Raw genomic sequence first — 72,089 nt, 5'->3', positions numbered from 1 at the left:
TGGTAATTTCTGGGACTGTGAAAGCCAGCCAATAGGAGCTTCTTGCTCAGTTCAGGTTGATTTCTCTCCATTGGGCAACCAAGGTATTTTTAGCAGGAAGGTCCTATTCAGTTCTGATGGGAAAACAAAGAGAAGTGGCAAAAGGTTGTCGTGGTGTTGGGACTTTCCTGACCAACAACTATAGGAAGGTGGTCCACTCTTGGCACTGGGATTTTTGTTCAATAACCCCAGCTTCTTGGAACAGTTTCTTCCAGCCTTGCAGGATATGTCCCTTGAAATATTTTTTTCTATTATACTATTAACTTTGGTTACATGATAGTGGGTTCCACGCAGCCTTTCAACGCCTGCTTCATCTTGGTTTACCTTGCTCCAGCCACCTTGTCTCCCATCCCCAACTGCTGTTCCCGTAAGCTTCCCACCCCCATACTGGCAATCCCCACTTTTCTATTACCCCTTTCTACTCTCTTGGCTTCCACAAGCACTCTGACTTGACACATAAAATTAAAAGTATGAAGCTAGGACCCTCAGACCCTCATATGAAAGGACAAGTGGCATTTGTTTTTCCGTGTCTGTATTAACTTACTCAGTGTAAGGTTTTTTTTTTTTAAATCAATCCATCCATCTTCATGAAAATTTCAGTTTCATTTTTTCTTTATTGCTAAGTAGAATTCCATTACGTATATGTATCATGTTTTCAGTAACTATTCATCAGTTGGTGGCTATGTAGGCCGATTCTCTCCTGTAGCTATTGTGAATACAATGGCAATGAACATGGATGAGCAAATTTCTCTCTAGTAGGATCCAGAGCCCTTTGTGTGTATGCGTTCTGGGTCTCTTTTGAAAAGTGACAGGGCATGCCTCTGAAGAGGTTGAGTCCATGGGATCCTGAAATTTAGAAATAATTGCAATGGTAGACGATACGTTAGCTCTTCCCTGATCCTTTATTAAATCAGAGCCCCTAGGAGAGGTATTTTGGGAAGAATCAGGATGACAGAGAGGTTTGGGAATGGGACTTTTTAATGCAGTTTAGATCAATTCCCATAACAGTGATGGCACAGATCGCTGAGAAACGTGGTACCATTTTTGATCCTTAGAATATCCAGGAGATATAACTTTTGTCATTGATGATGTATACCTTCAAGGGACTTTTCAATCATGGTTGGCAAAAGGATTGGTTTTAATCACAAAAAAAGATCCACAGGAAACTCTCAAAGTGTAACCGTGGTACAGGGGAATTTTGTAATAGAAAATCCCATAAAATATATTTCTGATGAAATATGAAGGAGCTTACTAAATTTTAGCAATTACTATTATCAAAAACTCATTGTATCCACAAGATAGTGAGACCATGGAAAATTTGTACTCAATTTGTGAAAGGTTAAATTATTATTTCAAAATGAAATAAAAATTGAAACAATTCTTAGTATTAATTTGTGAATAAACATAAGTATAAACTACATAAACCCAACCCAATGAGCTTTATTTTTTACCTTTTTTTTAAAATTTAAATTAGAAACAAGCTTGCTTCACATGTTAATCCTAACTCCCTCTCCCTCCCCTCCTCCCCCACCCCTCCATCCTCCCGGCCCCCCACCCAATCCCCAGGGAGGGTGAGGCCCTCCGTGGGGGATCTCCAGAGTCTGTCATTTCATCCAGGTAAGGGCCTAGGACCTCCCCTATGTATCCTGGCAGAGAGAGCTCCCCAAATCCTTTTTATGCCAGGGATAAATGCTGATCCTACCCAAGGCTCCATAGATGGACAAGGTCTCCTCACTGACATCCAAATGAAGGGGGTCTGGGTCAGTCCCATGCTGACCTCTCAGCCATCAGTCTGGGGTCCGTGAGCTCCCCCCTTGTTCAGGTCAGCTGCCTCTGTGGGTTTCACTAGCCCCATCTTGAAACCTTTGCTCATCACTCCTCCCTCTCTGCAACTAGTTTCCAGGAGTTTAGTTCAGTGTTTAGCTGTGGGTGTCTGCCTCTGCTTCCATCAGTCACTGGATGAAGGCTCTAGGATGGCATATAAGGTAGCCGTCAATCTGATTATCAGGGAAGGGCATTTAAGTTAGCCTCTCCACTATGACTTAGTTTGCCAGTTGGTGTCATCCTTGTAGATCTCTAGGAATCTCACTAGTGCCAGGTCTCTCCTCAAACCCATAATACCTCCCTCTATTATGGTGTCTCTTATCCTACTCTCCTCTATTCTTCCCCTGACTCAATCTTCCTGCTCCCCCAAGTACTCCTCCTCCCTCCTCTTCTCCCCCTTTCTTTTTCCCAGCTCTCCCCACCCCCACGCTCCCAATCCACTCAGGAGATATGTTCTCATTCCCCTTCTCTGGGGTACCATGCATATCTCTCTTAGGGTCCTCCCTGTTTCCCAGACTCTCTGACAGTGAGATTGTAGGCTGGCACTCCCCTGCTCCGTGTCTAAAATCCATATATGAGTGAATATATACCATGTTTGTCTTTTTGTGACTGGGTTACCTCACTCAGGATGGTTTCTTCTAGTGCCATCCATTTGCTTGCAAATTTAAAAATTCCATTGTTTTTTTTTTCTGTTGAGTAGTATTCCATTGTGTAAATGTACCACATTTTCTCTATCCACTCTTCAGCTGAGGGGCATCTAGGTTGCTTCCAGGTTCTGGTTATTACAAACAATGCTGCTATGAACATAGTGGCACAGACCCCGCATCTGACAGGCAGCTGATTTTCAAAATTTACAAAGAACTCAAGAAGCAAGTCTCCAAAACACCAAAAGATCCTGTTAAAAAGTGGAGTACAGAACTAAATAGACAATTCTCAATAGAGAACTCTAAAATGGCTGACAGACACTTAAGAAAGTGCTCAAGATCCTTAGCCATCATGAAAATACAAATCAAAATAACTCTGAGCTACCATCTGACTCCTGTCAGAATGGCTAAAATCAAAAACACAAATGACAGTTTGTGCTGGGGAGGATGTGGAGACAGGGGAACACTCCTCCACTGCTGGTGGGAGTGCAGACTTGTACAGCCACTTTGGAAACCAGTGTGGAGATTCCTCAGGAAAATGGGAATCAGTCTAACACAAGACTCAGCAATTCCACTCTTAGGCATATACCCAAAAGATGCATATCCAATTAGCTTCTTAATAAATAAGGTGTCATGGGCTGTGGATGTTAACTCTGTGGTAGAGTACTTGCTACCATGCATAAGTTCCTGAGTTTCAGATCCAGGATTTCAAAAGGAACCATTTGAAAACGATTTTTTAAAGGTCAAATGCAATGCTGACATTTTCTTTAAGATTTTAAAAACTTATATTAGTTCATTATTAATTAATTTTACATTCTGACTGCAGTTCCCCTCCCTCTTCTTCCCCCAGACCCCACCCCTCAACGCTGGTATTTTTACAACCTAGAAATATCTTGGAACAGTGTCAATGAGGAAGAATTGAGACTGAGATTCACTAATTAAGCCAATTACAAGAGCATCTTTTCTTCTTTCTTTCTTTTTTTTTTTTTTTTGGTTTGAGATTTCCTTTGTAACAGGGCCCCAGACCTTACCACATGACTCCGTGATGAAAATACCATTCATGCCATAAAATTCAGCACACAGACAATACCACCTGCCTTGGCAACCATGACCTACTCCATCAAAGTCCGTACTTAAGGGAAAGTCTCTGAAGGTACTGACCTTGCTTTTGGGCTTCTATAGTTCCAATTCTGGCTAACTGTTCTTGTTATCAGAAGCATGGCAACCTAGAAGAGATGCTTTTTGTGCTTAAAAGCTCACTTGAGAAAGGCTTAGTTCTACCCTAAGATTCTGAACACTCTGTGTAGTCACCAGCAGACTAATAAAGTCTTCTCTGGAGAACACTCCATAATACCATGGGTTATTTTTATCTTTAAAAACAACAAAAATAGGGCCTGGAGAGGTGGCTCAGCAGTTAAGAGCACTGACTGTTCTTCCAGAGGTCCTGAGTTCAATTCCTGGCAACCACATGGTGGCTCACAACCACCTTGAATGAGATCTGGTGCCCTCCGCTGGCATGCAGGCAGAAGACTACATGCATAGTAAATAACTAAAACATTAAAAAAAGCCGGGCGGTGGTGGCACATGCCTTTAATCCCAGCACTCGGGAGGCAGAGGCAGGTGGATCTCTGTGAGTTCGAGGCCAGGCTGGACCCACAGCCTCCAAAACAATACAGAGAAACCCTGTCTTGAAAAACAAACAAAAAATAAATAAAAAAAAACAACAAAACTATTAGAGAATGTAAATTTTCTTTAAAGCAAAACGGTAGAACCAATAGGAGTAAGCAGTGAAATGACATTTTCCTTTTAATTTTGAAGTTACATGACTGGTTGAGAATGATCCTTGTTTTGAGTATATTTGAGCAGTTTTTAAGCAAATTTTTTTCTTTAGTTTCTTTTTTTTTTTTTTTTTTTTTTTTTGGTGGGGGAAGTGCGGGAGAGTGGGGTTTTCAAGACAGGGTTTCTCTGTGTAGCTTTGGAGCTTGTCCTGGAACTAGTTGTGTAGACCAGGCTGTCATCAAACTCACAGAGATCTGCTTGCCTCTGCTTCCTGAGTGCTGGCATTAAAGGCGTGCGCCACCACTGTCTGGCTGTTTAGTTTTGTCACTAAACATTTTTAACACCGTGGGCCAAGGAGACAATCCTTTTTTAAAATTAAAACTTTAAATTAATATGCTTTACACATCATTTTGACATTTTCTAAGAAAGTGTGTTTTAGTGATGCCAATCTTAATTGCATGAGGTGTTGTAATTATCTAAAGCCTTACAGAGTTTTACATTTTATGCAATCACCTTCTAAAGAGTCTAAACTCATTTATCTTGACTGACTTTTTGAAAGCATGAATGCCCATTATCTATTGATTTGGCCTTTGGGAACATCTTATAGAAGTTTGCAAATTAAACACAAACCTGATGAGGCCACCTATTGATTTAGCTCATTTGTGACAAGTTTTATGGAAGATCATTACACCATTTACTGTATTGTTACACTGATGCAATCAGTTGCTTTTGTTCAACAAATAAGCTGCCAAAAATTATTCACACAGAGGATTTGAAGCGAGCATCTCAAGCAAAGACCCCAGCTACACCATTCTTGTTCTTACCAACTTCGTAGTCTTGCTGTTTGCCCAGGACAACTGTTTATTTTTTGAAACCTTAGATTCCTGTTTTATAGCTCAAGATTCCTGTTTTATAGCTCATTAATATTTTTGTTGTTGTTTGAAATTGAAATAATAACACCACAGATGCTAAATTAGCTATTGTTAAAATTAACTCTCATTATTTAAAGAAGTCTATTGAATGTATACTGTGGAATCATGGCTCTCACTGAGTTTCTAGGGACCCTGCTTCCCCTGAACTTGGGTTACATTAATTGATAATCTTGTGATGGAGCTTCCTGCACTTTGGCATCACAACCCAAGAACTGTTACCATCCTATGGTTGGAATCATTTACCATGTGGCCCATCCTTAAAAAGTAAGCAAAAGAAGCCATTATTGATATTGCTGTCTCCATGTTCTGAGTAGGATGTCTTCCAGGCAAGAAGACAGTGTTCTTTAACTGTCATATTAACTGCTAAATGAGGATTTCCACTGTGTGCTCTTTTCTCAGGCCACATAATTTTATCATTCAGGTTAAACAGTTTCAGGAAAAGAGCAGCAGAAATGTTGAGGACACTTGAGTTTTGTTTGCTTTTTTTTTTTTTTAAAGCACATCATTATCTTTGATGGCTTTATGACCCTCCCTTTGCTGATGTTATCAGCACAAATACAAATATTGGACATGAATTAGCACAAATTTTGTAATGACTACTTTAGTATAGCTTTTCTCAGTGTATTCCAAAGTAAACAAATCCCTCAAGAGTGGGGTTATCTCATATCCTGGTTTCCCTAGTACAGTCACAGCCTGAAACAGTTGCTCTGGCGTAGTTCATAACAGCTTTCCCTCTCTCCTAAAACTGTGCTAGTATGGGCAATAACTTACATGAACAACCTTCACAAGAAGCTCCTCAACGAAAAGACACTGTCAAATAATATTGGGAAACAGCACATCTTCCATCACATCCTAGAAATGCCTATGTTTCAGCATCAAAGAAGTGTTAGGTGTATTTAACTTAGTTTAATTCTATGTCTCCTAAACTTATTTCATGGTGTAATTCCTCTCCACATGTAATATATGTTAGCATCCCACATAACACACTTAAAGCAGTGCAGACTACTCAGAGGTTTTTTTTTAACGTTCTTTGGCTAATGGATTTTTAGTGTGGGAATAGGAGATACTTGTACGCACTTTCTGTAATTAGCCTCTCATGTTTTGTAGGTTGCAGCAATGAAATAAACAGCTACCTGCTTAATTCATGATCATAAACTCTGAGTTTATCTCTGAAATTCAGATTCACTTTAATTTCAGGAAAAATTCAAATTTTGCTTCTTATATGTGGTGGTTTGAATGAAAACGGGCCTCACAGACCTGCAGGGTATGGCACTATTAGGAAGTGTGGCCCTGTTAGAGTAGGTGTGGGCTAAGTCTGTCACTAAGGGTGGGCTTTGAGGTTTCAGAAGCCCAAGTCAGGCCCGGTGTCACTCTCTTTTCTGATGACTGGTGATCTGGTTGTAGAACTCCCTTTCCAGCAGCGTGAATGCCTGCATGCTGCCATGCTTCTTGACATGATGAAAATGGACTAAACCTCTGAACCTGTAAGCAAGCCTCAATTAGATCATTTCCTTTATATGAGCTGCCTCGATCATGGTGTTTCTTCACAGCAGTAGAAACCCTAACTAAGACAATCTGCCAAGCTGAGGGATACAACAAATAATGTAAAATAAGCAGATGAATAAGTAAAGATGACTTTTATTCTCAGCTTTTGAGTTAATAAATGGATTGGTTTGACTACTCTGTGTAATGTCTTTTTCCTTTTTTTTTTTTTGACTGATTGTTTTCATGTTTGGAATTCTCCATCTTGTCAGACTACCGAGTGGGAGAGTACAGACTAGTAGAACAGACTGATCAGGCACATGCCATGAGGGCACAGAAGCCTTTCCCAGCTGTACCCTCAGGCATAAGGACACAGGCATCAGAAGAGGCTTGCCTTCAGGGACCTCTCAGTGGTGTAAAAGAAAGGATCTGTTTGAATCCCAGTGAGGCTAAAGCAATTACCAGTGTCAACTTCTATCAATCAGCAGCTTTGGAAACTGGTCAGCCGTGGACCAAACCTGTGCAAGTCTTTGACTGTCTTCTTCTGGGTTCCACGCTGGAGAAATAAATCTTGGCTTCTGGAAAGTCAAGCAAGCCAGCTTAGATAAGTAAAAGGGTAAGGTTAATACCCTAAGGCCTGTGAAGGTAACATGCCTAGGAGGGAGCCCTTTTAGTCAGAGGACACCACAGGGCTAAGATTTGCCAGCACCTGTACCTGAAAGTGGCTGGGAATGAGCTCACACACAAGATACTAACGTGTAGAGCACACCCATAAGCTGAAGGTACGGTCCTGGTTCCGCCTAAGACCCAGCAACATGGTGAAGAGTCTGTGTCAGTTTTCATCACGTGACTACTAAATACCCGCGGTGAGTGGCCTTCAGGGAAGTAAAGCTTGCCTCAAAGTTACTATGGTCTCAGGCTGTAGTCACCTGGATCCATTATTTGGGGAACAAGGAAAAGAATACATCGTAGATGGGGGAAAGCGGGTTTACCTAATGATGGGTAGCAAGGGGGGGCAGCTTTGGACAGTTTATGCCCCACAAAGGAATACCTCAGTATCTACTTCTTCACCTAGGCCCTAACTCCCTACGGTAGCCCAGTCAGCTATCAATGGACTAATTCATTGATGAAGTCAGCACTCTCATGATCTAGTCATTTTGGAACTGACCTCGCTTTAAACACATGAGCCTTCAGCAATAATCCAAATCCAGACCATAACAGAGGCCTTTCAGGCGAAGGAGACCATCAAAGTTCTGTCCAAGGAGGCAGAGACAAAGAAATAAAACCCTGCCTCTTGAGGTCACACAAACATGAGACACAGAACAAAACAAACAAACAAACAAATAACATTTTACTTTCTGAAGTACAAAAAAACAAAGCATAGAGATTGCTCAAGCGTCGTCAGGATCACTGTATAGATGTTTCTCTAAGGAGATGTTAGGTGAGTGAAGCTTTGAAGGAGATTAAAATGCCAGCCAACTGGGGTGTGTGCATTTTCACAAAGAACACTATATAAACCAGCAATCCCAGATAATTGTGTGTAAGGCATGTTCTGCGCTGCTGGGGACAGGTTAGGTTAAGCAGACAGGGAAACAAACATTTAAAGACACAGTTGGCTTAAGTATAAAGACTCTTTTTTATTTAAGGAGACTAAAACCGGCATTTAACTACTCGGACTGTAAGAGACAGGTCAGCACATTGTGATACGGCACACAGGGCCATCGAAACCTTTGAGAGCTCAAAGAGAAACCTCTTAGGTGCTAACCTGCACCTGAGAATAAAGTGCTGACTCATCGCTATGCGCAATCGCTTTGGGACACACCCTGGCAATAAAAGGAGAAGGTGTCTCATAAACTATTTCAGCAAGAACTTCCTCCAGTAAGTACACAGCCACTGTGGAGTGTGTATGTGTGCGCGTGTGTGTTTGTGTGTGTGTGTGTATATACTAGCAACACAGATATTTTTCTGGGTGAAAGTTTGATTCTGCACTTTGAATATCCTTTAGTTTTTCATCAGTATAATAAGACATTTTCTGGTATTTTAAGACTTTATCTAGTTTATCTTTTAAAAATTAATTTCACTTTTATTATTTATGAAAATTACTATTCACGAAAATAAGCTGTCAGACGCACTAGTCCAAACTGGCCTAAGCTAGCAGGCAGTCAGGGTTCCAGTGCAGCTGGTGGTACCATCACAGACAGGTTTGAAACCCTTGCTGTAGAGCCTATCTTGAACCAAACATTTTTTTTACAGGCTGGGCAGCTGCCCTACTCAACTAGAAAATGTGTCCCAAGCCTCACTGTGACCTCACAGGAGTGTTGCTCAGGGGAAACCAGAATTGAGGTTTTATAGCTGCTCACAGAGTCCTGGGAAGGATTATTTTGGAATATTTCTATTTTGCAAAAGAAGGGAATGAGAGGGGTCAGAAAAAGGAAGCCACCACCACCACCAACAAAAGGCTGCCAGTATCCAAAACTGATCACTGGGGAATTATTTTGTGGCAAGAGAAACAAACAAACCAAAAAAAGAAAAACAAAACAAAACAAAAACCTCCAAAAAACCACAGAAGAGTTCCAGAAACTCCATTTACTGATGATTATCCCGAAAGGATTTGTTGGGTGTATTTTGCTAAAATGAATATGCTTACCTTACCTGCAATGAGCTTTGATTTGCCCTTGCCAGCTTTCTTTTTTTTCATATTTTTTAAATTTAACTTTTTACACATGTTACTCTTAGTTCCCTCTCCCTCCCCTCCTCCTCTACCACCCAATCCTCCCAACCCCTCACCGCCTCTCCATCCCCCCTCCGCTCCCCAGGGAGGGCAAGGGCTTCCATGAGGGATTTTCAGAGTTTGTCACATCATCCTGGGAAGGGCCTAGGTTCTTCCTCATGTGTCCAGGCTGAGAGAGCATCCCTCCACGTGGTATGGATTCCCAGAGTCCCTCTGTATGCCAGGAATAAACACTGCTCCACTCTCCCAGGTCCCACAGACTGCCAAGGCCTCCTCTCTGTCACCCGGGTTCGGTGAGAGGGTGTCTGGATTAGTCCCATGCTGGCCCCTCAGTCATCAGTCTGGGGTCCATGTGTTCCCCCTTGTTTAGGTCAGCTGCCTCTGTGGGTTTCACCAGCCTGATCTTGATTCCTTTGGTCATCACTCCTCTTTGCAACTGGGTTCCAGGAGTTCAATTCGGCTCACAGCTGTGGGTGTCTGCCTCTGCCTCCATCAGGCACTGGATGAGAGTTCTAGGATGGCATATAAGGTAGTCACCATTCTCATTATCATGGGAGGGCATTTAAGGTAGCTTTAATGCCAGTTGGTGTTATTCTTGTAGATCTGTGAAGAACCAGCTTTCTTGATAGTTGCCAACTCTGTGGAAAACAAGGAACCTTACAGGAAGTGGGACTCCCTGGCAGTGACAAGGCTGGTCTAAGTGGCCATCACTGTTATCTTAGAATAAAGTCAGATACTGAGCTGAGATCACCTCCATCAGCAACTAGAAGGCTGTTAGTTATACCAGACTTCCTGGGTTCAGGGAAGGAAACGTGATTCTCCCTAGTCCAAATCTATCATTTGCTTAGATAGTTGTGGCATAATCATCTCTTAAATATTAACTGTGTTGTTTTCTAGGGATACATCAAACAAAACAAAACACTGGGATTAGATGGTCACAGTGTCTATTCTATGGCATAGTGGGTATGTGTAAGTTATACTTCAGATGATTGACTCTCAAGTTTCTACTTATTTAGTATTTGATCACTAACCTGTCTTGAGCAGGATAGACTCCTCAGTCTCAGCGTCTCCATCTTTAAAATGGGGTCGAAGATGTCATAACAGCCTGAAGAGTGCAAGACACTGTATACTAAAATATCTTACTGAAGCAATATAAGAAGACTTCTCATTTCTTTCCCAAACATACCTCTGCTTCTCCTGTGCTTCTTATAGGTTCGTAAGCTCGGAGCTGGAGAAAGTGTGGGCACGGAGTGCTGGATGCTGGCCTGCAGAAGTGCTGCATAACAGATTACTGAAAAGATGTTGCCAGTTATGTGGTGTCGGACCTGCTCCCCCAGAAAGTGAAAACTTTCTGTTCATTGCTACCAAAAGAGTCAAATTCTTGTGCAGAAAAACAAACGAAACACCCAAAGCTGTTCTTGCAAGAATCACCTACCTTTTCTGAGCTTCTGTATAAAAGTAGTTGTAAAATAGTCCAAATCCCACCACGATCCAAAATGCTGGCCCACAATAGTCCTTAGTAGAGACATGACTCATCTTTAAAATTTTTTGAATTAATTTTTAATTTTTTCTCTTGTTTCCACACATAGATATAATGTATCTAGATACCATTCACCCATACTTCTTTTCTCCCTATTAACTTCCCTTGCCAACCCCAACATTTCTCACTTCCAATTTTATATCCTTTAAAAAAAATCTATTGAGTCAAGTTCATGCTGCCTACAGGCATATGGGTGTGAAATCATACGTTGGGGCAAGGAAAGTATACCAGAGATTAAAATTTAATTTTTAGAATATGATTTTAAGTGCTCCTGCTCAACCCTGGTCTCCCCCAGGCCTCTCCCCCCCAAAAAACTGCCTATGCCTTGATCAAGAAGAGTCAGGCAGTAAGGAAACATTAATTACTAACATTTTATTTGGTATTAGATAGTGTCTGTAGTCTATGTTGGCCTAGAAATCTCTATTAGTCAAGAATTACTTTGAACTCCTGATCTTTTGCCTCTCATTGCCGAGTGATGGGTTACAGACATGATTCAATATGCCTGGTGGATGTGGTATGGTCAAGTATTCTACCAACTGAGTTAGCTACATTCTCAACGCCTAAAATTTTTCTTGTGATTTCATATCTTCTAAATGCTCAGCAACTACTTTGGTTAAATAGATGCCAGATCGTGCTTACCAACCATGTCCAGGGTCTCTCACTCATTATGATTGCTTTCGTCAATGTCCACCTCCACACATGCAGTCCTTACTGTGTTCACGATGCTTCTCACACAATTAAAAATACTTCAGCCCCTTCTTGATACTGCCTCTTCCTCCTAGTTCAATAAAACAAATTATAAAACTATTAGTTTTTAAGTCATGTTTCAATTAGGTAATATTAACATGACTAAAAATATACCTTACTATGGAAATGTGATGGCTACTTTTTCTTGTGAGACACTCTAGCACACAATATCTCCTTTACTTTGGCATTTATTACAAGTATATCTGTTTTTACACATCGACATCTAGTCTAAGTATAAAGGTTATATATTTTAGTGCATTAGGTAGTAGTGAAATAAAAAGCATTTTCCTTTTATTTTAAAATATTAAAATATCTTGCTCTGAATTCCTTGGTTTATCTCCTTAAAATTAATTAACAGAACACAGCCCATTCTATATCATCATGAAGGAAGGGTTTTTGAGTTTTTTCCCCCTGGTTGCTCAATTACCATACCAACTGCCCAGGCACACGTAACCCAGATGGACCTTGGTTTCTTTCTTCCTGTACACTTAGCTCAGTCCTGCTGGCCTTCTGGGATCAGAATGCCAACAGACTTGGGATTGAGTAACTAACACAGTTCTTTCCATCATTTTGCAGTAGTTGGATCACTTTTCTTTTTGTTTCTAATTGGTTTACACAGTATTAAGTTTCCTTATGGCCCTTTCATACATGCTTTGGTTGACCTTCTCTCTTCCTCTTCTCTGCTATCTCCTGGCCTCCAGCCTCTTAACATTGAGTGGGAACAGGACTCACCCCTAACAATTCCAGGAAATCCCCTCTAGGACAAGTCAGACCCTACCTGATTCAGTTACAAACAGTGACTTCTTTCTACCCCTAGAGGAGGATATATATCATCTTCACACAGGCTCAACAACAACTTTGTGTTTGTAGGAACCAAAGAGTAGTTGTCAGAAAAACAATGAGTTGTATCTTTTCACATAAAAGTCAGGAAAAGGGACTGAACAGCAGGGAAAACCAAAATAGCAACTGGGCAAGAATGATGATTTAGTATTTGGATTGGCATGTGTGTCCTATCCCAACAGATGATCTCAAGTTAGGAGGTGTATTTCTTCCTGAATAAGTCCTCACGCTTAACATGCTACATGTCACTTACCAGTACATAATGACTCAAAGAACTGAATGCACAGTGAGTTAATATTCTTGTCTTCTCTAATAAGCTTATCATAAGAATTTTTAGGTTACTTAAAATGTGTAATTAGTTGGACTGGGCTCAAGGACACATCTGTTCTCCACCTGTAATATTTTCATGTATCTTCCCCCAGATGTACAAGGCAAACGTTAAATTGCAACTTTAAAATTCAGAGGTCTAAAATAGGGCTGAATTCTGCTTTCCACCCTGAGAAAATGTTCTATCTTTTTGTGTCACATATTGAGAAGTGCTCTGAATTTAGATGAAAAGTACACACTGTTCATTCAGGGCTCAGAAATATCATCGAAATTAAATATTTGGTGGGTACACAGATCTCCCATATTCTGATTTTGTTACATTTTCAGCATAAGTTTATATCACTGATTAATGTCAAGAACATTTTGTGTGAGAACCAGGAAGTCCCCTGATTAGTGTGGAGTCACCGGTACACATTTCAAAACCTGTAGCAAGAACAAACACACACACAAACAAAAAACCCCTAGCTTTACTCATATAATTCCTTCATTTAAAATACCATTTTATTCCAGTAGCAAAGCTCAGGTTTTAGATAAAGTCTTGTGTTACTGATTTCACCATATCAGGACCTACTGGATATTCCCTGACACACCATCATATATAAAGATGACAGTCACATTGATAGAAATTATGTATAGGGTATAGCACCAACTTAAAAACCCAACTATAACTTAGGAACTTATATGAACCACCAGAGTTTATTAACTCAGCACATATTTATCTAGACAGCTTCAACAATGAGCTGTAGTGGGTTATAGTAAAAACTACGATTTATTAGTAAATACTACCCTCCGGGGGATTGCTATTTCTATGAGAGGGACTAGCACAAACACACAAACAACTACAACTGAAATTTGAGACAAGAAGTGATGAATACTATTACAGGAACAGAGTCCAGAAAAGGAAGGGACTATATCCAGATAGAGTAACTGGACATTTTAGTCTTGAAAGACCATTGAACTGTGCCTTAGAGAATGGACTGTAGCATGTTTGGACAAAAGGGTGACTAGGAGGGGAGGTATTGTGATTTAAGGAACATTGTCAACCAACTAACAGACTATGACATGAAAATTAACTACCCTCAATGATGGTAAACAGCATCGTATTGCCTACATAGGTGCATTAGATGTGCAATTTTCATTGGCATAATGGAAGCTGTCATCACCAAACATACACTCTATTATTTTCTGTTTTTAAAATATTCACAAATCAACAAACAAAAATGGATAGAGAATAAATACTGAAGTCTCTTTGGTAGCTTTCTATATTTTCTTATTAATCTAAATTTCTTTTTGAGGACAGCTGTTGTAATTAGAGTTCTCTAGGTAATCAGAACCATATACATAATGCTATATATGTATGTATACACATAAATACATGTATGAGTGTCATAATTCATGAAGACAGGGCCCCTGAGCGGAGGAGGAAATAGTCTTGTTTTATTTAGTTAGGCAATTCATCATGCTTCCCAAGCACTTCTCGGTACACAATGTTAAGGAAAGGAACTTATGACTGTCAGCAGTATTTAAGTGAGTAGTTTGAAGCACAGGGAAATCAGGAGTCTTGAAAGTTATGGAGCTAGGAGGGGTTCAGGTGACAACAGAATCAAGACTAGCGTCTTCTGACAGGCCACCTAGCAATCTTTCTGCTGTAGCTTCCCTCTTAAACCCTAAATCCCTTCAGCTTTATTGTATTTAATCCCTTCTTGTAACTTTGTCTGCGTCTGCCTCCCGAGCGCTGTGATGTGGTGTGGGCCTTCACCACCACCTGATTTTGAATTCGTTTTTAAGGCGCATGGCTGAACTGTGTTGTTTTTCATGATGTTGACAACTCAGAAAGTCCTAAATTGTTCATATTTAGAACGGCTATGACTCGTGTGAGCATAAATGACTAGCTCAGGGCGGTTCTTCCAGCAGCATCAGGTAAACAGGCCGGCTTCCCGGCCTGTGCTCCAGTGCCTGCAGATCCCCTGGGAACTGCACAGAGCTCCCAATCCCGGCAGGAGCCAAGCACCCAGACCCCAGGTCTTCTCTCCCACCAACGAGACCAGGAAACCAGAGGACCCAGGGAGACCAGGGGAGTAGCTGTTCTGGATCAAGTACAACAGGACCCAGCATAGGGTCTAGGGGACCAGGTAAGAGGATAAGCGCCCCAGATTCCTGTTCTTCTCCATCCACGGGACCAGCATTCGGACAAGGAATAGAAGAACCACCAGATTATTGGACTTGCTAGCACCCACCAAAAGGGAACGCTGGTCCCCAGACCAGTAAGGGGCTCTTTCTGTGCCCACTAGAAGAAGAGATGGGAAAGAGACAATACAAAAACACAGTCAGCAACAGAAAAACAAATATGACACCGCCAGATTCTAGGGACTCCACACCAGCAAGACCCCAACATTCCAATGCGGACGAAGCAGAAGAGAACGACCTTAAAAGCACTTTCATGAAAATGATAGAGCCCCTAAAAGAGGATATTGGAAAATCCCTCAAAGAAATGGAAGAAAAAACAAACCAAAAAATGCAAGAATTGGAAGAAAAAACAAACCAAAAAAGGCAGAAAATGGAAGAACAAATGAAGCAAAAAATGCAAGAAATGGAAGAAAAAACAAAGCAAAAAATGCAAGAATTGGAAGAAGAATCATACCAAAAAAGGCAGGAAATGGAAGAAGAAACAAAGCAAAAAATGCAAGAAATGGTAGAAAAAACAAAGCAAAAAATGAAAAAAATGGAGGAAGAAACAAACCAAAAAAGGCAGGAAATGGAAGAAGAAACAAAGCACAAAATGCGAGAAATGGAACAAAAAACAAACCAAAAAATGCAAGAAATGGAAGAAAGAACAAACCAAAAAATTCATAAAAGGCAACAAACGGACGAACAGATAAACAGAAAATTGCAAGAAGCAATGCAAACACTGCAAGGGTTGAAAACTGAAATAGAGTCATTAAAAAAAACACAATCTGAAGAAAGGCAGAAAATAGAAAAGCTGGACAAACAGACAGGCACTACCAATACAAGCATTACCAACAGAATAGAAGAGATGGAAGAGAGAATCTCAAGTGTTGAAGATACGCTAGGAGAAATGGATTCATCAACCAAAGAAAACCTTAAATCCAACAAATCCTTAACACAAAACATCCAGGAAATATGGAACACCATGAAAAGACCAAACCTAAGAATAATAGGTATAGAAGAAGGAGAAGAAATCCAGCTCAAAGGGGCAGAAGACATATTCAACAAAATCATAGAAGAAAACTTTCCCAACCTTAAGAAAGACATGCCAATGAAGGTACAAGAAGCCTACAGAACACCAAATAGAGTGGACCACAAAAAAAATCCCCTTGCCACATAATAATCAAGACCCCAAACATACAGAATAAAGAAAGAATATTAAGAGCAGCTAAGGAAAAAGGTCAAGTAACATATAAAGGCAGACCTATCAGAATTACACCTGATTTCTCCATGGAAACGCTGAAAGCCAGAAGGTCCCGGATAGATATTCTACCTACACTAAGAGACCACGGATGCCAGCCCAGACTACTATACCCGGCAAAGCTCTCAATCACTATAGACGGAGAAAACAAGATATTCCATGACAAAACTAGATTCAAGCAATATGTGTCCACTAACCCAGCCCTACAGAAAATTTTGGAAGAAAACTCCAACCCAAAGAAGCTAACTACAACCAGAAAAACATAGGCATTAGAGAATCCCTCTCTACCAACAGCCAAAAGAACAAAGGGGTGAAATTCCACACATAATTCCACCAACAACAACCATCGCAAATCGAAGAAGGATGAGCAATCAATGGTCATTAATATCCCTCAATATTAATGGCCTTAACTCACCCATAAAAAGACACAGACTAGCAGATTGGATTCGAGGACAGAACCCTTCCTTCTGCTGCATACAGGAAACACACCTCACCCTTAAAGACAGACATTACCTGAGAATTAAAGGTTGGGAAAAAATTTTTCAATCGAATGGACCCAAGAAACAAGCCGGGGTAGCAATCCTAATATCTAACAAACTAGACTTTAAAATAAAATCAATCAAAAGAGATGAAGGAGGTCATTACATACTCATCACAGGTGAAACCCACCAAGAGGAAGTGTCTATCCTGAACATCTATGCCCCAAATACAAAGGCATCCACATTAGTTAAAAAAACATTATTAGAACTTAAATCTCATCTAAAGCCCCACACAGTTATAGTGGGAGATTTCAACACACCACTCTCACCACTAGACAGGAATACCAAACAGAAACTCAACAAAGAAGCAAAAGGGCTAATAGAAGTAATGACCCAACTGGGATTAACAGATATCTATAGAACATTTCATCCACATAAAAAAGAATATACCTTCTTCTCACCACCACATGGAACCTTCTCAAAAATCGACCACATACTTGGCAACATATCAAACCTCAGCAGCTACAAAAAAATTGGAATAACTCCATGCATCTTATCAGACCACCATGCTTTAAAATTAGAATTCAACAACAACACAAATTGCAGAAAACCTACAAACTCATGGAAATTGAATAATGCTCAACTGCACCATCCCTGGGTCAAAGAGGAAATAAAAAAAGAAATTAAAGACTTCCTCAAATTCAATGAGAATGAAGACACAACATACCCAAACCTATGGGACACTTTGAAAGCAGTGCTACGGGGAAGTTCATAGCGCTAAATGCTCACATGAAGAAACAGGAGAACAGTTATACCAGAGAATTAACATCACAGCTGAAAGCTCTAGAACACAAAGAAGCACACTCCCCAGGAGGAGTAGACGCCAGGAAATAATCAAATTGAGGGCTGAAATCAATAAAGTAGAAACCAGGAAAACAATACAAAGAATCAACGCAACGAAGAGTTGGTTCTTTGAGAAAATCAACAAGATAGACAAACCTTTGTCCAAACTTACCAAACAGCAGAGAGTGAACACGCAAATTAACAAAATTAGAAATGAAAAGGGGGACATAACAACAGACTCTGAGGAAATCCAGAGAATCATTAGGTCATACTTTGAAAACCTGTACTCCACAAAATTCGAAAATGTAAAGGAAATGGATGACTTCCTGGACAGCTATCAATTGCCAAAACTAAATCAAGAACAGATAAGCAATTTAAATAGACCTATAACCCCTATGGAAATAGAAGCTGTCATCAAAAGTCTCCCAACCAAAAAAAGCCCAGGTCCAGATGGCCTCACTGCAGAATTCTACCAGAAATTCAAAGAACAGCTTATACCAATTCTTCTCAAAGTGTTCCACACAATAGAAGCAGAAGGGTCTTTGCCAAACTCTTTCTATGAGGCTTCAATAACCTTGATCCCCAAGCCACACAAAGATACAACTAAGAAAGAGAACTTCAGACCAATATCCCTCATGAACATTGATGCAAAAATGCTCAATAAAATACTGGCAAATCAGATCCAAGAACACATCAAAACAATCATTCACCACGATCAAGTAGGTTTCATCCCAGGAATGCAGGGATGGTTCAACATACGAAAATCCATCAACGTAATCCACCATATAAACAAGCTGAAAAACAAAAATCACATGATCATCTCACTAGATGCTGAAAAAGCCTTTGACAAAATCCAACACCCCTTCATGATAAAGGTCTTGGAGAGTTCTGGGATAACAGGGACATACTTAAACATAATAAAAGCTATATACAGTAAACCAACAGCCAACATCAAACTAAATGGACAGAAACTCAACGCAATTCCTCTAAAATCAGGAACAAAACAAGGCTGTCCACTCTCTCCATACCTTTTCAACATGGTACTTGAAGTCCTAGCTATTGCCATACGACAACAAAGGGGGATCAAGGGGATACAAATAGGGAAGGAAGAGGTCAAACTTTCACTGTTTGCAGACGATATGATAGTTTACATCAATGACCCAAAGAACTCTACCAGGGAACTCTTACAGCTGATTAACACCTTCAGCAAAGTGGCAGGCTACAAGATCAACTCAAGAAAATCAGTAGCCCTACTATATACAGATGATAAAAGGGCTGAAAGAGAAATCAGAGAAACATCACCCTTTACAATTGCCACAAACAACATAAAATACCTTGGGGTAACGCTAACCAAACAAGTGAAAGACCTGTATTGCAAGAACTTTGAATCTTTAAAGAAAGAAATTAAAGAAGCCCTCAGAAAATGGAAAGATCTCCCATGCTCTTGGATAGGTAGGATCAATGTAGTAAAAATGGCAATCCTGCCAAAAGCAATCTACAGATTCAATGCAATCCCCATTAAAATCCCAGCACAGTTCTTCACAGACCTTGAAAGAACAATAATCAATTTTGTATGGAAAAACAAAAGACCCAGGATAGCCAAAACAACCCTGTTCAACAAGGCAACGTCCGGAGGCATCACCATCCCTGACCTCAAGCTCTATTATAGAGCTATATTCCTGAAAACAGCTTGGTATTGGCACAAAAATAGACAGGTAGACCAATGGAATCGAATTGAAAACCCGGGTATTAACCCACACACGTACGAACATCTGATCTTTGACAAAGAAGCTAAAAATATACAATGGAATAAAGAAAGCATCTTCAACAAATGGTGCTGGCATAATTGGAGACTGGCATGTAGAAGAATGCAGATCGATCCATGTTTATCGCCATGCACAAAACTTAAGTCCAAATGGATCAAAGACCTCAACATAAATCCAGCCACACTGAACCTCTTAGAAGAGAAAGTGGGTAGTACCCTTGAACGAATTGGTACAGGAGACAGCTTCCTGAACATAACACCAGTAGCACAGGCAGTAAGATCAACAATTAATAAATGGGACCTACTGAAACTGAGAAGCTTCTGTAAGGCAAAGGACACAGTCAGCAAGACAAAAAGGCAGCCCACAGAATGGGAAAAAATATTCACTAATCCCACATCTGACAGAGGGTTGATCTCCAAAATTTACAAAGAACTCAAGAAGCAAGTCTCCAAAACACCAAAGGACCCTATTAAAAAGTGGGCTGCAGAACTAAATAGAGAGTTTTCAATAGAGGAGTCTAAAATGGCTGAGAGGCACTTGAGAAAGTGCTCAACATCCTTAGCCATCCGGGAAATGCAAATCAAAACAACTCTCAGATACCATCTCACCCCTGTCAGAATGGCTAAAATCAAAAACACCAATGACAATTTATGCTGGAGAGGATGTGGTGAAAGGGGGACAGTCCTCCATTGCTGGTGGGAGTGCCAACTGGTTCAGCCGCTTTGGAAATCAGTGTGGAGATTCCTCAGAAAAATGGGAATAAACCTACCACAAGACCCAGCAACTCCACTCTTAGGCATATATCCAAAAGATGCCCATTCATACAACAAAGAGGTCTGTTCCACTATGTTCATAGCAGCTTTATTTGTAATTGCCAGAACGTGGAAGCAACCTAGATGTCCCTCACCTGAAGAGTGGATAGAGAAAATGTGGTACATCTACACAATGGAGTACTATTCAGCAGAAAAAAATAATGGAATCATGAGATTCGCAGGCAAATGGATGACACTAGAAGAAACCATCCTGAGTGAGGTAACCCAGTCACAAAAAGAGAAACATGGCATGTACTCTCTCATATATGGATTTTAGACATAGATCTGGGGAGTGCCAGCCTACAATCCTATGGCCAGAGAGTCTGGGAAACAGAAACTTTATTTAGTGGCTGATCGAAGAAGGGGCAGACTCCCTTGGTTAAGTACTGAGCTGAACTCAAGAAAGCCAGTAACAGAGAGGGACGACTGATGATCAAAGGGATTAAGACTGGGCTGGTTTAACCCCCAGAAACAGCTGACCAGACAAAGGTTAACTCTTGAATCCCAGGCATTAGCCTGGGAAGCCAGCATGGGACTGATCAAGACCCCCTGAATCTGGGTGTCAGTGAAGAGGCCTAGGGAATCTATTGAGCCTTGGGCAGCAGATCAGTACCCATCCCAATTATACACACGGACTTTGGACTCCAATAGAACAATGTGAGGTGCACTCTCACCCAGAACTCTTGGGAAAGGGTCTAGGCCCTGCCCTATATGAAATGACACACTATGGACACCCCCATGGAGGGCCTCACCCTCCCTGGAGAAATGAGAGGATAACGGGGGGGGGGGGAGGGGAGGGCACGGGAGGAAGGGAGGGAATGGGAGAGGGACCTGGAATTAACTTGTGAAGCAACCTTGATTCTTATCTAAATTTAAACTGGAAAATAAAATTAAAAAAAAATGACTAGCTCAACTTTAAGGGCTAATTTCTTTTTCTGAAAAAAGGATAATAGAATGTTGGTAATGTGTGGTATGGCTGAGTTACCTTGGCATTCAAGATGCAAGGAGTTCATGTGTCTTCATTTTCTAAAGGAAGCCATCTCAAATTCCAATGCATCAGTCTCAACGGTAAGTCCGACTATCTTCTTTGAAGTTTATGAATTCTGTAGGCTTATACTGTCTTAGGAAGATGGGACAGAGTACAGATGTTGGCCCACATATGTTTCCCTTCGCTTTCTCTGGTACTTGGTACACGTCTTTTATAAATATGGGTGGTGGCTTATTTTTTTTAACTGCTCATTAATGCTTGAACTCTGCTTCTACTTTAGATACTGGAGATGGCTTCCATGTGCAGGTCACCACAATTTCCACTCAAAATATCTTTTTCTGCAGAATAATTAGTCAAAATTATTTTATATGTGATTCTCAGGACAGAGCCATTAATGGCCAGTTGCCAATTCTCATCCTCATTCATACATTCTTTCCCATACTAGAATTTAATGGTCCTAAAATACTGTTTAAGTACCTGAAGAAACTCTGTTATGTGATCTGAGTTTCCTGGAGAGATGTAAACAAATGTCTACTCACCCTAGATAGGCAACTGATGGTAGACCAAAGAAACTATGTGCAAGTTAATGATCTTAGTGGGGTTACTTACAGAGTGGATAAGGAGTTACTCACATAGATGACACACCACCTAGAGCTCACACAAGCTAGACCACTATTCATGAACCTTGCATTCCTAGAGTTCCCTCTATGACTTGCAGACAATTTAGCAGACTGGAGCCTCTTACTCTTCAGCAGTCTGTGCTGCTCATGAAAACCTTGAGGAGAGAGTCTGTGAATCAGGCAAATTTTAGGAACTTCTCAAGACTTGTGAATTGCTTTCTTCCTGAACCCTGAAGCTTTGCTTACTTCTCGAGTCTTATGGATTGAATGCTTAAATTACAAAGCGATAGCTATATAACAAATTCATATTCTCCTTATATTCCCAACCATGCAATCAACTCCACAGTTTGACCACTTATCCCCAAACTTCTATTTTTTATTCTTTTTGTTTTTGGTTTTTCGAGACAGGGTTTCTCTGTATTGTTTTGGAGGCTGTCCTGGAACTTTCTCTGAAGACCAGGCTGGCCTCGAACTCACAGAGATCCACCTGCCTCTGCCTCCCGAGGGCTGGGATTAAAGGCGTGCACCACCAACGCCTGGCTTTTTATTCTTTTTGTATATAATCCTGTTTAGTTTTTAATTGGGTGATGGATTAGAAATGAGTCCTTCCAACCCTTCCTCTGCGGATATGGACCATGGAGCTTTGGCTTTATTCTTTAACTGGTAAAAGCATAATAGGAAAAACAAAGCTGAAAAATTTTTGCATAAATCACACCACTGCCCAAGTAAAGGTCACAGCATACATCAATTGCCCAGTTTATGTGCCTTTTATCACCATTATCAGGAAGAGAATAAAAATTTTAATTATCGGGTCTGTATTTTATTATCATTGTGCATTTGGGTAAAGTACTTTGTGTTTCTCCTATAAACTACTTATGGATTTTAATAATATACAATTCATCTTGCCTTCAGTTTTACTTGCCATGGAATATTTTACAGATACGATAAAGTCTTAAATATCAAAATTTCAAGTTCACACTTGCTTAACTAGTGAAAACTCAGTTCTTGGAATTATAGATGATGAGGTTAAACTTTACTAACCCCAGTATAGGGTAGTCTGAAACAGATCACAAATTTGAGGACAGTCCCCATTTAAGTAAGCAGAAATTAATCACAGAAATTAATGAACTTGCAGTCATAATAATATGTATGTTCCTGAAAACATATTAAACTAAAACTATTAGTCACAGATGACCCCCATTATGTGTGATTTCGTCCATACAAATGGATTTCTACTCATACAAAGTTTGAGTACATCATACAGTCTGCATAGACAGAAAACTGAGGAATGGTTGCTTAGAGAAGGAGGGAGGGCACCTGAGGGATGGGGTGGGTGACTGACAGTCAAGTAACTAACGTATCTATCTGCTCTAAGTAAACTTTCTCAACAAATAAAATTTCAAGATTATTTTCTCAAAACAACTTTAAAGTTTCAAAAAATGTGCGCTGAAGGAATGGCGTTCTGAGACTTTATTCTTATTGTCTTTGTCAAAACATGCAGACACTCATTTCTGTTACTGGCAAAGCAAGTCAAAACAAAACAAAAACAAACAAAAAATGGAAGACAAAAACCAACAGCAAAATATCTTCAGGTGTGAAGGGCCCCCTGCTGGCCTCTTTCTAATAATTCCTCAGGCCCCCTGCTGGCCACTTTCTAATAATTCCTCAACCAATCGGGGATTCACAAAGACCTAAGGACTTTGGTCTAAATGTAAACTTATTTTTCCCTTCAAATCAGGACATTGGTTGTTTGCTGCAAATCATTTGCGATTTATATAAATAAACACCACACCATTGTCAGAGCCTGTTTTAATTAACCTGGCTTTCATTTGAGTAGTTATCCTTCAGAAGTGACACCTCAAAAAGTCCTGAACCTTCTATTTATCCCATTTCTTGAAAAGAGGATTTTGTCTCTCCAGTTTCAAATCCAAAGCTCTCTGAAAGTTTTTATTTGGAAAAAAATAATTTCACCGATGATAATATCCATCTTAACAAATGTCTAAAATTATACCAGCAGATGGTGCTGTCTCCTTACATTTCACAAAGACAGTGACACATTTGAAAGGACATTTACAGCGAGTTTTAATTACCTTCTGCTAATACTATTTAAAGTTGCAGGATTCTGTTTTCCAAGACTCTATGGTACAGTAGGGATTTTATAATTGGACACCCGTCAATGGAAGTTGGCCACCCAGTAGCAGCACAAAGAAAAGCTTAGCTTCAGTCATTCTTAGGTTTTTTTTTTTTAAACTTCACCTTTGTAGTAATTTTTTTACTTTATTCCTAATGAGTGAAAGGCTAGGCATTTTCTCATACTATAAAAATTCTTTATTAAAGATATATACTCATAGTGATCTCAAATCCATAAAGATTTATAATAAGATTTCAGTATTCTTTTGCAACCACTAATGGTAGAGCTACTTTTATCCAAAGATAATAATATTTATTTTGAACTTAAAAGCAACCGTGCAAGAGAAACCTGAAGACTTAAAAGCACCCGTGCAAGAGAGAGCTGAAATTAGGAGGCAGCAGGTGTCTGGGTGTATGAGTCATGTTCCTGGTTCTGTGACAGATAAAGATCAAACATTGTGTTTACTCTTTTGCCTTGCTGCTCCTCTTATAATTACACGGGTATGAAAGGGCATGTCCTGGCCCATGATACACTAGTGCAGATAAAGGTGTCTTTTCCAGATGCAGGTTATGTGATACTCATGCAAATTTCTCAAGTGTTTTAGACCTCAGAGGAATTACAGGAAGGAGAAAAGACTGGGAAGCAGATGTGTTTCTATGCAATTTGCCCTCTTAGAGCTTTTGGTCCCACCTGGACATGGACATCCTTTAACTAATTAAGAGCATGGAGAGTGGAGAGAGAATCTCACACTCTCTCACTCAATGTTTGAGATGGAGGGAGAAGGCAAACCTCCTGGTGTAATATACTGGCTGGGGCAGAGTTACTTAGTCAAACATGCACGGGGGAAAGAAAACCTGGCAATATAGCTTTCCAAGCAGGTTTTCTCCTAAGGGATTTAGATTGACCTACAAGTTGTTAGACATCAACCAGGAGAGCTTGCTGGAGGAATTCACCACAGCAGAGTGAGATTCCTAGTGATAGTTTAGAGGAGATATGTGCCACATGGGAGACACAGCCAAACCTTGGGTAGTTATCCGTACCAACAGGTGATAGCAATGGACCCAGAATGCAAAGGATCAAGAGAGAACATGGCTGAGGTTGGAAAGCACAATCTAGGGTATGCTAAACTTAAATTTTAATGTGAAGTAAAACTAATAATTTGAGATGGGCAAAGAATATTGTAGGATAACACGAAGAGGCTAAGAGCATTACTTTCAAAACCTTTGATTGTTTCATCTTATTGAGAGGTTGCACAAGGTCCATCCACCTACTCTACATTACATCAATGACATCTTCCATTGGACTGGAGGTGTAGCTCTTTGGTGGTGTGTGGAACATGTGGGAGGCCCGAGTTCAATTTTCTGTATGACAAAAGAGTTTGAGATGTGTAATGTGATAAAGATAAAAGGTTTATTTAGTCAGCACTTAGAAGGTGGAGTCAAGATCAGGAGGTCAATGAGGTCCTGTCTGAAAAGCCAATAAACTCCAAATCAAACCCCAGAACAATAGCAGCAATGCCAATGAACAAACCAACACATTTTATTTAAGATAGGCCATGCTGGGCCCGAGTTCCAGTGCCTGGGGACCCCCATTAAGCCTCCCCTCCTAGAATCCATGCATGCATGCCAGATTCCTGGTCTTCTTCACCCACAGGACTAGGCAATTCAGGGCCTGATTCTGGGCCTGCGTTCCAGTGCCTTGGGACTGCCACTGAGGGTCCCCTCTTGACAGGAGTATATGCACCCCAGATTCATGGTCTTCTTCCATGCACAAGACCAGGCAATTTGGGGGAATTCCTCCTGCTTGCCCTCTCTCGGATCTTCTGGCCAGGGGACCCCAACCAGGTCGACTTGCCCCAGGGATGACCAAGCGACCAGAAGCCTACAGAGAGAGCTGGCCCACTTCCACCCACACTCAGGCCAGAGGGCAGAGGTGAGCTCTAGGTCCCCATCTTAGACCTGAATTCCTCCAGCTTGCCCTCTCTCAGATCTCCTGGCCTGGGGACTTGCCCTGGACAACAAAGCGACCAGGAGCCTGCAGAGAGAGCCGGATTGCTCCAGTCCCCACTCAGGGCAGAGGGCAGAGGACAGAGAGTATTGGATTTGCTTGCACCCACCAAAAGGGAACCCCGGTCACCTACCCACCAGGAGAGGAAGAGGCTCTTTCTACACCCACTGGCATAAGTGATGGGAAAGAGACAATATAAGAACACACTCAGTAACAGAAAAACAAATATGATACCATCAGAGTCTAGAGATTCTACACCAGCAAGACCTGAACACCCCAGTGCAGATGAAACAGAAGGGAATGACCTTAAAAACACCTTCATGAAAATGATAGAGGCCCCCAAAGAGGATATGAGAAAATCCCTTAAAGAAATGGAAGAAAACCCCCCCAAAAATCAACAAATGCAAGAAAGGGAGGAAAACACAAAGCAAAAATTACAAGAAACAATTCAAACAGTGCAAGGGTTGAAAGCTGACATAGAGATTATTAAAAAACACAGTCTGAAGGAATGCTAGAAATAGAAAAACTAAGGAAACAGTCAGGTACTACAGATGCAAGCATAACTAACAGAATACAAGAGATGGAAGAGAGAATTTCAGGCATTGAAGACACACTAGGAAAAATAGATTCATCAATCAAAGAAAATCTCTTTTTTTAAAACTTGCTTAAAATGGTTTATTGCATTATTTCCATGGAAAAGAACAACTTGACAGTCAGGGTGCCCAGGTTATATGTCCAATTTTATTGCCAGTTACCTGGGTGGCTTAGGGTGAATTGTTCTGGCTCTCCAAGACTGTTTGCAAAGCTGAACATTGAAAGTTTCATGTTATTTGTTCCCTCTTGTATACATATCTTCTTCCAGTTTCTTATGAGTGAGGGATTGCTCTTTTTCTTGAAGACATTCAACCAAAGAAAATCTTAAGTCCAACAAATCCCTAACACAAAATATCCAGGAAATATGGGACACTGTGAAGAGACCAAAACTAAGAATAATAGGCATAGAAGAAGGTGATGAAACACATCTCAAAGGAGCAGAAAACATATTCAACAAAATCATAGAAGAAAACTTTCCCAACCTAAAGAAAGACATACCAATGAAGGTACAAGAAGCTTACAGAACAGCAAATAGAGTGGATCACAAAAAGTCCCCTCCCCATATAATAATCAAGACCCTAATCATTCAGAATAAAGAAAGAATACTTAGAGCAGCTAAGGAAAAAGGTCAAATAACATATAAAGGCAAACCTATCAGAATTACACCTGACATCTCCATGGAAACTCTGAAAGCCAGAAGGTCCTGGATAGATATTCTATCAACACTAAGAGACCATGGATGCCAGCCCAGACTACTATACCCAGCAAATCTTTCAATCAATATAGATGGAGAAAACAAGAAATTCCATGACAAAACCAAACTTAAACAATACATATCAACTAACCTAGCTCTACAGAAAGTTCTGGAAACAAAACTCCAATTCACAGAAGTTAACTACAACCAGAAAAACATAGGCAATAGATAATCCCACTTTACCAACAGCCAAAAGAGAAAAGAGGTGGAAAACCACATATAATCCCACCACCAACAACCATTCCAAAACAAACAAGAATGAGAAATCAAAGGTCATTAATATTCCTCAATATTAATGGTCTTAACTCACCCACAAAAAGGCATAGGCTAACAGAATAGATTCGAAGACAAAATCCATCCTTCTGGTGCATACAAGAAACACACCTCAGCTTTGAAGACAGATGTTACCTCAGAGTTAAGGATTGGGAAAAGATTTTCCAATCAAATGGGCCCAAGAAACAAGCAGGGGTAGTAATGCCAACATCTAACAAACTAGACTTTAAACTGAAATCAATCAAAGAGATGAAGGAGGTCATTTCATATTCAATACAGGAGAAATCCACCAAGAAGAAGTCTAGATTCTGAACATCTATGCCCCAAACACACAGACATCCACATTCGTAAAAGAAACATTAATAAAACTCAAACCACAAATAAAACCTCACACACGTATAGTGGGAGATTTCAACACCACACTCTTACCAGTAGACAGGACTACCAGAAAGAAACGTAACAAAGAAACAAAGGAACTAATAGAAGTTATGACCCAATTGGATTTGACAGACTTCTATAGCGCATTCCATCCAAATAAAAAAGGAATATACCTTCTTCTCAGTGCCACATGGAACCTTCTCAAAAATTGATCACATACTTGGCAACATAGCAAACCTTAACAGGTACAAATAATTGGAATAATTCCATGTATCTTATCACACCACCATGCTTTAAAGTTAGAATTCAAAAACAACACAAATTGCAGAAACCCTATAAACTCATGGAAATTGAATAATGTGCAATTGCACCACTCCTGGGTCAAAGAAGAGATAAAAAAAGCAATTAAAGACTTCCTAGAATTCAATGAGAATGAAGACTCAAACTTATGGGACACTTTGAAAGCAGTACTAAGAGGAAAGTTCATAGCACTAAGTGCTCACCTGAAGAAACTGGAGAATAGTTACACTAGAGAATTAACAGCACAGCTGAAAGCCCTAGAACAAAAAGAAGCAAACTCACCCTAGAGGAATAGATGCCAGGAAATAATCAAGTTGAGGACTGAACTCAATAAAGTAGAAACTAGGAAAACAATACAAAGAATCAATGTAACGAAGAGTTGGTTCTTTGAGAAAATCAACAAGATAGACAAACCTTTATCCAAACTCACCAAACGGTAGAATGTGAACATGCAAATTAACAAAATCAGAAATGAAAAGGGGGACATAACAATGGACACTGAGGAAATCCAGAGAATCATCAGGTCATACTTTGAAAACTAGTACTCCACAAAATTCAAAAATTTAAAGGAAATTGACATTTTTCTGGATAGATATCACCTGACAAAATTAAATCAAGAACAGATAAGCAATTTAAATAGACCTATAGCCCCTATGGAAATAGAAGCAGTCATCAAAATTATCCCAACCAAAAAAAGCCCAGGTCCAGATGGCTTCAGTGCAGAATTCTACAAGAAATTCAAAGATTAGCTTATGGCAATTCTCCTTAAAGTATTCCATGCAATAGAAGCAGAAGGGCCTTTGCCAAACTCTTTTTTATGAGGCTTCAATAACAATGATACCCAAGCCTCACAAAGACACAACTAAGAAAGAGAACTTCAGATCAATTTCACTCATGACCATTGATGTAGTAATACTCAGTAAAATACTGGCAAATCAGATCCAAGAACACATCAGAAAAATCATCCACCCTGATCAAGTAGGTTTCATCCCAGGGATGCATGGATGATTCAACATAAGAAAATTCATTGAAGTAATCCACAATATAAACAAGTTGAGAAACAACAATCACATGGTCATCTCACTAGATGCTGAAAAAGCCTTTGACAAAAATCTAACACCCCTTCATGAGTGGCATAAAGGTCTTGGAGAGATCAGGGATAACAGGAACATACCTAGACATAACAAAAGCTATATACAACAAGCCAACAGACAACATAAAACTAAATGGAGAGAAACTCAATGCAATGCCTCTAAAATCAGGTACAAGACAAGGCTGTCCACTCTCTCCATATCTCTTCAGTATTGTATTTGGTTCTATCCAGAGCAATAAGACAACGAAAGGAGATAAAGGGGATACAAATTGGAAGGGAAGAAGTCAAACTTTCACTATTTGCAGATGATATGATACTTTACATAAGTGATCCAAAAAACTCTATTAGCAAACTCCTACAGCTGATAAATACCTTCAGCAAAGTGGCAAGATACAAGATTAACTGAAGAAAATCAGTAGTCCTCCTATATACTGATGATAAAAGGGCAGAGAAAGAAATCAGAGAAACATCACCCTTTACAATTGCCACAAACAACATAAAATACTTTGGGGTAATGCTAACCAAACAAGTGAAAGACCTGTGTTGCAAGAACTTTGAGTCTTTAAAGAAATAAATTAAAGAAGCCCTCAGAAAATGGAAACATCTCCCATGGTCTTGGATAGGTAGGATCAATGTAGTAAAAATGGCAATCTTGCCAAAAGTAGTCAAAAGATTGAATGCAATCCCCATTGAAATCCAAGCACAATTCTTCACAGAACTTGAAAGAACAATTCTCAACTTTATATGGAAAAACAAAAGTCCCAGGCTAGCCAATACAACCCTGTTCAACAAGGCAACGTCCGGAGGCATCACCATCCCTGACTTCAAGCTCTATTATAGAGCTATAGTCCTGAAAACAGCTTGGCATTGGCACAAAAGTAGACAGGTAGACCAGTAGAATCGAATTGAAAACCCTGATATTAACCCACATGTATGAATACTTGGTTTTTGACAAAGAAGCTAAAATTATACAATGGAAAAAAGAAGGCATCTTCAACAAATGCTGCTGGCATAGCTGGAGGCTGGCATGTAGAAGACAGCAGATAGATCCATGTCCATCGCCAGGCACAAAACTGAAATCCAAATGCATTAAAGACCTCAACATAAATCCAGCCACACTGAACCTCTTAGAAGACAAAATGGGGGTACCCTTGAATGACTCCATACAGGAGACTGCTTCCTGAACGTAGTACCAGTAGCACAGACACTGAGATTGACAATTAATACATGGGACCTCCTGAAACTGAGAAGCTTCTATAAGGCAAAGGACACAGTCAGCAAGACAAAAAGGCAGTTCACATAATGGGAAAAGATATTCACCAACCCCACATGTGACAGAGGGCTGATCTCCAAAATCTACAAGGAACTCAAGAAACAAGTTTCTAAAGTGCCAAAGGATCCAATTAAAAAGTGGGCCCTTCCTGGAACGAAATGACAGACTCTAGAGATCCCCCATGGAGGACCTTACCCTCCCTGGGGAATGGAATGGGGATTGGATGGGAGGCTGGGGGGGCTTTTGGGGAGAAGTGGGAGTGGAGGGGAGGGAGAGGGATCTGGGACTGACATGGGAAGCAAGCTTATTTCTAATTTAAATATATAATAAAAAAGTGTTTCAAAAAAAGGGGATAGGGTACAAAAGAAAAGAGGAGAGACTGAACATTTTAATTATATAGAAATGAACACTATATTTGTCAAATGCTACATTAGAATAAATTTAATCAGAATAGGAATTTAGTTGCTTTTCCCTGATTTCTCATATAGTCCAAGATGACCTTCAATTCTGATCTTCCTGCCTTTGCCTCCTGAGGGTTACTGGCTGGTGTCACCAGATCTGACTTTAGTTTTTGCTTTTCTCCTATTCATATTTAGGAGATTCAAGCTGAAAGCTAGAGTCGTTTTATATAAAACAAGGATATTACATTTTCTGCGTATATATAAGCATATACATGAATTCTAATATTTATAATCCTGTTACATGTCTGTGAGAGCTTCGTAAATGTTGAGATAAAAATTAACTTAGAGTTTCCAGAATACCTGACACTGTATCTGAGGTCTTTGAAAGGTATGAGAAATTTAATATAGTGAATGAAGGGCACCTGATTACCCACAACCTTAACTTCTTTCCTCCCTCTCCTTCATTTTCATAGATGCCCTCACAATTTAGCCATTTTCCACTGTCTGAGTCTCTTCTTTCTTTTAACTTCGTGTCAGATGCATCAGGAAATTCTGCCAGCTCTCTTACCAAATAGGCGTTTAGTATATGTGTCTCTATGCCCATCATTCAAAGCATTTATTAAAAACTGCTTCCCTAATGCAATGTGCTTCTGCCCTCCCACATTTGAAACCACACAGGACTTCTGGATACTTCTCAGACATTTTAGCACACTGGGAATTTTCTTCCTCAGTCTAATCATCACAATGCTGCTTCCTTTTCAATCTGCAGATCTCAATCCAGATATCACCGTAGGAAAGCATTCTTGACTATCCCGCTTAGTCTCTGTCTCCAGTATAACATTTTTCACAGTGACTAATCTGATAGAAAATTCTGCTTTCTATTTTTCTTACAGCTTTATAGAGACATTATATTCCCCTGCATTTACCTTTAATTTTCTTTTAAATAAATGAAAAATTATTTTCATAGACCCCTTACAGCCAATATTTTCAACTCCATTCTTTTGTTAGTAGGACTCTCTTTTTTTATTTTTATTTTCCAGTTTAAATTTAGATAAGAAACAAGGTTGCTTCACAAGTCAGTTCCAGGTCCCTCTCCCATTCCCTCCCCTCCTCCCGTGCCCTCCCCCCAAACCCCCCTCCCCGTTATCCCCTCATTCCCCCAGGGAGGGTGAGGCCCTCCATGGGGGTGTAGTAGGACTCTCTTTACAGATCTTTTTTAAAAATGCTGTATTCCTTTTTAAAAGATTTATTTACTTTTTATGTATACAGTGTCCTGTCTGCATGTATGCCAGCAGGTCACAAGAAGGCACCAGATCCCATTACAGATGGTTGTGAGCCACCATGTGACTGCTGGGAATTGAACTCAGGACCTCTGGTAGAATAGTCAGTGCTCTTAACTGCTGAGTCATCTCTCCAACCCCTTACCCAGTAATGGATGGAAGCAGATGTAGAGATTCATAGCTAAGCAATGGGCAGAACTCCTGGAGTCCTGTCGTAGAGAACGACGAGCGATAATATGAGCAAGCGGTCAAGATCGTGATGGTGAAACCCACAAAAACAGCTGACCCGAGCTAGTGTGAGCTCACTGACTCCAGACTGGGGAATCTGCATAAAGTCCAAGTAGGCCCTCTAAATGCAGATGACAGTTGGGAGACTTGGGCAGTTTGTGGGGCTGCTGGCAGCAGAACACAGCAGAACAAGTATTTATCCATAGTGTATGAATTGGCTTTTTGGAGACCATTCCCTATGGAGGGATAACTTGCTCAGTCTAGATAAGGGGGGGGGTCTTGGTCCTGCCTCAAGGGATGTGGCAGACTTTGGTGATCTCCCATGGGAGGCCTCACCCTCTCTGAGGAGTGGAAGGAGGGTGGGGTAGGGAGAGAGTGGGCGGAGAGGAAGGATGGAAGGAGGAAGAGGGAAATGGGGTTGACATGTAAAGTAAGATTGTTTTAAAAATAAAAAGGGAAAACAAAAAAAAATGCAATACTGGGAGTTCTCAACCAGAGTTGCCACGGTTTCCTGCTTCAACAGTGCTTGAACAGAACCTGGCGCTCGACCCCTCCGACCCCAGCCGGCCACTCTGGCACAGAACCCTTTGCAACCTCATTGCTCCACCGCTCCAGAGTCGCCACCGCGCCTGCCGCTGCCAGGACCACCCCGGGTCCCCCTCGCAAGTGCGCCAAAACTACCACCAAGACTCGAAGGCTGCCATCAACCCCCAGATCAACCTGGAACTGTACGCCTCCTATCTGTCTTGCTACTTCGACCGGGATGACATGACCCCGAGGAACTTTGCCAAATACTTTTTCCATCATTCCCATGAGGAGAGGGAGCATGCGGAGAAACTGATGAAGCTGCAGAGCCAACGAGGCTGCCGGATCTTCATGCAGGGTACCAAGAAACCAGACCGTGATGACTGGGAGAGCCGGCTGAACGCAATGGAGTGTGCACTGCATTTGGAAAAGAGTGCGGATCAGACACTACTGGAACTGCACAAACTGGCCACTGACAAGAATGATCCTCAGTTGTGTGACTTCATTGAGACCCATTACCTGAATGAGCAGGTGAAATCCATCAGAGAACTGGGTGACCACGTGACCAACTTACGCAAGATGGGGGCCCCTGAAACTGGCATGGCAGACTATCTCTTTGACAAGCACACCCTGGGACACAGTGAGAGCTAAGATGTCCTCCCCAAAGCCACCAGTGACGTCACTGGTCACTCAGGCAGTGCACGCATGTCGGGCTGCCCTTACCTTTTCAAGAAGTCCACCAAAACATCTGCTTAAGTTCTTTAATTTGTACCATTTCTTCAAATAAAGAATTTTGGTACCTTTGGGGGTGAAAAGGAAGAGAGTTGGTCATGGGGGAAAAGGAAGTTGAGGGGGTGGGGGTAGAATAGGGGGAAGAGGGAATCATAGGATCGAAGACAGATCAGGCACCAGAGTGACCTCGAGTGATCTAAAGGGATAACACCAATTGGCAAGCTAAGCAATGGTGGAGAGACCACCTCTAATGCCCATTCCTGATAATGAACTTGATGTCTATAACCATCCGGGAGCCTTCATCCTGTGACTGATGGAAGCAGAGGCAAACACACAATTAATCACTGAACTGAACCCAAGGAACCCAGTGACAGAGAGAGAGGAGTGATGAGCAAATTGGCAAAGAATGGGCTGGCAAAACCAGCAGAGACAGCTGATCTGAACAGGGGAGAGCTCTTGGATCCCAGACTGACAGTGAGGAGGCCAGTATGGGACTGATCTGGACCCCCCAAATGTGAGTGTCAGCGAGAAGGCCTGGGCAACCTATGGGGCCCTGAGCTGTGGATCAGTGTCTATCCCTGGTATACAAACAGTCTTCGTGTGCCTATAGCACAAAGAGGGATGCTCTCTCAGCCTGGACTCTTAGGGGAGTGCCTGGACCCTACCCAGAGTAAAATGACAGACTCTAGATATCCCCTATGGGGAAGGATTTGGCAATAGGGTGGGAGGGTGGGGGGGAAGAGTAGTGCCTGAGGAGGGGAGGGAGAGGGAACTGGGATTGACATGTAAAACAAGCTATTTAAAATAAAAAAAAATTGAAAAAAAAAGAATTTTGGTACCAAAACAAAAACAAAAACAAAAACAAAAAACAAAAAAACTGCAACACTTTGAAAACCATTTATAACGTTAAACATTTAGTTAATAGTTTTTCATTTGTTCAACTTAGCACTATACATTTTGTTTTAAGACATAATTTTCTGCAAAAGAATGTCTTGCTTTTTTAACCAGCTTTCTCTTCAACGTCACTATTAACTTCTTTTTTGAATACATTCTTTTATTTATTTATTTATTTTTCAGTTTAAATTTAGATAAGAAGCAAGGTTGCTTCACAAGTCAGTTCCAGGTCCCTCTCCCTTTCCCTCCCCTCCTCCCATGCCCTTCCCCCAACCCCCACCCCATTATCCCCTCATTTCCCCAGGGAGGGTGAGGCCTTCCATGGGGGGGTCCATAGTCTGTCATTTCATATAGGGCAGGGCCTAGACCCTTCCCCAAGAGTTCAGGGTGAGAGTGCACCTCACATTGTTGGATGGGAGTCCAAAGTCCGTGTGTATACTCGGGATGGGTACTGATCTGCTGCCCAAGGCTCAATAGATTACCTAGGCCTCCTCACTGACACTCACATTCAGGGGGTCTTGATCAATCCCATGCTGGATTCCCAGGCTGATGCCTGGGATTCAAGAGTTAACCTTTGTCAGGTCAGCTGTTTCTGGGGGTTAAACCAGCCCAGTCTTAATCCCTTTGGTCATCAGTCCTCCCTCTCTGTTACTGGCTTTCTTGAGTTCAGCTCAGTACTTAACCTAGGGAGTCTGCCTCTTCTTTGATCAACCACTGAATGAAGTTTCTGTTTCTCAGACTCTCTGGCCATGGGATTGTAGGCTGGCACTCCCCAGATCTATGTCTAAAATCCATATATGAGAGAGTACATGCCATGTTTCTCTTTTTGTGACTGGGTTACCTCACTCAGGATGGTTTCTTCTAGTGTCATCCATTTGCCTGCGAATCTCAGGATTCCATTGTTTTTTTCTGCTGAATAGTACTCCATTGTGTAAATGTACCACATTTTCTCTATCCACTCTTCAGTTGAGGGACATCTAGGTTGCTGCCAAGTTCTGGCTATTACAAATAATGCTGCTATGAACATAGTGGAACAGACATCCTTGTTGTAATAATGGGCATCTTTTGGATATATGCCTAAGAGTGGAGTTGCTGGGTCTTGTGGTAGGTTTATTCCCATTTTTCTGAGGAATCTCCATACTGATTTCCAAAGTGGCTGAACCAGTTGGCACTCCCACCAGCAATGGAGGAGTGTCCCCCTTTCACCACATCCTCTCCAGCATAAATTGTCCTTGGTGTTTTTGATTTTAGCCATTCTGACAGGAGTCAGATGGTATCTCAGAGTTGTTTTGATTTGCATTTCCCGGATGGCTAAGGATGTTGAGCACTTTCTCAAGTGCCTCTCAGCCATTTTAGACTCCTCTATTGAAAACTCTCTATTTAGTTCTGCAGCCCACATTTTAATTGGGTCCTTTGATGTTTTGGAGACTTGCTTCTTGAGTTCTTTGTAAATTTTGGAGATCAACCCTCTGTCAAATGTGGGATTAGTAAATATTTTTTCCCATTCTGTGGGCTGCCTTTTTGTCTTGCTGACTGTGTCCTTTGCCTTACAGAAGCTTCTAAGTTTCAGGAGGTCCCATTTATTAAATGTTGATCTCACTGTTTGTGCTAGTGGTGTTATGTTCAGGAAGCTGTCTCCTGTACCAATTCGTTCAAGGGTACCACCCACTTTCTCTTCTAAGAGGTTCAGTGTGGCTGGATTTATGTTGAGGTCTTTGATCCATTTGGACTTAAGTTTTGTGCATGGCGATAAACATGGATCGATCTGCATTCTTCTACATGCCAGCCTCCAGTTATGCCAGCACCATTTGTTGAAGATGCTTTCTTTATTCCATTGTATATTTTTAGCTTCTTTGTCAAAGATCAGATGTATGTACGTGTGTGGGTTAATATCCGGGTTTTCAATTCGATTCCATTGGTCTACCTGTCTATTTTTGTGCCAATACCAAGCTGTTTTCAGGACTATAGCTCTATAATAGAGCTTGAGGTCAGCGATGGTGATGCCTCCGGATGTTGCCTTGTTCAACAGGGTTGTTTTGGCTATCCTGGGTCTTTTGTTTTTCCATACAAAATTGATTATTGTTCTTTCAAGGTCTGTGAAGAATTGTGCTGGGATTTTAATGGGGTTGCATTGAATCTGTAGATTACTTTTGGCAGGATTGCCATTTTTACTACATTGATCCTACCTATCCAAGAGCATGGGAGATCTTTCCATTTTCTGAGGGCTTCTTTAATTTCTTTCTTTAAAGATTCAAAGTTCTTGTGATACAGGTCTTTCTCTTGTTTGGTTAGCATTACCCCCAAGGTATTTTATGTTGTTTGTGGCAATTGTAAAGGGTGATGTTTCTCTGATTTCTTTTTCAGCCTTTTTGTCATCTGTATATAGTAGTGCTACTGATTTTCTTGAGTTGATCTTGTAGCCTGCCACTTTGCTGAAGGTGTTAATCAGCTGTAAGAGTTCCCTGGTAGAGTTCTTTGGGTCATTGATGTAAACTATCATATCATCTGCAAACAGTGAAAGTTTGACCTCTTCCTTCCCAATTGGTATCCTCTTGATCCCCCTTTGTTGTCGTATGGCAATAGCTAGAACTTCAAATACCATGTTGAAAAGGTATGCAGAGAGTGGACAGCCTTGTTTTAGAGGAATTGCATTGAGTTTCTGTCCATTTAGTTTGATGTTGGTTGTTGGTTTACTGTATATAGCTTTTATTATGTTTAAGTATGTCCCTGTTATCCCAGATCTCTCCAAGACCTTTATCATGAAAGGATGTAGGATTTTGTCAAAGGCTTTTTCAGCATCTAGTGAGATGATCATGTGATTTTTGTTTTTCAGCTTGTTTATATGGTGGATTACGTTGATGGATTTTCGTATGTTGAACCAATTTTGCATCCCTGGGATGAAACCTACTTGATCGTGATGAATGATTGTTTTGATGTGTTCTTGGATCTGATTTGCCAGTATTTTATTGAGTATTTTTGCATCAATGTTCATGAGGGATATTGGTCTGAAATTCTCTTTCTTAGTTGTATCTTTGTGTGGCTTGGGGATCAAGGTTATTGAAGCCTCATAGAAAGAGTTTGGCAAAGACCCTTCTGCTTCTATTTTGTGGAACACTTTGAGAAGAATTGGTATAAGTTGTTCTTTGAATTTCTGGTAGAATTCTGCACTGAGGCCATCTGGACCTGGACTTTTTTTGGTTGGGAGACTTTTGATGACAGCTTCTATTTCCATAGGGGTTATAGGTCTATTTAAATTGCTTATCTGTTCTTGATTTAGTTTTGGCAAGTGATAGCTATCTAGGAAGTCGTCCATTTCCTTTAAATTTTCGAATTTTGTGGAGTACAGGTTTTCAAAGTATGACTTAATGACTCTCTGGATTTCCTCAGAGTCTGTTGTTATGTCCCCCTTTCATTTCTGATTTTGTTAATTTACATGTTCATTCTCTGCTGTTTGGTAAGTTTGGACAAAGGTTTGTCTATCTTGATTTTCTCAAGGAACCAACATTGATTCTTTGTATTGTTTTCCTAGTTTCTACTTTATTGATTTCAGCCCTCAATTTGATTATTTCCTGGCGTCTACTCCTCCTGGGGGAGTTTGCTTCTTTGTGTTCTAGAGCTTTCAGCTGTGCTGTTAATTCTCTAGTGTAACTGTTCTCCAGTTTCTTCATGTGGGCACTTAGTGCTATGAACTTCCCCCGTAGCACTGCTTTCAAAGTGTCCCATAGGTTTGGGTATGTTGTGTCTTCATTCTCATTGAATTCGAGGAAGTCTTTAATTTCTTTTTTTATTTCCTCTTTGACCCAGGGATGGTGCAGTTGAGCATTATTCAATTTCCATGAGTTTGTAGGTTTTCTGCAATTTGTGTTGTTGTTGAATTCTAATTTTAAAGCATGGTGGTCTGATAAGATGAATGGAGTTATTCCAATTTTTTTGTAGCTGCTGAGGTTTGATATGTTGCCAAGTATGTGGTCGATTTTTGAGAAGGTTCCATGTGGTGCTGAGAAGAAGGTATATTCTTTTTTATGTGGATGAAATGTTCTATAGATATCTGTTAATCCCAGTTGGGTCATTACTTCTATTAGACCCTTTGCTTCTTTGTTGAGTTTCTGTCTGGTATTCCTGTCTAGTGGTGAGAGTGGTGTGTTGAAATCTACCACTATAACTGTGTGGGGGCTTTAGATGATATTTAAGTTCTAATAATGTTTCTTTTACGAATGTGGATGCCTTTGTATTTGGGGCATAGATGTTCAGGATAGACACTTCATCTTGGTGGGTTTCACCTGTGATGAGTCTGTAATGACCTCCTTCATCTCTTTCGATTGATATTATTTTAAAGTCTAGTTTGTTAGATATTAGGATTGCTACCCTTGCTTGTTTCTTGGGTCCATTTGATTGAACAATTTTTTCCCAACCTTTAACTCTCAGGTAATGTCTGTCTTTGAGGGTGAGGTGTGTTTCTTGTATGCAGCAGAAGGAAGAGTTCTGTCTTCAAATCCATTCTGCTAGTCTGTGTCTTTTTATGGGTGAGTTAAGGCCATTAATATTGAGGGATATTAATGACCATTGATTGCTCATCCTTCTTCGATTTGCAGTGGTTGTTGTTGGTGGAATTATGTGGGGAATTTCACCTTTTGTTCTTTTGGCTGTTGGTAGAGAGGGATTCTCTAATGCCTATGTTTTTCTGGTTGTAGTTAGCTTCTTTGGGTTGGAGTTTTCCTTCCAAAATTTTCTGTAGGGCTGGGTTAGTGGACACATATTGCTTGAATCTAGTTTTGTCATGGAATATCTTGTTTTCTCCGTCTACAGTATTTGAGAGCTTTGCCGTGTATAGTAGTCTGGGCTGGCATCCATGGTTTCTTAGTGTAGGTAGAATATCTATCCGGGACCTTCTGGCTTTCAGAGTTTCCATGGAGAAGTCAGGTGTAATTCTGATAGGTGTGCCTTTATATGTTACTTGACCTTTTTCCTTAGCTGCTCTTAATATTCTTTCTTTATTCTGTATGTTTGGGGTCTTGATTATTATGTGCCGAGGGGATTTTTTTTGTGGTCCACTCTATTTGGTGTTCTGTAGGCTTCTTGTACCTTCATTGGCATGTCTTTCTTAAGGTTGGGAAAGTTTTCTTCTATGATTTTGTTGAATATGTCTTCTGCCCCTTTGAGGTGGATTTCTTCTCCTTCTTCTATACCTATTATTCTTAGGTTTGGCCTTTTCATGGTGTCCCATATTTCCTGGATGTTTTATGTTAAGGATTTGTTGGACTTAAGGTTTTCTTTGGTTGATGAATCCATTTCTCCTAGTGTATCTTCAACACTTGAGATTCTCTCTTCCATCTCTTCTATTCTGTTGGTAATGCTTGTATTGGTAGTACCTGACTGTTTGCCCAGCTTTTCTATTTTCTGCCTTTCTTCAGATTGTGTTTTTTTTATTGTCTCTATTTCAGTTTTCAACCCTTGCAGTGTTTGCATTGCTTCCTGCAATTTTCGGTTTATCTTTTCGTCCATTTGTTGCCTTTTATGAATTTTTTGGTTTGTTCTTTCTTCCATTTCTTGCATTTTTTGGTTTGCTTTTTTGTTCTGTTTCTTGCATTTTTTGCTCTGTTTCTTCTTCCATTTCCTACCTTTTTTGGTTTGTTTCTTCTTCCATTTCTTTCATTTTTTGCTGTGTTTTTTCTATCATTTCTTGCATTTTTTGCTGTGTTTCTTCTTCCATTTCCTGCCTTTTTGGTATGTTTCTTCTTCCAATTTTTGCATTTTTTGCTTTGTTTTTTCTTCCATTTCCTGCCTTTTTTGCTTCGTTTCTTCTTCCATTTCCTGCCTTTTTTGGTTTGATTTTTTCTTCCAATTCTTGCATTTTTTGGTTTGTTTTTTCTTCCATTTCTTGCATTTTTCGGTTTGTTTTTTTCCATTTCTTTGAGGGATTTTCCTATATCCTCTTTTAGGGCCTCTATCATTTTCATGAAAGTGGTTTTAAAGTTGTTGTCTTCTGCTTCGTTCGCATTTGAATGTTGCAGTCTTGCTGGTGTGGAGTCTCTAGAATCTGGCGGTGTCATATTTGTTTTTCTGTTGCTGAGTGTGTTTTTGTATTGTTTCTTTCCCATCTCTTCTTCTAGTGGGTGCATAAACAGCCCCTTACTGGTCTGGGGACCAGAGTTCCCTTTTCGTGGGTGCTAGCAAGTCCAATAATCTTGTGGTTCTTCTATTCCTTGTCCTCATTCTGGTCCTGTTGGTGGAGAAGAAGAACAGGAATCTGGGGCGCTTAGCCTCCTACGTGGTCCCCTGGACCCTATGCTGGGTCCTGTTGTACCTGATCTGGAAAAGCTACTCCCCTGGTCTCCCTGGCTCCTCTGGTTTCCTGGTCTCGTTGGTGAGAGAGAAGACCTGGAGTCTGGGGTGCTTGGCTCCCGTCAGGATTGGAAACTCTGTGCTGTTCCCAGGGGATCCCCAGGCACTGGAACACAGGCCCAGAAGCCGGCCTGTTTACCTGATGCTGCCGCAGGAAACTTGAATACATTCTTTTGGTACAAAAATTCATTATCAAATAAAAATATATCTTTTCTTCTAGTACTCACCAATCCAAATAAGTAAGCCATCTATTATAACTTCATAGAATAAAGTCAGTTCCTAATCTGCCTGTTCAACAAGTCCTGCTAGTAAAATACTTCCTTGAAATCTCAATCCTGTTTTGGTATAAAATGTACCACACAGCAGTGCCTTTTGTGACTTTCATCTACTGTATGTGAATCCCTTGGAGACAAGGTATCATGCATCTTCTTTTGTGTGTGTGTGTGTGTGTGTGTGTGTGTGTGTGTATGTGTGTGTGTTGGATTATTTCCTCAGACAAAATGTTTTAGAGAACAATGACATTACCAGATCCTGTATACCTGTAAGATGCATGTATGATTTGGTAACTTGAATTTCACAAATAAATTATTATTTTTTATTTATTTTTAAATTTAAATTAGAAACAAGGTTGCTTGACAAGTCAGTTCCAGGTCCCTCTCCATTTCCCTCCCCTCCTCCTGTGCCCTCCCCCCACATGCATCTTCTTTTAACTGCCAGGTAATTCCTTGTTACTCTTTGGCAAATAGTATGATTAATTTAGATACTTTTAATATTTATCATTCATTTCTTTTTTTAAAACAAAATACCTGAAGAAATTTACTTAACTGTATTTAAACACTTTAAACCACTATTATCTAAAGTTAAGCGTAATTAAGTGCTAGTGATGGTGGCATTAAGAATTACTAATACTGCTAGGTGTGGCGGCAATGCCTTTAATTCCGGAACTTGGGAGGGAGAGGCAAGTGTGTCTCTCTGAGTTCAAGGCCAACCTGATCTACATAGTGAGTTCTAGGATAGCCTGTGTTACATAGAGAGACCCTGCCTCAAAGCAACAACAACAAAAACCCAAACAAAAATAAAACAACAAGCAAGACAAAACAAAAACATTAATGCATGTCTTGTCATGATCTTATCATTTATGTAGTTGTGTGTCTATTTATATGTAACAGCAATAATGAATGAAAAAGAGGCCATCGATTTGAGGGGAGGCAGAGCAGGCATGAAAGCAACTAGAGGGAGGAAACAGAAGAATATGTAATTATGCTTCAGCATCCCTCCCCAAGTTTTTGGTTGTTAGGGAGAAAGAAATATCTAGAAAATTATGACAGAAAACTTTTTGTGTGGTTTTTTTGTTGTCTGTTTGTTTTTGGCTTTCCATGGAAGGAGAAAGAACTTAGCTGATCAATGAGTTTGACAGAAGAAACTGCGCATAAAATCCTTAAATGTAACCATTGTCAAAGTAACAGGTGTAATTCTTGAAATTTCTGAAGACTTCCCCAGACACTTGTAGTAAAAGTTGATACTATATAAAAAGATAGTTTTGCTTTCCAACACCAACTTTATGTGTCCATATTGGCTTTCAGAAAACTACATTTAAATATGTTATTTCATCACCATTTCCTCCTCTATTACTATGAATCTTTTAACAATGTTCTCTAGAATGATCTTTTAAAATGAGCACTTTATTTTCTCTTTTATATATGAAAGAATTCTGGAGACTCTTCTGCTTAATAAAGGTAATTTAAATTGAATGCTTGCCTTTTTCCATACATTAACTATGATTTTATTAAATGCAATCAAGTTTCTACCTACTTTATTTTGTAAGTTTTGAGCTAAATTCATTAAGGTAAAATAAAAATCTAAGGAAAATCACAAACACAAATTTGTACCTTTTTCTTCTTTTGTAGACCCCCCTAGCAAACGGTGTAGCTGGAAGATGTGTATTAGTTCTGAACATTGTCGTAGTTACATTTCTCATCATTTTGGAAGAACACCTGGCAGAAACTACTTACAGGAGGAAAGATTTAGTTCAGCTTATGGTTTGAGAGGGCACAAGTCCATCAGGGTTAGCAAGGCATTTTGGGTGGAGCTCTGTCTGTGGATGGCAGTAGCAGCAGCTTGTTACTTGACTCACACCCAGAAGCAGAGTGCTCCAGTTGGAAGAAGAATCATTGCTAAACCAAGGCCTGCTTCATCCAGCTAGGCTCCAACTCTGGAAGGATCCACAGCCTCCTAAATAACACCAGTAGCTGGTCATCAAGTGTTACACATGTGTAGGGGGCATCTCACATTCAAACCACATCCAACACTGTGCTGATCTATAACACCATTCAAGCTTTGTTTTTTTTCCTTGTCTTCTTTTTTTAATTTAAATTAGAAACAATTTATTTTACATATCAATCCCAGTTCCCGCTCCCTCCCATCCTCCCTTGCTCACCACTGAGCCTCCCATCCCATCCCCCATCCACTCCCCAGGGAGAATGAGGTCTTCCATGGGGGATCATCAAAGTCTGTCACATCATTTGAGGCAAGGCCTAAGTCGCCCTCCTCACCTTTTATCTAGGCTGAGTGAGTATCCCTTCATGGAGGAATGGACTCCCAAAGTCCATTCGTGCACTAGGAATACATACTGGTTCCACCGCAAGAAGCCCCATAGACTGCCCAGGACTCCTAACTGTCACCCATGTTCAGGGAGCCTGGTTCGTTTCTATGCTGGCTCCACAGCTGTTTGGCTTGGGTCCATGAGCTCCCATTTGCTCAGGTCAGCTGTTTCTGTGGATTTCCCCAGCTTGGTCTTGACTCCATTGCTCATCTCTCCTCCTTCATTTTAAAGGAAGAAACCAAAGCTATCAAAAGCACTACCAAATATCAACAAATACATAGTCACAGTTGCTGAAAACTAAGAGATCTTAATAAATAATTGTGGAAGGCACAGCAACATGCCTAATAAGATGAATCTTTCTAGATAATGAAGTAAGCACATGCTGTATTAGTCAGGATTACAGTCTGTCTTAAATTGGACATGACTGATCTGCCTGGTATTTCTGGAGTGAATGACATGAAGCTCCATACAACTTATTAGTTACTACAGATTTAAATCTAGCACCACAGTATTGTTTCAGCCCTTCAAGGATGAATTCCACATAGTACTCCAAAGTTGAAAAGTCTCCTCACAGAAGCATCCCTTTATGAGAAAGGACTCCTTTCTCTGCTCTAGCTAAGGGATCTGTAGGGAGAATGGAGAAGCCCTAGAGATTGAATGTGAGGGAAAGTGAAGCCTTTGCTGGGCTGAATCACACAATGTTCTTGTGGTTCTCTTCTGTGTTAGATTTTGTATCCCTGTGAGCAAAGCTGACAGAACAACTTCAGGGAAGGAGGCTCAAGGAATTTCCAGCCCTAGGTTTCTTGGCTCCATGTACATGAGCAGAACATCCTGTCAGAGCTGTGATCAGAGGCTTTACTTCATAGCAAAGAGGAAGAAGAAATGGAGAAAAAAAGGAGCCATAAACACAACACTCCCAGCAACCCATCCCCCTGAGTTCTACTTCCTGCAGCTAGGCCTCACCTCTTGAAGTTTCCAGAACTTCACAGTCATATGAACCTGTGGAATTCCCTTTATATTTAGACTAAAACAACTTCCTTAGACACATGTCCTTTATCTTTGGGCATACAGCACTCTGCTTACAATTATTTTAAAAAATAATTGGTTTCTTTTTTTTCTTTTCCTTTTTCAAAACAAACTAGGTGAACCTCACACTCTCACCTTCTGGCCTCATCTCTTCTCTGTAGATGTTTCCCTCTTTTGTGTCAACTATCAATTCAGCTCAGAGGACTTTCAGTTCTATTTCAGAACAATTCCTGGCCTCCTGTTGTACATCTCTCTCTCTCTACATAAAGCCCCCCAATCAGTGTCTGTTTTCATCTGCATACTCTTTGCCTCTCTTCTTTTGTGTCTTCTGTAGCTTTCCATATCATTCTCCCTGTCTGAGGTACCTTTGCAATCTTTAGCCTGTTGGAAATTCTGCTCTATTTTAAGCAGAATTTAAAACTTTCAGCTTGAAGCTAATCCAGATCCTTGAAACCACACTTGATGGTGTAACATTTTGAACTTACATGACCTCCCGTGGAACTGATTTTACTCCAGATGACATGTAGAGTTATCCTCAGTTCAAATTCTTCTTCAACCACGCAAAATATATGCTATTACCTACTCACTGTGAATACAAACAGTAGCAAATTGCACATCTAGGGTAACATTGTCTTTGTAAAGATGTGTGTGATGAGTATGGTTATACATGTATGTTTTCTGATGTATCCATCATTCAGGAAAATGTTGGTATCTGGATTTCAAGCTCCAGTGCTCAGAGACCGAAAACATGCAAGTGAAACCTTTTGACTCAGTTGCCTCTTCAAGTTTTACATTAAGGATCCTAAGGAAGAGAGAGGAGAGCTTTTCATCTGGTCGTGGCTTTTCGAACTTATTTTCAAATGCTGCCTTTTATTCTTACTTTATAACCAACTGTTAGAGTTTGATCAAGACTTCTTAGTGTGACTCCTAACCTGCTCTAAATACTAAATACATACCCTCTAATCTTCTCCAGGTAGCTGTGAAATGGGGTATTCTCAGTTCCAGATGTCTACATTGCTGGAGACTACATCCTCATCTAACAGATGCTGCCACCAGCACAGCTATGAGTATAACAGGGATCTGGAAAGGAGAGTCATAGTAGACTGAGACACAAGACTCTGGTTCACTTTAAGAATAAGTGTCTATCCTGAACATCTATGCCCCAAATACAAAGGCATCCACATTCATTAAAGAAACATTATTAGAACTTAAATCTCATCTAAAGCCCCACACAGTTATAGTGGGAGATTTCAACACACCACTCTCACCACTAGACAGGAATACCAAACAGAAACTCAACAAAGAAGCAAAAGGTCTAATAGAAGTAATGACCCAACTGGGATTAACAGACATCTATAGAACATTTCATCCACATAAAAAAGAATATACCTTCTTCTCACCACCACATGGAACCTTCTCAAAAATCGACCACATACTTGGCAACATATCAAACCTCAGCAGCTACAAAAAAATTGGAATAACTCCATGCATCTTATCAGACCACCATGCTTTAAAATTAGAATTCAACAACAACACAAATTGCAGAAAACCTACAAACTCATGGAAATTGAATAATGCTCAACTGCACCATCCCTGGGTCAAAGAGGAAATAAAAAAGAAATTAAAGACTTCCTCGAATTCAATGAGAATGAAGACACAACATACCCAAACCTATGGGACACTTTGAAAGCAGTGCTACGGGGGAAGGTCATAGCGCTAAGTGCTCACATGAAGAAACAGGAGAACAGTTATACCAGAGAATTAACATCACAGCTGAAAGCTCTAGAACACAAAGAAGCACACTCCCCCAGGAGGAGTAGATGCCAGGAAATAATCAAATTGAGGGCTGAAATCAATAAAGTAGAAACCAGGAAAACAATACAAAGAATCAATGCAATGAAGAGTTGGTTCTTTGAGAAAATCAACAAGATAGACAAACCTTTGTCCAAACTTACCAAACAGCAGAGAGTGAACACGCAAATTAACAAAATTAGAAATGAAAAGGGGGACATAACAACAGACTCTGAGGAAATCCAGAGAATCATTAGGTCATACTTGAAAACCTGTACTCCACAAAATTCGAAAATTTAAAGGAAATGGATGACTTCCTGGACAGCTATCAATTGCCAAAATTAAATCAAGAACAGATAAGCAATTTAAATAGACCTATAACCCCTATGGAAATAGAAGCTGTCATCAAAAGTCTCCCAACCAAAAAAAGCCCAGGTCCAGATGGCCTCACTGCAGAATTCTACCAGAAATTCAAAGAACAGCTTATACCAATTCTTCTCAAAGTGTTCCACACAATAGAAGCAGAAGGGTCTTTGCCAAACTCTTTCTATGAGGCTTCAATAACCTTGATCCCCAAGCCATACAAAGATACAACTAAGAAAGAGAACTTCAGACCAATATCCCTCATGAACATTGATGCAAAAATACTCAATAAAATACTAGCAAATCGGATCCAAGAACACATCAAAACAATCATTCACCACGATCAAGTAGGTTTCATCCCAGGGATGCAGGGATGGTTCAACATACGAAAATCCATCAACGTAATCCACCATATAAACAAGCTGAAAAACAAAAATCACATGATCATCTCACTAGATGCTGAAAAAGCCTTTGACAAAATCCAACACCCCTTCATGATAAAGGTCTTGGAGAGATCTGGGATAACAGGGACATACTTAAACATAATAAAAGCTATATACAGTAAACCAACAGCCAACATCAAACTAAATGGACAGAAACTCAACGCAATTCCTCTAAAATCAGGAACAAAACAAGGCTGTCCACTCTCTCCATACCTTTTCAACATGGTACTTGAAGTTCTAGCTATTGCCATACGACAACAAAGGGGGATCAAGGGGATACAAATAGGGAAGGAAGAGGTCAAACTTTCACTGTTTGCAGACGATATGATAGTTTACATCAATGACCCAAAGAACTCTACCAGGGAACTCTTACAGCTGATTAACACCTTCAGCAAAGTGGCAGGCTACAAGATCAACTCAAGAAAATCAGTAGCCCTACTATATACAGATGATAAAAGGGCTGAAAGAGAAATCAGAGAAACATCACCCTTTACAATTGCCACAAACAACATAAAATACCTTGGGGTAACGCTAACCAAACAAGTGAAAGACCTGTATCATAAGAACTTTGAATCTTTAAAGAAAGAAATTAAAGAAGCCCTCAGAAAATGGAAACATGACCCATGCTCTTGGATAGGTAGGATCAATGTAGTAAAAATGGCAATCCTGCCAAAAGCAATCTACAGATTCAATGCAATCCCCATTAAAATCCCAGCACAATTCTTCACAGACCTTGAAAGAACAATAATCAATTTTGTATGGAAAAACAAAAGACCCAGGATAGCCAAAACAACCCTGTTGAACAAGGCAACATCCGGAGGCATCACCATCGCTGACCTCAAGCTCTATTATAGAGCTATAGTCCTGAAAACAGCTTGGTATTGGCACAAAAATAGACAGGTAGACCAATGGAATCGAATTGAAAACCCGGATATTAACCCACACACGTACATACATCTGATCTTTGACAAAGAAGCTAAAAATATACAATGGAATAAAGAAAGCATCTTCAACAAATGGTGCTGGCATAATTGGAGACTGGCATGTAGAAGAATGCAGATCGATCCATGTTTATCGCCATGCACAAAACTTAAGTCCAAATGGATCAAAGACCTCAACATAAATCCAGCCACACTGAACCTCTTAGAAGAGAAAGTGGGTGGTACCCTTGAACGAATTGGTACAGGAGACAGCTTCCTGAATATAACTCCAGTAGCACACACAGTGAGATCAACAATTAATAAATGGGACCTAATGAAACTGAGAAGCTTCTGTAAAGCAAAGGACACAGTCAGCAAGACAAAAAGGCAGCCCACAGAATGGGAAAAAATATTCACTAATCCCACATCTGACAGAGGGTTGATCTCCAAAATTTACAAAGAACTCAAGAAGCAAGTCTCCAAAATACCAAAGGACCCTATTAAAAAGTGGGCTGCAGAACTAAATAGAGAGTTTTCAATAGAGGAGTCTAACATGGCTGAGAGGCACTTGAGAAAGTGCTCAACATCCTTAGCCATCCGGGAAATGCAAATCAAAACAACTCTGAGATACCATCTGACTCCTGTCAGAATGGCTAAAATCAAAAACACCAATGACAATTTATGCTGGAGAGGATGTGGTGAAAGGGGGACACTCCTCCATTGCTGGTGGGAGTGCCAACTGGTTCAGCCACTTTGGAAATCAGTATGGAGATTCCTCAGAAAAATGGGAATAAACCTACCACAAGACCCAGCAACTCCACTCTTAGGCATATATCCAAAAGATGCCCATTCATACAACAAAGATGTCTGTTCCACTATGTTCATAGCAGCTTTATTTGTAATTGCCAGAACTTGGAAGCAACCTAGATGTCCCTCAACTGAAGAGTGGATAGAGAAAATGTGGTACATTTACACAATGGAGTACTATTCAGCAGAAAAAAATAATGGAATCATGAGATTCGCAGGCAAATGGATGACACTAGAAGAAACCATCCTGAGTGAGGTAACCCAGTCACAAAAAGAGAAACATGGCATGTACTCTCTCATATATGGATTTTAGACATAGATCTGGGGAGTGCCAGCCTTCAATCCTATGGCCAGAGAGTCTGGGAAACAGAAACTTTATTTAGTGGCTGATCAAAGAAGAGGCAGACTCCCTTGGTTAAGTACTGAGCTGAACTCAAGAAAGCCAGTAACAGAGAGGGAGGACTGATGATCAAAGGGATTAAGACTGGGCTGGTTTAACCCCCAGAAACAGCTGACCAGACAAAGGTTAACTCTTGAATCCCAGGCATCAGCCTGGGAAGCCAGCATGGGACTGATCAAGACCCCCTGAATCTGGGTGTCAGTGAGGAGGCCTAGGGAATCTATTGAGCCTTGGGCAGCAGATCAGTACCCATCCCAAGTATACACACGGACTTTGGACTCCTATAGAACAATGTGAGGTGCACTCTCACCCGAACTCTTGGGGAAGGGTCTAGGCCCTGCCCTATATGAAATGACAGACTATGGACACCCCCATGGAGGGCCTCACCCTCCCTGGGGAAATGAGGGGATAATGGGGGGGGAGGGCTCGGGAGGACGGGAGGGAATGGGAGAGGGACCTGGAACTGACTTGTGATGCAACCTTGTTTCTTATCCAAATTTAAACTGGAAAATAAAATTAAAAAAAAATAAAAAAATAACTAGACTGTAATAAAAAAAATAACACACATACCCTTGTCAACCATGGGGCATCACTCTGAATGTACTGGATGTTCATAAATGGTACTGTCATACGAAAAAAAAAAAGAATAAGCAGTTTTTGTTTTTCTCACAGCTGCTTAGATATTGTTTTGTCAGTTACTAGAGATAGCATTGCAAGTAGAATTTGAAAACACAGTATCTTTTGAACCTTTTTCTGAGTTCTTCATTCCACACATTTCTGCAAACAGCATTTTTTTATCCGCTTATCTGAGTTCTTCCTACCACACTTCCTGCCTATGTTGCCTTGTTTTGCCTGGGAAGATATTCTTCCGAGGTTTTATCTTGTGCTTACAGTTTTCCACCATCACCAGGACACATCTAGGTCAGGGCCATCTGGACCCCATCAGAGCTTCAACTATGGCTCACCAAATGTCCATAGATTAGAGAGAAGTGTAGAGAAATGCCTATAAAGATGCACATAAAATATATTTGCATAAGGATCAGAATGCTATTACTACTAATTTTGTTTTCATATTTCTTTTCTTTTTTTTTCTGAGACGTTTCTCTATGTAGCTGGAACTCACTGTGTAGACCAGGCTTGCCTGGAACTCACAGGGATCTGCCCACATCTGCCTTCCAAGTGCTGGGATTAAAGGCATGAGCCAATATTTCTTCATGTACCTAATTTTGTATTTATCAGATAGGTTTTTAAAGAAAAGAACCAGAATTTACCATCCTTTCAGGTATTTTACATAGGGCACATATTTCTCTGCCTTACTGTTGCTGTTATATATACAGACGTATACATTCAATGTGCATACATGTATATTCCCACATGACAGACCTTGAAGCTCAACATGATAATGTTGTCTGTATAGTTTCAATGTTAAACACTGTGTTTCGAATGAGGCAAACGCTGCCAACAAATGCTTTTTGAATTGTGTTGAATCTAAGTGTTTCCGTCTATAAATCTGGGCTACAAGTGAACTTTATGTTCTCTTTCTCAGTAAATTCTTTTGAGGGACTTCAAATGTTTTATTCTTATGCACAGCAATTTCACAGTTTATTCATAAGATATATCCTCAGTTCAGTCAGTGGGGATGGAGGCAGGTAAGTAGGATACTATAAAATCCCTTTTTAAATCTCCTTCCCCAGCTATTCTGAAAAATAGAAACACTGTAAAATTAATACAGGCAAGGTTGTCATGTATAGGGATCTTGAACAAGTTTTGAATATTTTGTTCATCTGTGTTTTCTTTCTAATCATGCTAGTGACTATCAATACATCTGACTTTTCTACATTAATTTCATGTGCAGCTCCCTGTTGAATTAGCCTATTGTTGCATATAATTCAGATTACTTTGAGTTTTTCTGTATAAGAAATATTGTCTAAAAATGACAGTTTTATTTTTCTCTTTCTAATTTTCACATCTCCAAAGGAAAAGGGATCAGTAGGATCTTACTACTATAATGTTATTTCATCTGTCAAATGTAGATTGTGGTTTTGAAGTAGGAAGTCAAACTAAAAAAAAAAAGTCAGAAAAATGTACCATCCCAGAATCTGTTACTTCTTTTCTTTTAGTTTGCAGATTTAACTAAACTTGAATTGATTTGACTTTTTAGTATATCAAAAATTGTAGATATGGGTAACCTTAAATACAACAGTCCATCCTGCTTCTTACCGATTTCTTGTTTCGTTTTTCCTTTCTATGAACTTTCCATCCCCGTTTCCATCTCTGCTTTCATAGAAATCAAAATCATAAAAAGATTTCAGACAAAATATTCTGTCACTGCTTAATGTCTTCAGCTGAGATCCAAGTTCTCTGCAAACAAAACCCTCCTCAAGAGAAAAGTTTGTCTTTGCTGGGAATGCACTAAAAGGGGTTCATTCATATAGACACAAACATTATTAGTTTAAAGTTGCAAATTTTAATGCGATTTTGTAATTTATTGTAATTTTATGGCATATAAAAATATCTTCCAGGAAGACCTTCACAGGACTTATTGCTAAAAAGGGAAAAATAGTTACTTTGTGTGGGGAGCAGATGAAGTCCTTCGTGAATTTGTGTTGTTGATGTGAGTACAGCCGTGTCAGTAGAAATGGCAAAGTCTTCCCTGGGTCAGGCTCAGAAGAATGGCGAAGCCTTCTCCTGGTCTGGGTACAGAAGCTTGCCAGTAACTAGCCTTAGCGGAAACTAGTGTATTTAGAAACTATTAACTTCCTCTTCAGGGATGAGTACAACCTGAGACTAACCCACCTCCGACTCATTCGTGTTGTACAGAATAAACACTCTGACTTTCCAGGTTGCTATTGGCTCATCTCCACTGGAGTGTATGCTGTACATGTGCGTGCACGTCTGTGGATGAGCGGAACGTCTCAGCCTCATGTTGTTCCTCAAGCGCCTTCCACTTTTTTGTTTTTGTTTTTGTTTTTTGTTTTTTAATCAGGATGTCTTATTGGCCTAGAACAAGTAGGCAAGGCTCTCTAGGGAGCTCAGGGATCTGTTTGTCTTTGCCTCTTTTGGGCTGGAATTACAAGAGTATGCCACTTAACCGAGCCCCCTCCCCCCTTTTTTGTGGGAGGGTTTGAACTCAGGCTTGGGGAATTAAAGTCAGGCTATCATGCTTATAAGACAGACAATTTGCTTGAGGCGGGGTGGTGGGTGGTGGAGAATTAATCAAGGGTTTAAAGTATTGGCAGCCCTGCCAAAGGTTCTGCATTTGATTTTGGGCTCAGTGACCTGTAGATCTGTAACAGCAGCCCCAGGGGATCTGAAACTCTCTGCTGACCTCCAAGGGCACAAACGCACACAGAACACAGATACAGAGGCAGTCAGGACGCTCAGGCACGTATCATAAAATGTAAATTACTGAGCTGCCCGCTCTTCACCATCTTCTTCTACTCTTTATGATCAGCTTAAAACCATTTGAATGACACTGTTTATCGATGATGATTTCTCTCATGAGTTGTGTCTTTGATACTGTACATAGAGAGGCGTTTCCATGCCTAAATTGATAAGTATTTTTCTCTGTGTTTTATAATTTTGTATTTTACTCCTAACAATCTGTAACTTTTTTGTAATATGTAGGGTTATATTGGTTTTGTCAGAGCATTCTTCGACACAGTACACTGTTTAAACCATATAAAATTCCACTAAATTCAAGTGCATGAATGTGTTATAAATGGGAAAAAAACAACTTTGAATAACAAAAATGGGAAAATAACTGGAAAGATTTTATTACATTAAAAACCCTTGTGAAATTCACTATATATACATATGTACACACACACATATATATACAAAATATACATATATATGTATATTTTCTTGAAGCTTGTTAGAAAATGTGTGCTGGTGGAACAGAAGAATGCGAAAATAATAAATTATCTCAAGGTCATTGACAAAGATAGAGCCTATACTACTTTATATACATAGAAAACAATATTAAAATCTCCCAGAAAAGAACCTTGAATATGGATGTTAAGAAGGCACATTTTTTAAATATTTTTGTTGCTTTTTCTCTAAAGTGCTTTATACACTGTGACAATCAACATGTTTATTTTCAAGGTTGTCACAGCTTATTAGACACGTTTGCCCATTACACGCAGATAGTATATTAGTAAAGTGAAGCACTCTACTTGCGCAGAGTGAACAAAGATGAACTCAGCGATGCACCCCCTCCTTTTACAGGGTGGACTGGCTCACGTTAAGATCCCATAGGTGGAAAAGAGTGATGGGTAAGGAGCCATTTTTGGTGACTTACAGTTTCATCTGGTACCACAGTACACAGTCCACATGAGCTGGGCGGTGTTGGCTCGTGCCTTTAATCCCAGCACTGGGGAGGCAGAGGCAAGTGGATCTCTGTGAGTTCGAGGCCAGCCTGGTCTACAGGGCAAGTGCCAGGACAGGCTCCAAAGCTACGTAGAGCAACCCTGCCCTGAAAAACAAAAAACAAACAAAAAACCAAACAAACAAAGTCCACATGAAGTCAATGATCTCAGTAAAATACAGAATATTCTAGAAAGTCTTTGATTTTTTTCCAGGTATCTTTACAAACTTTTGGTGCTATGTAGTCAGAATTTACATATGATTTTGCCTGGTGTCTTTTCCTGCATTCAGTAGATTAAATAAAGACTATAAGAGATATTACTTAGTTATGTAACACTATTAAAAACAGACAAAATATAACTACTTCAAAGAAAACTATGATACATTTATGCACTAGTTTAATTTATGTTGCTGTTGCAGAGATATCTTGACCAAATGCAACATCGGTAAGAATTTATTTGCCTGACAATTCTAGGGTACAGTCCATAATTTCAGGGAAGTCATATCAAGAATTCAACAGCTAGTCACATCATATCCACAGTTAAGAGCATAGAGAAACACATTGGCTTTTTTATGCTCAGCTAGTTTTCTTTACTCATGGATAGGTCAGGGTCCAGCCCATGAAATGGCACAACCCACAATAGTTTGGGTCCTCTTTCTCTCTGTCTCTCTCTTTGTCTCTGTCTCTGTCTCTGTCTCTCTCTCTCTCTCTCTCTCTCTCTCTCTCTATGAAATGGCACAACCCACAATAGTTTGGGTCCTCTTTCTCTCTGTCTCTCTCTTTGTCTCTGTCTCTGTCTCTGTCTCTCTCTCTCTCTCTCTCTCTCTCTATGAAATGGCACAACCCACAATAGTTTGGGTCCTCTTTCTCTCTGTCTCTCTTTGTCTCTGTCTCTGTCTCTGTCTCTCTCTCTCTCTCTCTCTCTCTCTCTCTATGAAATGGCACAACCCACAATAGTTTGGGTCCTCTTTCTCTCTGTCTCTGTCTCTGTCTCTGTCTCTCTCTCTCTTCCTCTCTCTCTCGCTCTCTCTCACTATGAAATGCTGCAGCCCACAATGGTTTGGGTCCCCTTACACACACAGATACACCAAGGAAAAAAACCTCATAGACACATCCACTAGCTGACTTTCATTTACTTAATTTCCCAACAGAGACTTTTACCACGAGATTCTAGATTGTGTCAAGCTGACAGCCCAAACTAACCAACACACCTTATTTTAAAAAATGTACATGACATGACAAACTAACTTTGCTATACAACTTCAGCCATATTGCTTTCAGGATAAGATCTGATTGGTTGGAATGCATGACCTAGTAGTCCTTATGTTCTGGCAAGATTCTTTGGCAGTTTTTGTCTTAACTGACTGTGTGACTAAAAGGCCACGTTTTACCTGAGGTTTAGCTACTGAGAATATGGCCTCATTTTTCATAGGAGAATGATGGTCTTAAGGAAATAATAGTTTTTAAAGGTTTATTTATGTACCTAAGAAATGGTATTGGTCAACTCTACAATTAACAGCAGATAATTGGCACCTAAAGTGTCTGTGCCATATTATTCTATTCTGGTGGAAACGCTTCTGTGATTTGGAAACAAAGAAACTCTTGAGGTCAGTTGCACTTCAAATTCCATATAGGGTACTACAGTTCATTATTTATTTTTTGTCCCACACAATATTTACTGAAGTGCCAATATTTGTTAATATCCAAGTGGACACGTTCTTAGAGTCCCGTTTCTAATAATTAATAGGACAATGTGACAGTTCCTTGAGATGCTCTTTTCTAGTCTACCTCACACAATACGTTTACTGGTGTATGATGGTTTGGGTCATGTTCACAGAATTATAGGAAATTAAATTCAGAACAAATATCAAGCTTACATAGATGAGTACAGAGTTTATGTAGATGAGAATTTGTATGAAATTTCTAGTACTTATTATTAAATTTCTGTCTTTCAATATTTAAAGGAGAGAACAGAAGTCTCGTTTTTCCTTCCTTGTAGATGACACCATGAACATGTGTGTTAGGAAACCTCATAAATCTTTGAAAATAATTAATTTATTTAATATATGCTATAAAACTAGCCAGGCATTTGAATCATTCATGCAAATATTTGTTCTTGCTTTTAGTGCACTTTCATCATGCTGAAGACAACAATCCATGCCTAGTCCGTGGGGGGCACAGCTTGGTGAGCTGATGCTCTTTGTTCTGGTCACCCAGGCAGCAATCAAACCAGCAATGCCTCCCGTGATCAAGGACCAACCTTTCAACATTTTCTGGGCTGCTCCTACCTTCTTCTGTAAGGATCATTTCGATGTAAGTATGAATCTTCAAGCATTTGACATCATTCCAAATCCTTTAGAAACCAAGAGTGGAACCACGATTGCCATATTTTATCCGGATGAACTCGGATATTATCCTTACTTCTCTGAAGATGGAAAATCCTTCTACGGCGGAATACCTCAGAAAGGGAACCTCTCTGAGCACCTGAAGAAAAGCGCCAGTGACATTGCAGATGCTGTCACTTGGTGGAGAGCAGAAGGACTTGCTGTGATTGACTGGGAAGGCTGGAAACCCCAGTGGGACAGGAATTGGGGCAGCAGGGAAATATATAAAAATCAATCGTTAGCTTTCACTCGACACCACCATCCTGAGTGGTCAGAAGCAAAAGTGAGAACAGTTGCGCAACAGGAATTTGAAAATGCTGGAAGGAGTTTTATGAACATTACTCTCACGTTAGCTTTAGAAATGAGACCAAAACGTTTATGGGGCTTTTATCTCTACCCAGACTGCTACAATTATGATTACCGGATAAATCCAGAGTTCTACACAGGTCGTTGCCCAGATGATGAGATTTTCCACAATGATCAACTCTTATGGCTGTGGGAAAAAAGCACAGCACTTTATTCTTCAATATATTTGAGTAAAATATTAAAATCGAACTTAAATGCACTGAAATTTGTTCATTTTCGAGTGAGAGAAGCCCTGAGAGTTGCTGAAATGTCTAGAAAGGACTATGCTTTGCCAGTTTTTGTTTTTTCCAGACCATTTTATTTGCAGAGTACTGAAGCTCTGTCAGAGGTAAGAAAAAATAGTCACATAAAAGCAGGTTAGTAGAATATATGTAAAGTCTAGAAAGAAATCTTTAGGGTGTTATTTATTTCTCATTAAAATGTAATTCTATCGAAAAACCAAAAAAATGTTATTCTAGTATTAAAGGAGACAACCCAACTCTGAAATCCCAAACAACTGGTAGACATGCATCTAGAATTTTAGAAGATAAGAAACTCTGGCCGGGCGGTGGTGGCGCACGCCTTTAATCCCAGCACTCGGGAGGCAGAGGTAGACGGATCTCTGTGAGTTCGAGGCTGGGCTGGACCGATAGCCTCCAAAACAATACAGAGAAACCCTGTCTCGTAAAAACCAAAAAAAAAAAAAAAAAAAAAGAAAAGAAACTCATTCAGAACTCAGAAGAATTTCTGGGTTCTGGGTCATTTTTTTCAGATTGGAAATACATAAAATGGAGACTTGTGATCAAGGTATGAACCAGTTGGACTTTTCATTATGCAATATTTTGCTGTTCAGTGTATTAGGTTTACTGAATAGATGGCATGGGTTCTGTTGAATATTTCATAAGACTCCACAATATGGCCTAGTAGTCAGTGCTGATGGATGGAGTGGTTTATACAAAAGGGGTATTTTAATAATTAGTTGTAATTGTCAACTTGACACAATTTAGAATCAACTGGGAAGAGACTCTTAATGTTGAATTGTTCAGCCTGGGTTGCCCTGTAGGCATGTCTGTGGGGGAAAGGTCTTGAATCTGCTAGTTGAGGTGGGAAGATGAAGACAAAACGTGGGTTGCAGAGCTTTCTGGATTCCACCCCTGGATTGTATAAAAGAGGAGAAAGTGAGCTGAGAAATAGGAAGCATGCAGGCATCCACTCTGTTTCTGACTGGATGCAACTGCTGCTTTGAAGCCCTTGCTGCCTTGACTTCCTGTAAATGATGAACTGTGACCTCAAATCGTGAACTAAAATAAACATTTTCTTTCATGAGCTGTTTTTGTTGGGGTGTTCGATCACAGCCACAGGAAATGAAGGCAGGGCAAGGATATCTTCAGTTCTAACACCAAGTATGAAACATAGAAATATGTGGTAGAATTGTATGGGAAACAATCAGTTTGCAGACTCTGAAAGTGCTCAAACATTAGTTAGATTTTCTCTTAGGACATTACTGTATGGACACAACTATTAAGCAAATGGATGAATGAGAAAATGACTACCCCTATCTGAGTGCCAATGACTCTGTTATTACAGTGACCAATACAGAGGTAAAGACTATCAGAACACACTTCCTTAGACCACTTAGGGGTATTTAAATACATAGACTAAGTATTTCAAAAGCCGATCTGGGCCCATGATGGGAGGTTTAGCAAGAAAAAATTCTTGCCTTGAAGAACTGACAACCTGAGTTTGATCTCTAAAACCCATAATGGAAGGAAAGAACCAGTGCAAATTATCCTTTAGATATCCACACATGCACTGTGGCACATGTGTATCTACACACACACACACACACACACACACACACACACACACAGAATAACGATGAATCCTATTTTAAAAGCTGCTTCTCTGAAAACTTTAAGGCCTTGCCCTTGCAGGTCTTCACCAAACTATTCAACTAGCAGATCTCTTACCTTTTTCATTTTTCAAAATTCTTTTGACAAAAAGACTACTTGAGCTGCAGTAACTACCAGCCTGGCAAACAAGTTCATTTATGTAGTAATAGCACCAAAGTCATAGGTAACCAACTACTTTCTGATTGAATTTAAGGCCTATTTCACAAGATGAAACCTATTCCTGGCACTAATACTGGGCTCAAGAACCTAAGGTAACAGGCCATAGCAAACGACTACCACTATTCTGCTAAATGGACATAGTAATAAAAACTGACTCCTAACAACTGATTAGTGTGTCTCTCAAGTCTTAGCAGGCAAGCTTCTTTTTGCAGGAGATGGTGATCAACACCAAAGTACAGAGAATAATTTTAAAAAACCCTGTAGAATATTCAGGCTATATTATATTCACTTCTCCTAAGGCTGAGGGATCATGACAGAAGAGGTTGCAGGAAGACAGTAAGAGCCAGAGTTGTTGCACTTAATGACCCAGAGTGACTGTGACAACATGTACCAGATCTGCATAATCTTAAGTCAAACAAAATTCCACCTTTGAGAGAGGAGGTGTGCACAAAGTCTCACCATCAGATGAGGAGCTGTTGACAAGTGGTAGCTGCTGGGAGAGGGAAAGTCAATTTTCTTTAGGACTATAACACCTGGGTAGGTTAACCATGACCCAGTCGATGGTCACACATCTAAGAGTATATAGGCAGCACATATTGGACTTTGAGAGTTTAAAACAAAAAGGAGGATGCAAAGTTGAATGGGAAGGGAAGATGGGTGGATCTGGTAGTAGTTGGGAGACCGGAGTGAATTTGATTAAAACACATTGCTCAAAATGGTATGAAAATTTCAAAGAACTAATTAAAAAAAAGACTAGGTTATACTTATTCTAAATTATTTATTCAATGCTTACAAAGGGACAGGAATACTGTCATTAATACTAACAGTAAACTAATAATGCAAGAAACTACTAGTAAATGGTGAATTGAGAACATGTACATCTTTATCAGAGTCCAACTTTTTTCTACCCTTCTGATTTTAAAAACTTGAGGTTTTTTGTATATGTGAGGTATGTGCACATAAGTGAAGGTACTCAAAGGTCTCAGAAGAGAATCTTGGGATGTGTAGAGCTGGGGTTACAGGCAGTTGTGAACTGCCTGACATAAGTGCTGGGAATCAAACTGAGTTCCTCTGCAAGGGCTCTATGTGTTCTAAAGTGCTGAAACATTTCTCCAGCTCTTACTCTTAGTCTTTAAATGCAAACCACAGGCTATCCCCTCTGAATTCTACTTCGTAAACCTATAAACCACACACTCTACTTATACAATGTCCGAAAAACTATTATTAATAAGTTTTCTTTTTTTCTTTTTTCTTTTTTTGGTTTTTCGAGACAGGGTTTCTTTGTATTGTTTTGGAGGTTGTCCTTGAACTCACAGAGATCCATCTGCCTCTGCCTCCCGAGTGCTGGGATTAAAGGCATGCGCCACCAATGCCCGGCATATAAATAAGTTTTTAATGCTTTCCTATTGATGGGTATGAATTGCAAATCAATCAATACTATGGATTATTTTCACCTGTTGTCCAAGAAACGTAACTTTTCAAATCAAGTTTGTTTCTAAGCAACTGGTTTTTGTTTGTTCTTTCAAATGTGTCTCAGCAAAAGACTTGACTTGTGTTTAAGGAATGCGGTACTGTTGGTGCAGTAGAGACTTGACTTGTGTTAAAGGAATGCGGTACTGTTGGTGCACTAGAAGAATGAGTGTCTCGCTTGTATTACTTAGAAAAAGTACAGATCACGAAGACTGGCAGAAACAGACTTATGTGGAAATCCTCAAAATATGAAACTTTTCACACTGACCTGCTGCAACAAGAGGAACATTCTACACCTAACCTCAGGAGGCTGGTCACAATGAAAATGTAGACACATTAAAAACAGTCACTGTATAAGATGATTTTTATGCATTTTGTATGCAACTTGAATTTTGTGTTTAGACTTGGATTTCATAGTGCAAAGTTTTATTCTGTATATTCAGCTAGTCTAAAATCTGAAAAAGTCAGAAATTTGAAATACTACTGGTCCTAAGACTCTCAAATAAGATACTCAATTCATGCGATTGGAACTTGGTTGTGGTGTGGAGATTTGACCATCCCGTCTTTGAGTGCTCCAGTCTTTCAAAGAATCTCAAATATAACCTGGGGGAGGAAAAATGTAGACAATTTCCTTCGTTGTTCATCCTCCCTTACTTCTCATTCTGCTTCTTATTTCTTTGCTTTTGATTCAGAACCCTGAACATAACCTCCTCCTCCTCCTCAATATCTAATCCTCCTAGCCACTCAACTTGAGAGTGACTTGAGCGACTTTCTATTATCCAACAGGTAATTAAGAATTATATATCTGAATCAGAAATGGATATTTAATAGGTTTCCTCTTCTGTTTTGGACTAAAATTGCATTGCATTTGCTGGGCCTTTATAATTTTTCTTAAAACAATTTCCATCTTCTCTTGCTATTATCTTTGATCCCTAATATCTTGACATCCCAATCCTATACTTTCTTTACATGGCTGCAAAAAATTTGTATCTTTTCCAGAAATAAGTACTTGTGTGTAAGACTTTGTTTTATTGATAACATTTATTCTCTGAAACTTTAATAATTACACAATCCATTTTGACTATGCTCATTCCCTACCCTCTGATATTTCCTCCCTCTCAGTGACCTTCCCCTCCTACAACTCTCCCTCATTCATGTCTTGTTATTTTGCTTTGTGGTCTTGATTTTAACAAGAGCTGTCTGTAAAGAGAAGCTTTTCCTTGTGAGAAGTTTTCCCGCCAGCCTGATTCCAGAGCCACATCAGTCCCAAATAAACACACAGGAGGCTATATTAATTATGAAGCTGTTGGCCTTGCTTGTTTCTTCCTGGCTAGCTCTGACTTAAGTAATTACTCCATAATTGTTAATCTAAGTATGTTTCTTACCGGAGAATAGTTCCGGGCTTCCTACCCCATGGCGTTACATGTTGACTCTCTTGTGTTTCTCCTTCCCAGAATCCTCCTGGACTCCTAGTCCCACCTATCTAGATTCCTATTGGCTCAACAGTGCTTTATTGACAAAGGACTTCCCCAACAGCTGTCTATGTGATGGTGTGTTTGGAAGTATCCACTGGCCCCTGGTGGACTCACCACTGGGTATACAACTGAAGACAAGGACAGATTCTCCTAGCATCTTCCAGTAGCCAATAGAATGGCAATGAGGGTAGGAACCCACAAGCTCCTGCAATGCAGGATCCACTGTTGACAGGTCCAGTGAAGACAACTGCAGCTGCTTTGACATCTTGTTTGAAATGGCTGTGTCGTGCTTTGAAGGCAGACTTTTGCAGCCTTCACCCACATTTCCATCCAGAACCATAGAGGGGGGTGGGATAACTGTTACATTGAGGGCTGAGTGCTCAACTGCTACTTCTCAGCACCTTGAATAGCCATGAATCTGCATTCATGAAGCATTTCACTGAAAAGAAAAGCTTCTTTGTGGAGGCTGAGAGAAACATCTGTCTGTAAGCGAACCAATGTAATGTGGAAACAAATATTTTTATTAACAGGAGAAAGAACTTACATACAAGCTGGGAGATCAGAAGCGTGGCAGGCTTCCAAGAGAGAGAGGTTTTCCTTTTACTTTCCTTAAATATCTCACCTGTGCCCATCCCCTGTCCACGCTCCTTTGGGTGTGGACAATATTGTGGGCTCACCCCTACAATTCCCCTTTTAGTCTAAAGAAAAGATTTAAACTTGATACAAAACTCAAACATATACATAGAAGGTGATCAGCAAGTTATAATCTGCTTATATCCTAAACTAAACATATCTATCCCATCTAAATCCTAAACTTATCTGAAAGGGATGCCCAAGTCTGAACACCTCCTTCCAATCCCAACCCTAAAATAATTAACAGGTGTAAACTATCCTGTACTATCAGCAGTAGGGAAAGGGGCATAGTATGACTAGGAATCTAGGAGAATTTTGGGAAATGTAGTGAAGAAGCTGGTCGTCACGTGACTGCCTGGAGGACCGGACATGGCAGGAGTGCATCTTAGCAAGGATAAGTTCTTGTACAATATATATGAGTAATTATGGGTTAATAATCAAGTTAGACCTAGCCGATAAGAAACCAAGCAAACGGCCAACAGCGTCATAATTAACATAGTGTCTTGTGTGTTGTTTGGGACTGACACAGTTCAGGGACCAGGCTGGCGGGAAGACAACACCTTACATTAGTCTATGAGCATAAGCATAAATGATTAGAAGGCAGTTTGGCATAAATGTGGGTAAACAGCAGTATTCAGTTCCATCATACAGCCTGACTTCCCTCATCATAGGTTTTTAAATTTTCAGTTTTGAGATTATAAATTGATTACAACATTTTTCTTTCACTTTTCTCCCTCTAAAAGCTCCTATAGATCTATATATATACCCCTCTCTACTATCCTTCAAATTCACTTCCAATTCCTTTCTTTTGTATGCGCATATATGGTTGGACTCCTAAATATAACCTGTTGAGTTTGCTTAATGCAACATGTATATATGTTTTCAGGGTTGGTGTTTGGCGCTTGACAACCAGTTGGCATGCTCTTCCCTGGAGGAGGTCAGCTCTCCCTTTCCTAGCTTTCCTCGGTTGCCGGTAGTTATTTGTTTAGGGTTGAGGCCTCATTGTCTACCATGTTTATTGATGTCATCCTTGTTCAATCTGCATTCATGCAGTCAGGTTCTTGAGGCTTTATGGGTATAGCTTCTGGTATTGGTAGGAGATGCAGTCTCACAGTAAACTCCTTGATCCTCTGGTTCTTAAAACCTTTCTCCTCTCTCCTCCATTATGTCCCTTGAGCCTTAGGTGCAAGGATGTTCTGCGGATGCATTCGTTAGGACTGGGCTCCATAACTGCATTTTGGTTGGGTGTGGTTGCTGTAAAGGTCTCTGTTGAGAAAAGAGGTTTCCTTGGTGAGGGGCAGAGACAACACTTACATACGAGTACAAAGACAAGTGTTCAGTGACTGCTGCTAGAGATTATGCTGGTTTAGTAAATTAGTAGTTGTAGAATCCTTTCCCACTAACCTTATCTTCACCATCACTGAGAAGTTACCTTTTTTTCTAGTACCAGGCATGGTCTTCCCCCTGTTGAGCAGGTCTTAATTCTAATTAGGGAGATGCTGGCTTTTGACCAGGTTTATGATAACATGCAAGGATTCTCTCCTGTGGAGCAGGCTTCAAATCCAATCAGACAAATCAGTAGGTTTTCCCCATGAAAATAGTGGGCACCTCTTTTCTGGTAGGTTGGTCTTGTAGCACAGCTGGCTGAGACCACTAACACCCTTTCTCTCCTAGCAGCCCACATAGCACCTTCTGGTACTAGAAACTCTACCTAGTTAGGAGGAAACTTCTAATTCCATCTCGGCTTTATTTCTCTGTATCTTACAACCAAGACATGTGGTGTGCTCATCACTAAGGTGCCATCAAGTTGTTGGGCAACTAAGAGGAAAGGGAAGAGCCCATGTTGCAAGGCCTCTGGGGGCTTCCTGACAACACATAATGAAGTGTCCAATACCTGCCACTGAGTTTTTTGTGCAACACACAATGGCTTTTGGGAACAGCAGTATCTTTGCACATGGTTCTGTTTATACACAGGGACTCATCTGCTTTTCCTTTCTTCCAAATCATGTGTGCTTTATCAAAGGAAGCAGCTCTCTAGATTGCTGCATTCTTAATTGAATGAGCCTCTGTCTTTTGTTTTTCCCTTTGAACAGGAAATGGACTCTCCTCTCTCTACTACGTCTGATGAAAACATTCTCATTCTCAGAGACCTATCTAAAATGTTATCTGTTCAAGCAAGCCTTCTCAGACTGTGCCATGGTCCTTTAATCTACAGATACTGTGTGGGAGCTACAAATATGGATATTAGTTCACTGTGTTGTCATTACTTGTGGATGTGTCTACCTGAAACAGCATTTTACAGAACTCTAGACCAGGGCTTTTATAGCTTCATTTTTTAGAGTATTTCCTGGAGCACTGAGCTATTATTAGATAACCTAAAATGCCCAAATTACCCTTTCCAGTTCTTTCATAACTGGTTTCTTTATAAACAAAAATATATCTTAACCAATGGCTAACATGACTTGACAGAAATTTCTCTCGGTCCTTCTCTTTTGTAGGAGGACTTAGTGCATACGATCGGAGAAAGTGCTGCCCTGGGGGCAGCAGGGTTAATATTGTGGGGAGGATACGAGTATACTGATTCAAAGGTCAGTAGTAATTTTCCTGTTAGCATTCATTCTAGGTAGTGATTTATAACAAGAATGCTTTCTCACACCAGTTAACTGCTGATTATTTGCTTCCTCGGCCTTAACAAAGTTCCAAGGCTGTAGGGATCAACTCTGATCACCCAGTTCTATACCCAACTGTGGCTAACAGCAATCTCCAATTGGGCACCCTAAGTAAGAAGCTGATTATTATATTCTAAGGGGATAATTTGTGACATGTTAAGTAACTGCTTTCAGTCTTATCGTCTTCATTCAAAAATTGTACTATAATTAAAGCCACAATGCAGGAACTTTTAGTAAAAAATTGCTATTATATATACCTGACACAAGTTATTAGGAAAATCTGAAAATAATTTTGTTATGAAGAATGGATTCTCTGTACTCATTTTTTATTTGATGGTGGCTTATAATACAAAATACACATAGAAGGCAAATTGTATGTATACAATAGTTGATTGATATTTTAAAAATTTTGTAGTTAGAATATTTAGCATGGAATTTATTTTACAACAAATTTGGAAGTGCATGATGCATAATTGTTAATTAAGGATATGAATTTGTCTAGCATGCATGCACCTTTTAATGTATTGAGTAATTCATGTATTAGGTAATTCATGTATAAATGGACTCACATGGTATTTTTTCCTCTTTCATTTCTTATTTTAATTAGGATAATGTCTTTCAGGATTCACTAGCAGTGTCCTAAATGAGTTTCATTTTACTTTTTAAGATTGAATTATTTTCCATTGTATATATCACATGTTCATTTACCCATTCATTTCTTGATGGACACTGGATTACTTACAGTTCCTGACTACAAAGAACAGCCCTGTATTGAGTACAGAAGTGTGAATTTCACTTCCAGATAGTGTCAAACTCTTTTGTATCTATGTCCATATACTTGTGCATGTGCATGTGCATGTGTGTGTGTGTGTGTGTGTGTGTGTGTGTGTATCATATGATAACTATTTTTAATGTTTGGAAAAACTTCCATACTGGATTCCATAGGTATCTTTTTACATTTTGAACCAATAGGTTGAAAGTGTTCCAGTGTCATCAACACATGTGATCTCTGCATATGTTTCAATATTAGCCAACCTTACAACTATGCATAATGTTTCATTGTAGCTTTGATTTGCACTTTTCTGGGAATGAAAAATGTGTATTCAAGTCCTTTCTATTTTATTTGTACAAATGGCAAGGTGAGTTAGTCAACTGTTCTTTTTTTGAGACAAAAATCTCACAATATAGCTAGCCTAGAACTTTCTATATAAATTAGTCTGGCATTGAACTCACAGAGATCCACCTGCCCTGCCTTCATATTGAGTGTTGGGATTAAAGATGTATGCTACCATGAATGAGTCTTTTTATTTATCCATATTGTCTAGGTTAGGGATTGAACTTATAGCCTCACACAGGAGGCTTGGCAACGGCTGTACCAGTGAGCTGTATTCCTAGCTCTCATTTTATTTTACATTGTTTTACAGGAGCGTATTAAGTTGCCTAGGATGGCCTTGAACTCAACTCTGTAGATCACTCAAGCCACAGATCTGTGATTCTCTTGCTTCAGTCTTCCAAGTAGCTGAGGTTATAGGCCTCTACCACCAAACCTGGTTACTTTGTGTATTTTTTCTTTTTCTTTTTTCCTTCAGTTATTGTATGTACTATTTTGGGTAATTTAGATTTTGGATATGTTGCTAGCTACTGTAGGGAATAGGAGTTTTGCATATATTTTCCACTACTCTGTAGGATGCCTTTCATTCTGTTGACTATTTTTTTCTTTTTTTTCCTATGTGTGCAGAAGTGTTTAGACTGACAGTTTCACTTATTTATCTCTTCTTCTGTCACCCATGCTTTTGGTTTCATGAAAGAGAATTGTCACAATTGACAGGAAGCAGGAGAAAAACCACCAGTTTTCTGCGAAGGTTTTATCAATTACTGGGTTTTTTTTACTTTACTTTTTTTTTAAATTTTATTTTCCAGTTTAAATTTAGATAAGAAACAAGGTTGCTTCACAAGTCAGTTCCAGGTCCCTCTCCCTTTCCCTCCCCTCCTCCCATGCCCTACCCCCAATCCCCCCCTGTTATCCCCTCATTCCCCCAGGGAGGGTGAGGCCCTCCATGGGGGTGTCCATAGTCTGTCATTTCATATAGGGCAGGGCCTAGACCCTTCCCCAAGCAATTACTGGCTTTTTATGTTCAAGTTTAAACCACTTTCTGTGAAGTTTCCTGTGCTGTATAGCTAGTGGTTCAAGTTTGTTTGGACAATTCTTCCCAACACTATTTTTTTAACAAGTTTGTCTTTTCTGTGTTATGTGTTCTTGATATCCTTGTGAAAGATCAGTTGATTGTGTATGTGCTAGTCTATTTCTGGACGCCAATCTTTTAAGCATCTCTTATTTTTTTTCCTACAGGAGACCTGCTTATCTGTGCAAGAAACTATTCAAGGGCTATTGGGCCCCTATGCTTTCAATGTAACATCTGCAGCAAAGCTCTGCAGTCAAAGTCTATGTAACAGTCATGGTCGATGTGTTCGAAAGACAGCTGAATCCTCCTTTTATCTGCATATGCCTGAAGATAGCCACAAGAATTATGTCATAAACAAGGGTTTCAAATTTGTCACTTCTGCAAGCAGTAAGCTGAAGACAATAATGAATATGAAGAATGGATTTGTCTGTCACTGTTACTATGGCTGGTACGGAGAGTCCTGTAGATCTCACTTTCCAAATATCTTGAGTCGGAAGAATAAGGCTCCTGTAACTGCATTTAATTTAGTAGTTTTGCTTGGCATGAATTTATGTGTGATTCTGACGAATTTTTTTCTTATTCCCTATTACAATGTCAATTTTTCTTAAAATACTAAAGAGAAGAAAATGTTATTTTTCTTTTATTTCAACTCTTTTGTAAACAATTTTCAGTTTTAAATTCTATGCAAATTGTTTGTTGGATGTTCATTTTGTGTTGGACAACAGGAATAGACCTGTTCTCATGGAGCTTAGAAATTTAATTAAGGATAAATAAGCAGTAAATAGACACACTTATATGATGGTGGTAGTACTTCATAGAATAAAGAGAAAACAGGTTTAAGGAATTAGGAAGGATTAGAGAGCACTGGGAATTGTATATAAGGTAGTCATGAAGACAAGCCAGCAGAAGAAACAGGTCAACACTATCGGGGATCCAGACATAATGGTTTCCTCCTGTAACCAGAGCACCTGGAAGGCAGAGGTAGAATATAACTTAAAGGCCAGCTTGGCTTGTATAGTGAATTAACAGCCAGTCAAGATATCATAGTGGGGGTTTGTCTCAAAAAAAGGAAAATAAAACTACAAGAGGGAAAATCCAAAAGAATGTGTCTGGGAAGAGTGTTCTTGAAATAAGGAAAAGCAAACCCAGAGGAAACAACTCTTTGTATCCCAGGGATTGTGAACTTTGAAATAATGAGCAATACAAAACAAACAACCACCAGCACCACCAGCCCAGGATACTAACCTATGCAGATGAACAAACTCTTTAAATGTGTGTAATGGGGACTCACTTTACCCACAGTACCATGGGTATTCATTTGCCTCATCAATATCAAAAGATGAACCCTGCTAGCTTCCTTCACAATAAAATGTATATGGGACTTTCCTTCGTTTGCTACTTCTTGGTTTATTGAAATATACTATACTTAAGCAGTTTGTCAATTTTCAGTGAGATTTGAAAATCTCATGCAGGTGACTTGACATAACTAAGTTGTAATACAAATAATTTTATTTCATGAAGACTCAACAGAGAGTGTGGTACCTTAAATATTATTTACTCTCTAAGGCTAGGAGAGGTAGTGCACTATTAGGGAGACTGTATCTTTGCACACAGGTAGAATTTTAAAAAGCTCACATTCAGATTCTCATGTTAATATTAATTGGTTCACTAATTAGTTATTTCATCATGTATGCTGGGAAAAAGTAAAAGGTAAAGAAGCAATGAAATATAGAAAGCAAGATTGAAAGGTATGTATCAGATCTCCTGTCCTGTTGGTTTCTTGCAGCACAAAAATCTATGTTTATAGGAATTAAATCCCTAGGCATTAGCATGCAATGTTTTTCATAAGTATTCAACTGGCCACTATATCACACAGGAAGAAATTATTCTTCCAGTGAAGAAAAGCTTTTTTTTTTATAAATTGGTAGAAAATTATAATTAAGTTTATTTTTTTATTTAAATTAGAAACAATCTTGCTTTACATGTCCATCCCAGCTCCCTTTCTCCCTTCCTTCCCTGCTTCCCCACCAGGCCTCCAACCCCCCACCCAATCCCCACTCTGATCCCCAGGGAGGGTGAGGCTTTCCATGGGGGGATCTCCAGAGTCTGTCATTTCATTCAGGCCAGGGCCTAGGCCCTCCCCCAAGAGTTCAGGCTGAGAGAGCATCCCTCATTGTGGAATGGGCACCTAAAGTCTATTTGTACACCAGGGATAAATATTGATCTACTACCCATGACCCCATAGATTGCACAGGTCTCCCCACATTCAGGGGTCTGGATCAGTCCCAAGCTGGCCTCCCAGCCATCAATCTGGGGTCCAAGAGCTCCCCCTTGCTCAGGTCAACTGTTTCTGTGGGTTAAACCAGCCTAGTCTTGACTCCTTTGCTCATCAGTCCTCCCTCCGTTTCCAGGAGTTTAGTTCAGTGTTTAGCTGTGGGTATCTGCCACCACTTCCATCAGTCACTGGATGAAATTTCTGTTTCTAAATTCCATATATGTGTGAGTACATACCATGTTTGTCTTTTTGTGACTAGGTTACCTCACTCAGGATGGTTTCTTCTAGTGCCATCAATTTGCCTGCAAATTTCAAGATTCCAGTGTTTTTTTTTCCCCCGCTGAGTAGTACTCCATTGTGTAAATGTACCACATTTTCTCTATCCACTCTTCAGTTGAGGGGCATCTAGGTTGCTTCCAGGTTCTGGCTATTACAAATAATACTGCTATGAACATATTGGAGCAGATGTCTTGTTGTGTGAATGTGCATCTTTTGAGTATATGCCGAAGAATGGAATTGCTGGGTCTTGTGGTAGACTGATTCCCATTTTCCTGAGGAATCTTCATACTAAAGTCCAAAGTGGCTGTACGAGTTGGCACTCCCACCAGCAGTGGAGGAGTGTTCGCCTTTCTCCACATCCTTTCCAGCATAAACTGTCATTGATGTTTTTGATTTTAGCCATTCTGACAGGAGTAAGATAGTATCTCAGAGTTGTTTTGATTTTTCAGTTTCCTGATGGCTAGGGATGTTGAACACTGGAGAAAAACTATTTAACAACTATTATATCAAGGTTCAGACACAGAACTCATTCCAATAAAACAGGAAAGACAAATATTAAGTATTGCCACAAGATGAAGGAACTAAAATACATAAAGAATAATAGAGGCTGGGCGATGGTGGCACACAACTTTAATCCTAGCACTTGGGAGGCAGAGGCAGGTGGATCTCTGTGAGTTGGAGACCAGCCTGGCCTACAAGAGTTAGTCCCAGGACAGCTTCCAAAGCCACAGGGAAACCCTATCTCGAAAAAAAAGAAACAACAAACAAACAAACAAACAAAGCAAAACAAAACCCCCCAAGAATAATAGAGACGTGCCAAATTTTGTTCAGTCACCAATGAAAACAGCAGAAGTAGAATCTACTGTTTAAAATGCCTCTGGAATAACTAGGGCATACAAAGGTTTGACATATGTAGAAGAAAAGGGAAAACATGATAAATTGGCAGAAGAAATGCTAGTAATCACAGTCATTTAACATTTTCTAAATAAGAACATTATCAAATTTTATTTTACTAGTATTATAAAATAAAAACAATGCCACATTTTATTTTTTAAAAGATGTTGATTTTATGTGTATGACTTTCTGCTTGCATGTATGTATGTATGTATGTATTTGTATATGTATATGCACCATGTGTATGCATTGCCTGCAGAGGCCAGAGAGGGTTTCAGATTCCTTGGAACTGGAGTTACAGACATTTGTGAGGTGTCATGAGGGTGCTGGCAACTCTACCCAGGCCGTCTTCAAGAGCAGTGAAAGTTCTTCAATGCTGAGCAATCTCACTAACCACAGTGATCGTATTTCTAATGGTAGAGTCTTCAGATGGTAGTTTGTAAATTTGAAGTCAAATGCAGGTTATTTTCAGGCCTTGTTGTCTCTTCCTTTGTTTGCATACATTTGTACTCCCAGACTATGGACTTAATCATCCACCTACTGAAAATGAGAAATTATTGTGTGTTTGACTCAAGACAAATACACCTACATGTTTTTCATATCTATTTAAGACATAATTATATGAGAAATGAAAAAAGGGATCCTCTGTTAGAATGATACTGATGAAGTACCACAAATGACTCCAATAAAGGAAACATCTCATAAGAGGATAACGATTTTGTTAGAAGCCTGCAGGAGGATCATCTTAACCCAAGTCACCTGAATAGTAGCAGTCTATCACTGAGGGTACCATTCTATTTGTTGAAAACAAAAAACAAAAAAACCCACTTTTATTTAGACCTTTACCCTTTTTTTTTCAGTGCACAAACCTTTCAATTAGCCCTTAATTTTCTCCATCACTATTCTTTACCACTCATTCTTTCCAATCAGAAAGAATGTGCATCTTCATCTTACAAACAAATCATTATAATCACACCCTTTGGCTCTTAGCAAATTTGTGGTGTGTTATTTTTATACGAAAGGTGTTCTTTATCATGTCTTTTGAAGTTCTTATCAAATACAGACTCCTGTCTTTGGCCTAGGAGAATTTTATTGTTTTTCAAGTGATTCCTGGTCTCTTATTTTCTCTGCTCACTTATGACATTTCTATTGAATTGAGTCCCAATTCTTCTGTATCTGCCCTGTGTTGCTTTTTTCTCCGGTGTTCTAAGCTTTTATGAAACTTTTGCTTTGTACTATATATATATATATATATTTTTTTTTAGCCTTTTCTCTATAATACCAATTTAGTTACTCGATTATTTCGAAGAACTCTTTGGGAGGATGAATGTCATCCCTTCTTTCTCACAGTAGTTTTGGTACTCGACTTAATGGCACCTTAAATCTCTCTAAAATATAAGATTTTTGTTACTTCTTGACTGCTTTCTGATACAGGGTCTTCTTATGCTGTACAGGCTGGCTTTGAACTCAGGATCCTTCTGCCTCCTGAGTATACACTTGACACTTTATTCTGATTTTTTGAATGTTGCGGCTGTTACATATTTCATCTCTCTGTGCCCATTCTCTAGTACGAGTTGCTCCCTTCCTTAATTTCTTCTTTCACACTGTTGGTCAGTATTGTGTGTCTGTTAGTCCTCGGTCATCAGACCGGTGAAGGACTTGAA

General features: G+C 39.8%; 2 protein-coding genes across 3 annotated transcripts; both read left to right on the top strand.

Moving 5' to 3' along the window:
* The first annotated feature begins 32,657 nt into the window (after nt 1–32,657).
* Nucleotides 32,658–33,858, top strand: LOC121132972 (ferritin heavy chain-like). The gene is made up of 2 exons (XM_040728475.1): nt 32,658–32,724; nt 33,056–33,858. Exons 1-2 carry the CDS (start codon nt 32,658–32,660, stop codon nt 33,706–33,708), a joined length of 720 nt encoding a protein of 239 aa, XP_040584409.1. The 3' UTR covers nt 33,709–33,858.
* A 21,253-nt stretch (nt 33,859–55,111) lies between these two features.
* Nucleotides 55,112–68,363, top strand: LOC101822551 (hyaluronidase-like). Of its 2 annotated transcripts, XM_040728706.1 has the most exons (4): nt 55,112–55,353; nt 55,873–56,824; nt 64,624–64,713; nt 67,145–68,363. In XM_040728706.1, the coding sequence occupies exons 2-4, from the start codon at nt 55,904–55,906 to the stop codon at nt 67,583–67,585; spliced, it is 1,452 nt and encodes a 483-aa protein (XP_040584640.1). In that variant the 5' UTR covers nt 55,112–55,353; nt 55,873–55,903; the 3' UTR covers nt 67,586–68,363. The 2 variants fall into 2 exon arrangements, with proteins under 2 accessions (XP_040584640.1, XP_040584641.1); XM_040728707.1 differs by lacking the exon at nt 64,624–64,713.
* Nucleotides 68,364–72,089: the final 3,726 nt, after the last annotated feature.

The sequence above is a fragment of the Mesocricetus auratus genome, unplaced genomic scaffold (genome assembly GCF_017639785.1).
Source record: "Mesocricetus auratus isolate SY011 unplaced genomic scaffold, BCM_Maur_2.0 Super-Scaffold_100019, whole genome shotgun sequence".
Lineage (NCBI taxonomy): Eukaryota > Metazoa > Chordata > Mammalia > Rodentia > Cricetidae > Mesocricetus > Mesocricetus auratus.
This window is presented reverse-complemented; position numbering and strand designations above follow the sequence as displayed.

Excerpts from the sequence above, each read along its gene's own strand:
- LOC121132972 (XM_040728475.1), top strand. The coding sequence starts at position 32,658 with ATGCAGATGACAGTTGGGAGACTTGGGCAGTTTGTGGGGCTGCTGGCA. Across the intron at positions 32,725-33,055 it reads AGCAGAACACAGCAGAACAA|TGCTTGAACAGAACCTGGCG; the intron begins GTATTTATCCAT and ends CTGCTTCAACAG.
- LOC101822551 (XM_040728706.1), top strand. The coding sequence starts at position 55,904 with ATGCCTAGTCCGTGGGGGGCACAGCTTGGTGAGCTGATGCTCTTTGTT. Across the intron at positions 56,825-64,623 it reads GTACTGAAGCTCTGTCAGAG|GAGGACTTAGTGCATACGAT; the intron begins GTAAGAAAAAAT and ends TCTCTTTTGTAG. Across the intron at positions 64,714-67,144 it reads ACGAGTATACTGATTCAAAG|GAGACCTGCTTATCTGTGCA; the intron begins GTCAGTAGTAAT and ends TTTTTCCTACAG.